The 72,089-nt window shown below is 41.6% G+C and overlaps 3 protein-coding genes across 6 annotated transcripts; 2 read left to right on the top strand and 1 right to left on the bottom strand.

The window, feature by feature from the left end:
- Positions 1 to 24,210: 24,210 nt before the first annotated feature.
- On the bottom strand, positions 24,211 to 34,872 carry mks1 (MKS transition zone complex subunit 1). Of its 3 annotated transcripts, XM_083783799.1 has the most exons (19): positions 34,822 to 34,859; positions 34,572 to 34,673; positions 34,020 to 34,141; positions 33,539 to 33,591; positions 32,981 to 33,148; positions 32,617 to 32,717; positions 31,939 to 32,067; positions 31,681 to 31,785; positions 30,592 to 30,700; positions 30,292 to 30,348; positions 29,831 to 29,873; positions 29,608 to 29,670; positions 29,425 to 29,495; positions 28,853 to 28,922; positions 27,032 to 27,139; positions 25,786 to 25,916; positions 25,324 to 25,406; positions 24,835 to 24,932; positions 24,211 to 24,345 (listed from the first exon to the last, which is right to left on the bottom strand). In XM_083783799.1, the coding sequence occupies exons 2-19, from the start codon at positions 34,646 to 34,648 to the stop codon at positions 24,242 to 24,244; spliced, it is 1,692 nt and encodes a 563-aa protein (XP_083639925.1). In that variant the 5' UTR covers positions 34,649 to 34,673; positions 34,822 to 34,859; the 3' UTR covers positions 24,211 to 24,241. The 3 variants fall into 3 exon arrangements, with proteins under 3 accessions (XP_083639925.1, XP_083639926.1, XP_083639927.1); XM_083783800.1 differs by having other exon boundaries at positions 28,859 to 28,922; positions 34,572 to 34,872; XM_083783801.1 differs by lacking the exon at positions 27,032 to 27,139 and having other exon boundaries at positions 34,572 to 34,872.
- Positions 34,873 to 35,396: 524 nt separating this feature from the next.
- On the top strand, positions 35,397 to 38,945 carry styxl1 (serine/threonine/tyrosine interacting-like 1; the record flags this gene model as incomplete). The annotated part of the gene is made up of 8 exons (XM_083793983.1): positions 35,397 to 35,499; positions 35,653 to 35,714; positions 35,827 to 35,926; positions 36,166 to 36,299; positions 37,433 to 37,578; positions 37,698 to 37,795; positions 37,950 to 38,062; positions 38,814 to 38,945. 8 exons carry the CDS (start codon positions 35,397 to 35,399, stop codon positions 38,943 to 38,945), a joined length of 888 nt encoding a protein of 295 aa, XP_083650109.1.
- Positions 38,946 to 39,437: 492 nt separating this feature from the next.
- Positions 39,438 to 54,816, top strand: LOC310858706 (transmembrane protein 120A-A-like). 2 transcript variants are annotated; one of them, XM_083764947.1, is made up of 12 exons: positions 39,438 to 39,604; positions 44,507 to 44,625; positions 45,228 to 45,359; positions 45,924 to 45,983; positions 46,115 to 46,210; positions 46,815 to 46,904; positions 47,324 to 47,389; positions 48,316 to 48,377; positions 49,141 to 49,233; positions 50,997 to 51,061; positions 51,196 to 51,264; positions 52,462 to 54,816. In XM_083764947.1, exons 1-12 carry the CDS (start codon positions 39,527 to 39,529, stop codon positions 52,573 to 52,575), a joined length of 1,044 nt encoding a protein of 347 aa, XP_083621073.1. In that variant the 5' UTR covers positions 39,438 to 39,526; the 3' UTR covers positions 52,576 to 54,816. The 2 variants fall into 2 exon arrangements, with proteins under 2 accessions (XP_083621073.1, XP_083621072.1); XM_083764946.1 differs by having other exon boundaries at positions 49,138 to 49,233.
- Positions 54,817 to 72,089: the final 17,273 nt, after the last annotated feature.

The raw sequence follows: 72,089 nt of genomic DNA, 5'->3' as shown, positions 1-72,089 counted from the left end.
ATCCCACCTGCCCACAGGCAGTGGTGGAAAAAGTACTGTTGGAAAAGGTACAGTTACAAGTAAAAGTCGATCTGGAATTCAAAATTTACCTGATTAAAAATACAAAAGCATTTGTATCGAAAAATGCTTTTGTATTTTTAATCAGGTAAATTTCGTACTTACAGTACCAAAAGTAGAATCTACTCATTATCTAAAATGTGCCATTTAACACGTTTTCAAATTTATTTAATGTATGAAATACATAAAATAAAATGTAATGTTTGAAAATAGCACATCTACAAGCTCACAATGGGTTGCATCACGAGTCACGACATAGGCTAAGTTTAAATAGAGTCCTGAACTGGTTAATGTATTGTAATGATAATCAAAATCTAAAAAGTAACATTTTCAATTTCAAATACTTGCAAAAGTAAAAGTACAATATTCACTTCTGAGATAGAAGTAAAAAATATTGAAAAGTACTCCACTAAAGTCAAAATCACACCCATGTGAAGTGAGGGGCGCTCTTGTCATCGTATACATCATCCAATAAAAAATGAATATACTTCTTCATGAATTAATTTGTCAACTTATGTTATTATCTTTTAACCATGATACAATGTTTTTTAAAATCTCATCATTTCACCATGATCGTGTGTGTGTGTGTGATCTGGGTTGCACGTGGTTTGTTAAACTCCCTCTGGTGTTGTGAGAGTGGACTTTGTTGACATTTAGGAAGTATTTAGACAGGTACATGGGTATCTACTATCTTGGTGGTGTAGCGAATCTTGTAGACAAGACCCACTGTAAGATGCTGTACTGTCGTCAACCCTAAGCCATTCCAGCCTATCAAATGGGCAGGGGTGAGGTGGGTTCGGGGGGTGAGGCCAAGTAGTAGCCTGACCAGTTTGTTTTGGGAAGTCTGGAGCCTTGTTTTAAATTAAGGGCCTTTGAGGTGCTGTGGTACCATGATCATGTAAGATGACAACTGAATTTATGTGATGCATGCATAGTCGAAGAAACCAGCTTGTACGAGGGCTCCTGTTAGGGTCTTCAAGGTGTTTTGTGTTGACCAGTGAAGAGACCCTGTACAGGAATCTTGTTCTTTGACTTTTCTGATAATGTTGGTGGCCATTTTATCACGGAAAGATTTTCCTCCAGGATGGAACCTAGACAGGTATTTTCATATTTCCGTGTGATAATATTGTCACCCACTTTAACTGAGAAGCTGTCTGAGTTTACTATTTGATCCAAAGAGAATGGATTAAGTATTTCCCATGGGTGCAAAGAAAGTTATCAGCGAGCCAGGTGCAGATTCGACTGAGTACGTACAAAGCTGAGGGCCTTTTCAACCTTGTTTCTGTCTGATAACAGATTAATTTAATCTTGACCATCAGGTCAAAATTCATGTCAGATCCTGTGAGAAATTAGCTAACACAATTTAATGTCTCAATAGAAGAGCAGGGAGGGGCGTGCATACGTAGACGCTAAGGGGTGCTTGAGCACCCCCTAGTGGCCCTCTCTGGACCAACATGCCCTTTTGAACGTCAATGTTTCTACACTTTTTTCTTGTTTTGTATAAAGTATAATTTATTTGTACGTGTATAGCATGTGGCCCATGGTGACATCGATCAATTCTGGATTAAAAGCTTATAATATATTTATTTATAATGTTGTTCATCATGTCATGACGTGGTGTGTGTGTGTGTGTGTGTGTGTGTGTGTGTGTGTGTGTGTGTGTGTGTGTGACTGACTGTCCACACACCCACATACACGTGCCAGCGGCGAGCTGCGCGTGCCCTCGATCCCTCCGCCTCCTCTCTGCCGGCTGCCCTTAGTGCCCTAGTCCCATTCAACGTGAACGCGCGCACAGCTGATGCAAGTAGAAATCGCAGAATTTCACAGAAAGGCTCCTGGCTTCTGACTACTTCTTTCACGGATGACGGTTGACGGACCCGGTCCAAAAAAAAGTTGGACGGTCCTGACCACATCACCACAAGCAGCCAGCCAGGTAACAATATAAAACCACGGTGTTACCCCCCACTGCAAGACAGTGCCTCTCTGACTGTGCCAAACAAATGATACCAGTACACTGACTCCATTTTCGTCTCGTTTGTCAACAATGAAAAATGTCACTGTTATCAAGTTAACCCGACTGCCCACCTGTAGCCTGCTAAAGAAAGAATTGTTGTTGCTGCTTGCTTGGTAGTCAAGCATAATGAGCAGCATGTTTGTGTGAAGCTATTAAGCTAAGTTTATTTATTGTGTTGTAGTGCTGCCTAGGCTATAGTAACCTGTCTGTCTGGCCACTGCACTGCCCTGTATGCCCACCTGCTAAAGCGGAATATTTAGTAACCTAACCTTATGTTACTGTACTGTCTACTGTAGGCCTACTTGTTTGTTGTATGTTGTGCCTTGAGGACCCCCTTGAAAACGAGTTGCTGCAACTCAAGGGACTATTATCCTCCAGAGTCCAGACAATTAGTCCAGGGGGGGGGCGGGACTAGTGGTAACAAGAAGACTCACCCCGGTGCGTGCCCGTTTTTCCTCCCGGAATCTTCCCCAGTGAGGGGGATAACTTTGTAATATGCTATTGGCTGTTTGTATTCTTTTTGGAAAAATATAAAAAGATACTCCTGTGGAAAGGCTATATTATATTACTTATATTGACCTTATAAACAATTTAGTATTATTTAGTATATGTAAGGTTTTGCCCCCTCAAATGGTACCTCGTCAGATAATCCCCACATATCCTACAACAACTTCTGTGAACAGACTTCACTGTAGTAGCTTTTCATAAATTATATTTGTACTTAGGCTGTCTGCTGTCATGAAAGTTTATAGTTAGAGAAATTCAAAATCCAGCCGTCTGCTGTCCAGCCTCTCCCACCCCTCACTGGGGAAAGTTCTGGGAGGAAAACAGAAACGGGGTGAGTCTTCTTGTATTCGGACTAGTTACATGAGAGTTTACTGTTAATGTTTCTGATTCTGGGAGAGATCCCAGACTGTTTCACTTTTATGCACAGTAGAGAGCAGAACATTGATATTTAGCTCATGTACCACAATAATGCCAGGAAAAGAAAGGCTAAGAAGAGGGAGAGAGAGAGAGCCTTAGCAGGCAGCCGTATCTCCTGGATAAAGCAGCATGTGCCTGGTGGTGATGATGAAGTTGAACCCTTCGATGTAAGGTTAGTCAACACAGTCATGTTAAATTAAGGAAACTGTCCTTTAATTTCATGCTCAGATTCGAACTGTTGGGTAATAATAAAAATGTATTCATGTATTGATAGGCCTACATTTTTAACCACACTAACGTGCTTTGGTGATTCTAAATCAGACATGACATGACAAATTAAAATACAAAAAGTAGCACTGTAGCAGTAGTGGTGGTAGGCACTATAGGCAGGTAGGGTGCTGAATTTACAGATTGCATTGACTCTTGTCACCAAGCAAATAAACATATTATATTGTTGTTCTAGGCAGCTACAGCAGACAGAGGCCGCCCATGGAAGCAGTGATCTCGAGGAGGCGGCGGCGGCACATGAGTCAGATGTGCATGTTGAACCCATCAATGCGAGGTCAGAGTCAAACAACGTTGTCTTCTATGGCACTTTCATATTGAACTGTTGGATAATAATAATAATGAGTGGTCACCCCAAAAGTTATATTGTATTATATAATATACGATACATGTTGGACAAAATTACATTTTATTCATAAAAAAAGTTACATAGTGAGGCTTTAAGTACGGTAGAGTACCGTAAATGTACTTTTACATCACTGACTTTCCACCACCGCAAAAAAGACACGCCGATTAGCCAAGTCAACATGATTTCACGGTGTGATGAAATGCTGTGGTCATCAGTTGTACCAGACAGCCTCTAGCTATCAAGCAGTGTACAGCACAGGCACAAAATATTGCTATTGTCCAGGAAGTATTGTGGTGATGGCAATCTGTGTTGAATGAATGCATTACTGAAAAATTAACTAAATGAAAAACAGACCATATTACCAGACAATGGAATGCAAAGAATAGATACACCCACCATTTCATGTGTGTGACTGTGCGTTACAACAGTTGGCTACTTACGCCAGGGCGCGTCTGCGGCGCGTCTGCGGCGCGTCTCCGTCAGTGTCGGGAATGTGCCCTTTTAATCAATGGAGGGTGGCTCCACTGCCCGCGTTGCGTCGCGTCTCCGTCACCATAAAATTGAACCGGTTCGTTTTTTGACGCACGCACGCGTGACGCAACGCGCCCAGTGGAGCCCTGGCGTTATCAAGATACCTAGCTTGCTGCATGTCGCATCTCCTTGTCTTATTGCTTTGTATTAGGGCAGTGGTTCCCAAACGGTGTGAGGCTCTGGTGGGCCTTGAGACAAGTCCAGGTGTGCCTTGGGATTTTGTGACAACCGCGTACACATAATTACAACAATGTTCAAACTTGCAAACATATATGAATGATCTTTTACTTGGTATTGGCCCTAACACCTACAGTATGTTACACACTTCTTTTGTCAGATTTCACGATGACACCGTTTGTTTGGGTCTGATGTCACAGTCAGCATGACACACGCACGCACGCCATATTTGGTTGTAGCTGCCGTGCAGACTCTATACTGTAAGTGGTTATGCCTGAGTCACAATAAACTCCATATATGGTTATGTCTGAGTCATAGTGACTCTGGTCTGCCAGCTGGCCCACCCATTCATTACCCAATTTGAAAATAGGATGTTCAAACATTTGTTTTTTAAAGATCTTCCAAGCTAAATTCAAGAACGTTCCAGAAATTTGAATTTCACTGTACCTAAAATAGCCAATCTACAGGCTTGTAGATCGGCTATTAAGAGCTCTTCCTGAAATAGGGCTTCAATTGCTTATTCATCACGTATTTTTGTACGTTTTGTAAGTTCTAAAGAGAAACAAAAAGGGGAAAAAATAAGTTTGGGAACCCCTGTACAGTGTGTGTTAAAGGATGTGGTTTCCTTTGCTCCACCTCAGCCTGGCTCAACAGGAATGCTGAGTTACTGAGAAAGAACAGGACAAGGGGAAAAGACAGCGTGTACCCACCAGGCCAGCACTATTCTATGTTTTACTAGATAAATTAGGCACACATGCCCCCCAGGCGACGTACGTTTCACCTCAGCGAAATCCCGCAAAAAGCTGCCATTGTTGCGCTCTGTGTTGTTCTTGTCCCGGTTCTGTGTTTATATTGCGTGTTTAGAGCCTAAAGTTTATGGCTGTTGTTTGTATTAGCTGACTTGTTAAAATTCCACAGTCCTGAATCATCTGACCCAAAAAGTATGAAGGCAAAAGTATGAAAGAAAAGGCTGACAAAGTCAAGATTCAGCAAAACGGTCTGATTCTGATGCTGCAGGCTTGGAGATTTTGTTTTAGCTGTATAGTGTGACCCCTGACCTATGAGGGTGTCAATGAGTGCATGTACAGAACCTGTATGCAATTATTACATAATCGCTTGATCATAATTATTTGAGATAATCGCAAGCTACGTTTTTCTGAAAGCTCACGCGGCGTATTGGGACACATCGTGTGCTTGTAGATCTGCTATTTCTGCTATTAAAAAAATAAAGATTGTTACTCTAAATGTGTTGAATGCGTGGCCTGTTTTGGGTTAGTTGAGCAGGTTGGTGCCTTGGATGAAAGTAAACGCACCATTTTCATTTTCATTAGAAAGTGAAAAAAATATATACTGTATATTTTTTAAGAATCTTAAATAAAATACTGTGTCAATTAAAAATAATATAAGTTGACATATTACCATGGAATTTGCCTTCATGCCTCATGGCCCTACCTTTTGGCCCAAATTGTCCAGATATCTCCATATCTAATGAGTATCGCTGAGAGACATGCTGACACATGATTCTTGGAAAATGAACCCATGACCTTTCCTCTAGTGCCACCCTCAGTCCAAATTATGTTCATTTTCACACCGATATTATCTAATAATCTGCTGTTGGCAGGTATCGTTTCTGAGGTATATGGTTGCCAGGTGGACAGGATGAATTACATTTTTAGAATATATACTGAAGGGTTTGGTTTTCCATTTTGAGCTTTTAACTTAATGCTATGATATGCTGAGGAGGAGGATGGAAGTGAATCCATACCGCTGCTTTATTTTATCAATTTAACCACTTTAAAGTTTAAACCATAACTCGTGACGTGACACATTCTGATCTTGTGGAAATGCCATTTTTAAAACATTGTAACGACACACATCTTGTACGGAGGACTCCCTGGCACAAAATCTTTGCAGATGGAGGTCCGCGCAGGCCACATACATATTAATCTGGGGGTCAAGGACCCCCAAAGTTTTGGTCTTGGTCTTGCGTAGACAAAAATAAAACCACTGAACTATTCCAAAGGTTATGGTCCTTCAGAGAGACAGAAGCTGGTCCTGGAAAGAACATTATTGTTGCAAACAACTGCTGTGAGTGAAAGCTGATCCCCTGCCAGCTGCTGGGTCGCAGTTTTTTTCCCTTCCCATAAAATGCATGTGGCAGTTTCCACAATCCACTGCTTGTCAATGTGATAAAGAGGCAGAACGGAGCATGTCATCGTATGTATGGAACACATGATGACTATAGGGCTGCACAACAAATCAAATTTCAACCGTGGTAGTGGTCTTCTCGCAATTTAATTAACATTATGATTGTGCGATTATTGACATTAATGATGGGCTAATTAGTGGGAATGTAGCACTAATGTGTTAAATTTACGTATTCATTCTGATCATCTGGGGTTATTGCACAAAACAGGAACTGTACATAAGTACATAATACAAACTGTATATGCACATTTTGTATTATTCCAAAACAATCTTGGACTTCAAATGAACAATTATATAAAAAAAACATACAGAATCATCTAAAATAATTTTGTTTTCAGTGCTGTGATAAAAACATTATAGGACATTGACATCCGCAACTGAAATACATTTTAACAACTGAACCTGAGGGCCTCATTAACCACACCCTAGTGGGCCTGAGCAGGTCATCATAGGCAAGCATTGAGAATAAATAGGCAAACATTTGGTTGAAATAGCCGATCCATAAACTCGTAGATTAGCTATTTTCCGCAAAGGCATTTGCTGTATAGGGGGAAAAGAGGGAGCCATGAACAAAGGCCAGGAGGTCAAGATAGGATAAGCAGCTTAAAATTAAATTAAATTAAAGTTAAAATGGTTAAAACTAGGGATGTCCTGATCACGTTTATTTTCTCTCGTCCCGATCCGATTCCGATCATTTGATTTTGAGCATCTGCCGATACCGATTTTTCCCGATCCGATATTTATGCCATATCACAATATAAATAGTACAATACGCCACCGTGAGGAGATTTAAAAAAGTTAGCTGCTCACAGACGGAATAACAGACTGACGGATGGCCGCACGTGGGTCACACGCACACGGACGGACAGACAGGGATGAAACATTCGGCCTGGAGGAGACAATAACCTTCTTGATTCGTGATCAGTAACATAATCTACAACAACGACACTATATCAACAGTACATGCATGATGCAGGACCAAATAAATAGTACATACAGTAACTATGTCAGGTTGTGTCAGCAGTTATATGAGTCTGCCCATGCCAGGCTAAACTGATGTTAGTTATTTCGTCTATTAAGCGTAAAAGTAGCATTTCCAGTGAGTGAGGCCTCATGCACACTGACATGTCATGCATGCAGTGCTGAAAGGACTCTGTTGCAAGTCAAAGGGCCTGTATTAAAAATGTTACTGGAGGCCTGGGCCGTAGCTCAGCGGTCCAGGCACCTTGGCCGGTAGTCCAAGTCTGGCAGTGTGCCGCGGGTTCGACTCCCGATCCCGATGGCCTCTACTGCATGTCACCCCCCCCCCCATCTCTCTCCCCATTTTCTGTCAGCCTACTGTCGAAAGCCACAAAAAACTGGAGTAAATACAAAAGTATTGGCATAAATGTACATACTTTACCAAAGGTAATTTTTTAACATTCACTAAAATCTTTTAAAAGAAATTGCAAATATCCGAGCTACCCGTATTTTCTGGAACTCCGTAGGCACGGAGAATGCTCATGAGTTCCCCCCAGTGGATAGTGTCGAAAGCCTTTTGGAAGTCAATGAAGGTCATCACCGCTGACGGGTTGCGCTCCCTTACCCCTTCCAATATCCTCATCAGTGCCAGTATCAGCCCGACTGTTGTTTGTTTCTGGGCAGAAGCCGTTCTATGAGTTAATCAGTAGAGGGTCTAATAGGTCTAAGACTAAGAGGTTGAGGATCATCCGATTAGCTCTCTTGGCAATTTGTGGGCTCAGGCTGATGCCACGGTAGTTGTCCGTCTTGATGAGGTCGCCTGACTTTGGTACTGGAATGATGTTCATTGTGAGCTATACTGTAGCTCCGGCTGCTCTCCAGACATGTGTGCTTGGTTGATAAAATCTAGCATCACCTCGTCTATGGGCACGTATTTCAGAACCTCTGGTGTCAATCCATCCTCCCCACAGCTCTTACCGCACTTGATTGTAGCCTTGGTTCTCTGGTACTGGTAACAAACAAACAACTTTACTTCACTATTCACTTTACTAGTAAAACAGTTACAAAGAAGTTCAATATTTGCTTCTGCGATGTAGTGGAAGAATTGAAAATTTGAAATACTAAAGTACCTATACTCATAAAGCAGTAGGCCTACTCGGGTACGGCACACGGTAGACGTGTGCTTTTACTTTCCACCACTGCAAGCATGTCATCTCAACGTCAGCTGTACATTGCTTCCTTGTTGGTATATTGTTGCTGTGGGGCAGAAACCTCCTATCTCTATATTCTAACTTTTTTCGTAAATGAACGAAAGAATCACACAAAAGTATCAAAAGTGGCAGATATTCACGCCACGTTTCGAGCTTGTAGATCTGCTACTTTTGCTATGATTGTATTTGAACCCTGCAAAGTAACAGTTTTTGACATACGAGGTTTCCACTCGACAGACAGATATACAGTATGACTCGTTGACATGCCCATGGCCTTGGCATGCTGCGTGGGTTTACCGTGTGCATGACAGGCCACTCTCGGCTTTCACATTGCCCTCTTGTCTTCCAAAGCCGGACCTGCTCCGTCGTCTGCATTACCCGCCACTCGTCAGTTCACACGCACCAGTGGCATGTAGATGGACGTTGGTCTTCAAAGATATGCCCCTTTGCCCCGTCGCTATGAGGCCATATGGTAAGCTCTTGGCATGGGAACAGGAGTCTCGGAGGCTACAGTCTTGGGACCGCTGGCATTCTCCTCAGCATGTGTTCGAGACCGTATGCCAATACCTTATCCTTTTTCTTTTTCAATATACACCAATTTCTCATTAGCAATAGCATTTCTTTTTTGTTGTTCCTAAGAGGCGAAGGTTGTCTGGAAAAGTTAGACCTTGAGTTTCAATAAAGGGATATTTATTATTATTATTAACCATGCTTTGTCGTACAATGCTGTCCATCCACCCCAAGGACATTACAAGTGAACTGCTGCAATAAAATGGTTTGGCGCCAGCCTGCTGTTTCACGCGATCATGTCGGCGAGTAAAGGCTTGGATTAAGACAACAGGCCTCGCTCCGAGGGTGGATACATCTTAATTGTTAGTGTTATGAGCCCCTCTTGTCAGCTGTTTTGTGAACATTAAGTGTTTACCCTTAAATAGGGCCAAGGATGGGTCCTTGGCAGACAACATTAACAGTAAAGTAATGTTGTCCAGCAAGGCTGGATGTAGGTAGTATGGAGTAATAAATTAGACAGACTAAACATACATTGAATTAGTATTACTATTTACTAGTGCATATTACTGCTGCTTTATCTAAAAAAGGATACCTGTATCCACAACATATTACAAAGCATATAAACTACAAAATTAAATTGCATTAATTCTCAAAAACTCCATTAGTGTCACGGCATGAGACAATGTTGGACCCAAGTGCAGAACCACTAAGGCAGGCAGATGATAAGTTCAATGGAGATTTAACTAACACATACATGCCATACATGGGCTAAAACACACCATAACATAAACTATAAACTGGCAAGTGAACACTGAACACACAGAGGCTTAAATAGACACAAAGACTAACTAGACACAGGTGCAACATAACTACAATGAACATATGATTGGGTGACACTAAACAGGACACAGGTGAAATACGATTACAATGCAGACTGGTGAGTCAAGGCAGGCATCAACAAATGGAGTAGACGGGAAACACTAGGAACACAACTACACAATATGAGTACACACTACAGTTCATGACAATTGGACCCTCAAACAGCTAACTCCACCACCTCTAATGCAAGTAATTGACAATATATATACAGTCACAATATCACCTTTGATGAGGCAGTATTGCCTTGTTTAAAGAAATATATATATTTGTTTTTCATTTCCTAAAAAAATATTTTTTTTTAGTTGGTTTCTTCCTGTGTTGTACAGTATGTCTTGCCATCTTGACTGAATGCAATTAAGCACTTACAAAACCAGGCTGTAAATATGGATGTACTATGAGAGAGAGAGAGAGAGAGAGAGAGAGAGAGAGAGAGAGACCTGCTCAAACCACCTGCCCTGTGTCTAGGGCGCAGGGGTCAATCCAAGAACTTGACCTCCACTTAATTAGAGGTGCCAGCTGGCCTAGCACGAGCAGACACACACACTTAGCGACTACTCAGGGGAATTTATGTTGTGTCCAGTTCGGAACACTGAGTGAGTCTCAGTACAGGACTGGTAGTTTGTAGGCTACTGTAGTACAAAGGTTCAGTTTGAATTCAGTGATTCAAATGGTAAATACAATTAATTCATATATACACACACACACACACATGCGCGCACTCACGCACACCCATTTACACAAAATGCCAGTTCTGATTGACCAATCTAATCAACAGACTGCAGGCGGGCGACATGCTGCATTAGCGTGGCTGAACTTCTCCAATCAGCTGCAGCAGCCGTCGGTCTTCCTGCCCAGGGGCCATTAGCTTCCTTTTAGCTTATCAATGGCTCGTGCATGCCTTCACTCACACCTCATCTCCAACACAGATAGAGAGGATGGATAGGGGAGTGCTAGACTGTGCCACTCACTCTATTTTCACACTGGCATCTGGAATTTGTGTTGACCGTGACATCAGGACAGGAATCAGGATCGTTGGTGTAATTAGTCCTCAAGTAAAAGTACGAATACCACATTGTAGAAATACTACTCTGTTACAAATCAAAGTCCGGTATTCAAAATTGTGCGGCTACATTGTAGACTACTTGAGTAAAAGCACAAAGTATTGACATCAAAATATACTTTTTTATATAAAAAATATACTATTTTCAAATAGCAGAATAGAGCGACAAATACAGAGCTGAAGTGGTTTTGTTTTGTAATAATGGAGTAAAAATACAATATTTGCCTTTTAGATGCGAGTCGTGGAGTAAATATACTGTACGACAGGACATCATCTTGTGACTGCAATTTGTTCCTGTTCGCGGATGACTCAGCCCACTGGTCTCGGACAGGGACAAATTGTAGGTCGATAGTCGGGCTACTACTTGACCTAACTCCCAGAACCCACCTCACCCCCGCTCATTTTGATAGGTTGAATGGCTTAGGGTTGACGCCAGAGTAGGCTACAGCAACTTGCAATGGGCATGGCCTACAAGATTCGCTACACCTCTAAGATACCCATGTAGGCCTACCTGTCAAAATGCTTCCTTAATGTCAACGAAGTCCATGATCACAACACCAGAGCTAGTTCCACAAACCACGTTCAACCTAGATTTGGCTCCAACAAGGGGTTAAATTAGTTTCACTCCTATGCAATTAAAATGTGGAACCCCATTATTACGACCTTTGACCCTATAAGGGGTCTTGGCTACAAAGGAGGAATATATGTTGTGGCTGTCAAGGATCACAAACCAATTCAGGCAAAAGGTGTACATTTATTGAGAAAATTAAGCTTCACAATAACAGGGCAAGTGTGTGTGTGTGTGTGTGTATGTATATATATGTATATATATATATATATATATATATATATATATATATATACATACATCTTCAGGGTGGCCAATGCTAAAAATAACAAACAACACCCCCCAACCCTACCTAGAAAAGAAACAATCCTAAACTACACCAAAAAGAAAATTACAATCTAGGCTCCCTGACTAAACATTAAACAATGGGTAAAAACTGGGGCACCAAAATAAATAGCAGCACACCCTTACCATATACAGCTTCCCTTGGTTTGGGATACTTGGACAGTGGTTTATGTACAAAGATTACTAGGTTGGTCTGTTCTCTAAACACACAGTAAATAAAGAAACCTCAAAATAAGCAGGTAAGGCACACAGCCTACAGACACTAGCCTAGCTACAGACTGGGTTCAGCAGCACAGGTGACGGATGGCAAGACTGACGAGAAGCTTCTCCCAGGCTTTTATACTGGTGGCTGGTTGATTGAAAAATGAGGCCCAGGTGTCTCCAGACACTAAGGCCTGGGCTATACGTCTCTAGGTTTTTATAAAACGGATATTTTCGTACTCCGTTGTCGTATGGGCAGGGGCCCATACGACAAAGATATCTGTGTCCACACATACAACCCAAAACGATATTTTTTGACTCCAACAAGAATGCCAGGCCAGTAGGTGGCGATAAGAAATATGTAACGCAATAGAAAAATGTTCTGAGCATGCGCGGTGAGCTGGTTTCCCAATAAATCCCCCCACGTAACCCGGTAGTACTAAAAACAAAACAAACAATGCATGCAGACAGGACTCCGTCTAGTGAGCAACTTTGGAACTCACATTCTAATATAAACACAAACCCCATTTTCCCAGCTGACTCGCTAGCCTAGTGGACTACTACGCACACTTGTAATCTATGCTTTGCTTCGCTTCGCTGGTTCGCGCCACACTGCCACCACTGCTTTTACAACCGCAGACTTTTTAATAGTTTTTGGATTAAGGTTGCATTAAAAAGACTGGATTAAGGTTGGTGAAGGATGTGTTGCTTCCCTGCTTGCATACATAACCGCAAGCAGGGGAGCAACGCATCCTTCACCAACCTTAATCCAAAAACTATTAAAAAGTCTGCGGTTGTAAAAACAGCTGCGGCAGTGGGGCGCGAACCAGCGAAGTGAAGCAAAGCATATATTTTCTTAGTCTGCGTAGTAGTCCACTAGGCTAGCAAGGCTGTTGGAAGAACAGAGTTTGTAATTATATTAGATGGTGATGATCCGCCCGCGCGGGTGGCGCTTGCTGCCATCGTGTTTGTTGTCGTTTCTATGGTAACCTCACGTTCACCCCGGAAGTTGTTCGTTTTTCAATCCATGAACTGATGCGCATGCTCAGTGTTAAAAGCAACAACGAACATGCGCGACTAGGGAGGTGACGGCATCCTTCCTCAAAAACTCCGTTTCGCATGACTACACAGCTCCACCATCCGGATCTTTTCGAAAATCTCCACTTATTTATCCGTTGCCAAAAACCTCCGTTTGAGTGGCCGAAAACGCCGTTTGCGTCTGGCTGAAAGGCCCAAACGCACATAGAAATGTGCGTTTGAAAAAACACCCAGAGTCGTATAGCCCAGGCCTAAGCCACTCCTCCAATCCACCCTCCAGTCATCATACAGCACTGAAAAACACTGACAGTGGATTAAACACAACCACAACAACACTAAGGCCACATAGGGCCGTAACACCCATACCAACAACATACTAACAGCCGTTAAGACATGCAAATTCCTAGACTCCTTCAAAACCGCTCTCAAAGGGCACTTACAAGTGGCCCCTGTAAAAAAGTTTTAAGTCCCCCCCCCCCCCCCCCCCTTTTTTAAATTGTGTATATGATGATTTATTTTGTTGCATATAAGTCTATATTTGTATGTCTTTAAATGTTCTGATGAATAAGAGTCTTAGTGCTTTTCATGTACTTTCGTTGAACTGTACCCATTCTACAAACATAAAATGTTCAATCAATCAATCAATCACATGCTAAAAGTATTGAAAATTGGAAATACACCAGTTTCTCTCAAAATTGTACCACTGCATCAGGACCTGGTATGTTAAATGCCAGCTATGATGTACACTTGCCCTACAACGAATGGCAAAAATAGCTTGTAGTAGAATAGATTTCTTCTCCTATAATGACATAACATGAATTTACTGTAGTCAATTAGTTCAGAATGGAACAAACGGCAATCCCCATTCCGAAAAATACATTTCGGAATGGCAATGTTTCGGAATGGAGGGCTGTCCCCCAATCCTCCTCCCTCCAGTTTTATAGGTGAGCCTGGTCAGAGGAGCCAATCACCAGCAAGGTCCACCTGCACATTACACAAGCTGGTAAACACTCACTCAATCAGTACTCATCACACATTCACCCCAGCTGATCCTCTATCAGTCCTCACTCATTCACAAGACAGAACACAGGATATATGACCCACATGCAGGGTCATTAACGACATAAGTCCAGCAGTGAATTTCGTCAATTCACTGCTGAATACACAATGTCATTGTGTATATTGCACATAGCTTTTTTCTTTTTGGGCTTGACTTGGAGAATCTTTGAAACCCATATTGAACAGAAGGTGCTAGAAATGAAACCTGGCATTAGAAAACATTAAAACACCTTTTTGAGATTGTGTACATATTATGGCAAAATATAATATATTTTAGTTTGATGAGTGTTTTCTTATCTGGACATCTGTGTTCAGGCGCCTCTTGCATTGGAGGCGTCTGTCAGAGAACCGACCAGCTGTCCCTGTGCACTATGTGGTCTGTCATCTCCTCTCCTCTCCCTGCCTGGTGACAACTGGACCCCGCTCAACTGAAGCCTCATTTATATATCATCGTGTAACAGTGATGCTCGCTGAAAATAACCAATCTACAAGCTTGTATCCCTGTGACGCAGACGGATAATTAATTGTTTTATTTACTATTTAATGGAATTCATATACACTCTCAGAGTTAAATTAACTAAGAGGATTTGATTGCATGTGTAATGCAATGCAATGCCATTGGCTGGGTTTTCTCGAACGCATGTGGTGTAAGACTTGTAGTGCCGCTCATGCTCAGTTGCTCCTCTAGGACTGTCCCTGTTCACAGGACAGAAGCCTGTGAACATAGACATTTTGTGCATAGATGTGCCACACATACCAGTGCCACGCATACCAGTGCCATGCATACCAGGCCTCAGGCCTGAGGCCTGGTATGGTAGGCCTCAGGTCTACCATTCTGAAATTTAATTTAATAATATTTGGACTGCTGGACAGCTGACAGTAGGCTCTTTTTACTCTCTGCATTTCTATAGCTCAGGTTTATTAAGCTCTATTTAGAAGGCATTTTTAGAATCGGACTCAGGTCTAAATGGGTTTAGTGGTTCGGTATTTGGTCAAGAACACGTTCAACGCTATGTCAGGCAAGGAACAGCCCTACACTGATGTGAGTGATGTGATAGATACCCAGGATGCCTATGGTTTGTGGCTCAAAACTCAGAACCCATACCTGTAGTCGTGCTGTGACTTTAATTCAAGCAGTATGAGATTGACCTATCCCAAAGTCACAGAAATAATACAAAGTCTTAAAATGAGCAGCATGGTCCCAGCAAATGTTGATCTGGTTCTTCTTGGGGGTCTCTTGAGATTTGGCAAAACCCATTCCGAACCTGCTCCCATTAGCCCAACAAACAGCTGGTTCCAGGATTCCACACGGGTCCCCTGGGTTTGTTGGAATTTGCTGGTGATGTAGAGGCCGGTTTGGGCTGGTTAAAGAATGATTTATATTTTGACGTACGGCTCCGGAAATAGCTGATCCACAACTTAAGCTCACAACGCATCCCAGCGTGTCTCGTCTTGAGCTTGTGGATCGACTGACTTTACGTGTCCATTTGGTTCCATTTCTATGCTTTCTGAGTCTCGGTTTCAGACCGACAGTTCCATTTCTACTCTCTCAGTTAAATTAACATATAGGATTTTACCGTGTAGATTGGGGTTCCACTATTTAGTTTAGTGATTCTCAACCTTTTTAATTTCATGTACAGTTTGATATGCATTGATACAGTTTTTCAACCTACACTGTGAAATCCTCAGTGACCATTTAACTCTGAGAGTGTACAAATGTGACAGTCAGCAGCCTGACAGGCCTGGAATGAGAAGTGTTGTGGCTTATCTGGGTTTTCCCTCTATCGCACCTTCCAGCCGCCACTTCCTGTGCTGGTCTGTGACTGTGTTGTTGGAAATGCCGCCAGGCGGCCAGTCTGATTGGAGATCAGTTTATCACAGCAGGACGAAAGCAGCGAGTGCCTTTTGGTTATTGCGCGCGTGCGTGTGTGTGTGTGTGTGCGCGCGTGCGTGTGTGATTCCAGGACCAGGACTATCCGCGTCCCTGGAAGATGTGATGGTATATATTTTATATACACAGTTACAGTATACATAGTATGGCCCTCATTTATCAACCGTGCACGCCGAAATTACCGACATTTTCGACATTTACCATTTCCGGCAAAGCTTGAAATTGACAACGTTCAAAACTCACGTCTGCTCGGGAGCTGGCGTACGCTTTGTCCTCACCTGTTTTTCTATCGTAGAACGGCGGAGCAGCATTGTCTGACCAGCTGAGAGGCTGCCAAAGGCATCGAAACATATGTATTCACTCCTAAAATGTTAATATAAAACTGTATGTATATGGGCTACATGTAAAAAAAAAAAAAAAAGAAAAGAAAAGGAATAGACCTACAAGATGTGTCTTTGTGTCATATGAAATTTGTAGGAGCTTTCCAACTTTACATATAAAATCGCGCTTGATTTAAGCCATTTAAACAGTGTTTTGCATGTAGCCAAATCTACAGCAGGCCAATGTCTTTCTGGAGTTACGGTATATGCAATCTCGTCCTCGTTTAATAAACCCGACGCGTCACTGGAATGCCAATGTGCCGTGCCAGCGCAAGTGCATGCAGGGGAACCGCATCGGCTAACCCAGCCATGAGTCAGCCCACCACCACCAGTACCATATATTTTGGCTGCACATTAATATAATTGACAGTTGACAGCCCTGCAGCGACTAGCGACTGCGAGGCAATCTAAATAGACTGTCGAACGGAACGTGCATGGTCAGTTGGTCACGGACGGACCACAGTGATAGAGAGAGACAGACAGACAGGACAAGAGGAGCGCCTATGCAAAACAGAGGCGTGTGTGTGCCTATTTGTTATTTAATTCATGGTTCACAGGTTCAGGTTTTCGTTCACTAATATCTTGTTGTATATTAAATTAAAAAGACTTTCATAATTTAATATACCAACTATAACAACACACAGTGAAAGTTGCTTGAAAATTGCGATATGTGCGTGCGTGCGTGCGGGGGGTGAGGCAGGCAGCAAGGGAAGCGAAGCGAGAGGAGAAACGGACAGCTTTATTTAATTCATGCAGGTTTATTTATTTAAGATACAACAAGTTGCAAGTTGCGTGTGCGTCTGTCTGTGTGTGTGTGTGTATGTATGAGAAAGGGAGCCGCAAGGCAAGCGAGAGAAACAGTTTTTTCCTGTAACCACGGAAACCAAGGATCGTATTGCATTGTGTTCATGTCGCAAAAACGAGGGCGAGGCTTGTTCCATAGGGCGTGCCAGATATATTTCAGCCGTCACATTTATTAACGTCGGAACGAAATTAAGGAAGGATCAGCTGTTTGCGATCACTTTATAAATGCCGTGGCGACGTGGGTGTACTACGAAACCTGCACTCCAATCTGTGGCAGATTTTACACTTGATTGATAAATGAGGGCCTATATATATATATATAGTTATGGGAACGCCTACTGAGTGTCAAAAACATACTTTCTGGCCTTGACAGCCCATACATCCAAACAGAAACAACATCAAACTCACTTTGCCACTCGATTTGCCACTCACTTTTTGCCTCTATCTGGGTAATTGCGCAAGTGGGATAGGCATACATTTAGTACTCGGAGGCCATGTCAGTCATAAACTTAGCTTAGCCTGTAGCACTTGCCCTAGCCTCAACGACCTTAAAGGCTCAATTTATGTAACTTAGATACCATTTTATGTAGACATAGCACTCTATAGTGTATACGCATAGTTTCTTAGCTTACGTATGATTCTTGATTACTATTTTTCTTGTATTTGATGTATTACCATGTTTTGTTCTTGCTTACTGTAAATCACTCTGGATTAATTTAAGTCTGCTAAATGCCTAAATTGTAATCTAATTTGAGACCCAAAAGATCATTTAAATCAGGGGTGGGCAACATTGACGATGGAGAGGGCCACTATAGTTCCACACACACTCCAGTGGGTCACACTGCATATTTCTGTCGACAGAAACTGCGACGCGTTTTGAACTAAATACACTACATTGATTGGACTGGATTGGATCTGCATAAAACTTTGTATGCACAAAACATTGTGTGCACACTCCCTAAAACCCAAGGGAAAAACATCTGGCCTGCATTTTTCAATTCTGCCTTTTCGAGCGCCACCTGGAGCCCCATTTATGTGCAACACTTTTTTTTTATATTTTGTATCTGAAACTTTCATGGACTGTGTGAATACACTATGTGAATAGCAAGGCCACTGTTTTTCCATTACAACGACGCACCTTTGTCAATAACAAACGATTTGTATAATGCATGCCAACCATCATGTCATTCATCTTTATAACATTACTAGTAAACATTATTAATATACTGTTACATGTTATATTATTTCTGTTGTCCTGTTATACAACCACCAGATGAATGCAGGCTGCAATGTCCTGCTCGTCCAGAATTCTATCCTCAGAGATGCTATGAGTGATCTGGCTCTGCATTTCCTCAACAAAATGAAGGTTTTGCCAAACAGCACACACACTCCTATCCTCCTGGTGGAAACCTGTGCTCAGTCGGAAGGGCACTTTTTCTAGTTTGATCTGTTGCGGTTTGGTGTAGATCACTGGTTCGGCACCTTTTTCGACCCCCAGTTTGATAATGCATTAGGCCACACAGACTCCCACTACAATGATTTAAATTTAGCTTTTTATCTCTAGGAGCCCAATCTACACTGTAAAAGGAGAACCTGACATCGAGAACCGGTGCATTGGAATAAGCAAGCCATCTTAGAATTACCACTAAAATATAATTTAAGATGAAGACGTCTAGCATTCAATGGAAAAGTCAAGAATGACTGTCACAATCACAAATTGTGTCTACAAGCTGCTGTATGATTGATGTGACACCAGGTGTGACACACAGACGTTCCACTGCCATGTTGATGGGGAGAGAGAGCCCCCTACTGGTTATCTGTGGTCATGAAAGCATAATCTGTGAGCAGAGCACTATACAACATAAACTAGCACTGCATCATGAGAAGTGGTGCTAAGTAATTACTGTACTGTTTTCTTTACTTACTTTACTTGAGTATTTACATTTGATACCTTATACTTTTACTCCACTACATCATCTCAGAGACAAGTATTGTAGACTACTTTTTACTCCACTGCAATTATTTTAAAACTTTAGTTATAAGTAGTGATGGGAGATTAATCATCAAACACATCGGTATATCGGCCGATTCTAGTTGTTTTTTGATTAATCTGCATCGGTCCGATTCTGATTAATGAATCGGTCCGATTGTCTTTACAGATAAAAAAAAAGCCCAAAGTAACAGCTTGAGCCGATCTACAAGCTCACAATATTAAATATCAGATATCTATCTATATAAATGCACCAAGTCTCTGTACGTGTGTAGCCTAATCCACAACTCGAGAACCGTTCGCCCCACCGACTCAAATTCAACACACACGTTCCACACCACCGCAGGGGGTGGAGTGTTCGGTGTCGAGTCGGTCGGACCCACGGTTGTCCATAACCGACACAAAAGGCCTCTGCCCGGGCTCCATATATGGAGCTGGCCTGTTCTGACCTCACAACACTCCATATTTGGGCATGGCTGACACCGAACTCCATAAAAGGGACACAGACATATCTGGGTGCGTGGGGCATGCATTTCCAACTTGCATCATTCCAAGTAGGCCAGTGCCCAACAGGCAACGCCGTTGCCATGCAGTTTGAACCCGGACTCCCCCAGAGTTATAGTTAGTGTTGAAGTGTCCTTGAGCAAGACCCTGAACCCCCAACTGCTCCTGATGTGCAGGTTGGTGCCTTGCATATGGTTTCCGCCACCATCAGTGTGTGAATGTAATGCAATGGTTCCCAGATTGAGGCAACCCAGACTTACCACAAACACTTGATTTATGTTATTGACGATACGTCGTTTCAGTTCAAAATGGTCGAATATATATATGTGTTTCTCAACATGGGGTCTGGGAGTGGGGACCAAATGGACCCTTCAAACTGTATCTCCATATATTTGGTCCTTTCTAATGCTCATTATATTATATCTTAGCTCCATAAATTTGGTCCATTATAAGATGGTTCTCTCTAATGCTCATTATGGCAGAAGTTCTGTCTACTAAACCTGCCTCCCCGTGACATCATCGATGGGGATTCCAAGCTATCATGCTGAAATAGAAGCCCATTTCCTTGCATTAATAAAAAATGACCAAACCTGAGTCCTGAGCCATTAGTGAGGACCAGTTATATGAAGGCAGCTTGATAACGGATGAAGTCAATTCAAAATGGTTGATTTTTACTCAACAAACCTGGTTTTGTTTGTAATGCAATTTCTAAGGCATTCATGGCCTTTCTACTGTGTGTGTGTGTGTGTGTGCGTGCGTGTGTGTTTATTCAATACGTTTTCAAATAATGGTAGTGGTGTGGAATGCAGTGGAGTAGAATAGTAAAAAAATAAATGTTAAAAAAGAAACACTTTTCTCAGGTAAATGCACTTACCGGTATGGTTATACTTTTCACCACAGAGATTAGCATCTATTCTAATTATAGATGTCCTTCTCTCTGTGAAACTGCTTACTGTCGGTATAAAGTGGTCTTGGTGACACGCATAGGAGATGTGGTTTGTCTGTGCAGGCTGCAAAAAAAGAAGGAAAGGAAAGATACTTGGTGCCTTGAAAGGAAAGAATTGGTGCCACTCACAATCTTAAGACATGTATTTCTATAAATTTTGTCATTAAATAAAAAAGAATACATTAATTTCCCTAATGTCTTAACAAGCTTCCAGTCAATGGAAAAAGCCAGGTAAAAGTGGCAGATTCATGGTAGATTGTATATATTGCTCTGGGTAGTCTATCATGAACTATAACCCTCGGGAATGAAATGATAGATGAAATAATTAATCGGTTATATGGTCCCTTTAAAGTTATTTCAATGGGTGCATTAAACATTTTATATTTTAAAATGTTAAGTATAAAATGTAACTTTCCGATGAAATGAAATAATTTCATGCATGGGGAAAAAAAAGAAGAGCAGATGAAGTTTTGGTTATAGTTCCGGCAAGAACAAGCTAATTTCACCCTTGACTATATGAGAAGTTGAAATTTAATGCATTCATCCGTTTCTGTGCATAATAATAAGGCTGCTCTGCTAACTAATAAGAGTGTACAAATGGAATAAAATGAACCCAAGTGGAAGCTTTGCTCCCCACACACTTCAAAAAAATCAAATTTCACAGAAACAAATGACGTTGAAAAAGGAGGACATGATGATAAAGCAGTATAGGGTTGGGTATCATTTTGGCTTAATCCGATATGCGATACCATTGCCAAACACTACTTTAGTGCTTAGTACTCCAAATCCACAAAACACATGTAGTCCAGATATGTATAGCCCCAGGCCCTCTCCAGGATCCCTGCAGCAGTATAGATCTGCATGGTCAGTTGTTCCACGGCCAGAACGGAATCCACATTACTCCTCTTAAAACTGAGGTTCGACAGCTGGACCCTCCTTTCCAGTACCTTGGTGTAAACTTTCCCAGGGAGGCTGAGTAATGTGATACCTCTGTAATTGACACACACCCTCTGATCCCCCTTCTTGAAAAGTGGGACCACCACCCCGGTCTGCCACTCCCTCGGCACTGTCCCAGACTTCCACGCAATGTTGAAAAGACCAAGGCAGCCCCCTCAACACCCAGAGCCTTCAACATTATACACTTCTCTGCCAGGTCATAGTTGACCGGTAACATATTTCACTGGGGGTGGGGGGGGGGGTCAGCATAATATCATGAATGGAGAGGTCGTGCCAAGATTTTAAACTGCCTGCTAGAATGCATGGTATGATTACATCATATAGACACTTGGCACAAACACTGTTCAGGGCCCAGGGGTCTGCCATCAGAATAGTCATACCAGGGGCAGGGGTCACATTGGGAGCCCCCAGGGGCCACAGGTACCCCGTACGCCCTATATAAGCCTGCCTCCCCAGTCCTTTCCTCAGTTCTCCTTTGCTCCTCTCCCACCATGCACCCTTTTCAGCATTTTGGTTAATACATACAACACGCACACACATACATTTCACTCATGCATACACGCACTACACTACTGATTTCCACACCTCATCTGTTTTCTCCTGATTTGACCATTAAATTCCTTATTTTGATTACTTGATACATTTATATTTCATTTGAGTACTGTGTCTCCCCTGTATTTTTGTTGTGTATCTGGCACCCCTAGGTCAGGTATATCATTCACCCTAAAGTACTGTATCTCATTAATGTAAATGTAGAGCTGTGGTTTAATGTGGGTTTAATCTCTGCTGATTAGTAAAGAAGAAAAGAAAGCTAGGATAACATAACATACACAAACACATTAAACCTATATTCATACGAAATGCAATTCAATTGTAACAGAACATCCTAAGTGTATATAGGATTAGGCTATATGGAATCAACATGAAATGAAAGTGAGGAATATTCAATAAATGGTGTACCAGTGATACTCAAACTCAGGCCTGCGGGCCACTTCTGGCACGCCAATCGATCAATTAAAAAAAGATTCTACTATTGCATGAATAATCATCCAGGAAGGCGGAACCATGGAGCGGAATGTCACCGGCACATTAACCCAAAATAGATGGATGCTTTAGCTTTCATATACACTTGACCCTCTCATGCAAATTCAATACCACCATGTTTAACTTTCCAGAAAACAGTGTCAGTGTCGACAATATAAGGCGCCAATGGAAAAACAGAAGTTATCATTAAGTATCATTAATGTTGTCATTTTATCAACCGGGCCCTGGGCTGGCCCCTTGCCATTACAACTTGTCCAAAATGCAGCAGCCAGAGTTTTAACTAGAACTAAGATGAGAGAACATATTACTCCAGTTTTGGCATCACTGCACTGGCTTCCGGTTGTTTTTAGGATTGATTTTAAAATTATTTTACTTGTCTATAAAGCTCTCAATGGTCTCGCACCTTCCTACCTACATGACGCAGAGCTGCCAACCTGCACACATTTTGTGTACCAACCACGCAATTCTAGGCGTATAGACACCTAGAATTGCGTGGTTGGTACACAAAATGTGTGCAGGTTGGCAGCTCTGAGACTGCCTGCCTAAATATGTCCCAAACCGCCCCCTAAGGTCTTCCACTGCTGGCCTGCTCGCTTTGCCTAAAAAATGGCAACTAAAAAATACGGGGAAGCAGCTTTTTGCTTCTACGGGCCGTCGGCATGGAACAAGCTCCCACTGTACCTTCGTCAGGCAGCCTCTGTAGACATTTTTAAAGCTCAGCTCAAGACCCACTTCTACAACATTGCTTTTAATTGATCTTTTATTTATTTAATTTTTTTGTTATTCATGTCCTCACTGTATTGCATTACTGCTTGTTTTTTGTCGTTGCCTTGCTTTTCTTTTATTCTCCATTGTTCTTTAAAGCACTTTGAGCTGCATTTCATGTCATGAAAGGTGCTATACAAATAAAGTTTTATTATTATTATAATTATTATTATAACCAGAGGTTTAGCTATTTGAGTATCGCTACGTAGCCTGTACTCCCACTGTGCATGCACATGTGTTTTGTGTTGTATTGTTGTGTTGGATGAATGTTGTAATAATATGGAAGAAATGTCCCAGGAAGAGTACAGTAGCTGCTGTGACTCACAGTAAGCAAATGGGGATCTAATCAAAATTAAAAAATAAAATACTTTATTTAATCAGTAAAAAAAAAACGCATTGAGACTAAAGTCTCTTTTACAAGTGTGAACTGTAAACACACCATTATACATTGAAACAATGCTATTATTAAAGGGCCATTTGAACACTTTTCAACCTTCCTCTGTATACCTAATATATGTCATTAAAAAATAATCACTATTACTCCATTTATACTATAGTTCAACAAGGAGCATGCCAAAAGTAGTCTAGGCAGTGGAAGTGTTGTGAAGTTGGGAGGCGGTGTTGATGAGGTCACTGGGCAGACGATCTCTGGCCTCCAGCATCCGACCCCTGGCTCTGTTAAAGGCCTCTGAGAGAAGAAGAACATACTGTTATCACCTTTAGGTTCAGAGAGACAAACAAACATAGTACTGTGACGGCCTGGAATCAACTGGCCAGATTGTCTGACAGGCTGTATTACCCGGCTTGAATCAATGCTCAATTCGGATCACAGCTTTCAGTGGTCTGTTAATTAATAACGTACCAAAATAGGCTTTTCGTGAGATTGTACTGAAGGCTGTGATTATACTCAACCACTTAAACCCTATATGGTTGACTGGGGTCCCTCAGGGCTTTATACTAGACTATCTTCTGTTTTTTTCTCTACATAAAATATTTTTGCTGAAAATAGCAGATCTACAAGCTCTCGACTCATCACAATGCGACACGCTGAGACGAGCTTGTAGATCTGCTGTGTTCTGCAAAGGTTTTCCCCTAAATACGGACGCTGGGGTTTAAGTGGTTAAGGTACAGTACTTGCGTAAATATACTTAGTTACTTTCCATCACTGGTTCCTTACCCATGATGTTATAGACAGCTCCTTGTTGGCTGAAGCCTCCTAGCTGGTCCAGAACGGTCTGTCTCCTTCTCTTCAGCGTGCTGGCATCAACAAACGCCCTACAGTGTGTGCGTGCACACACACACACACACACACACACACAGCATGCATTTTTTGTTTTACTTAAGTAACAGTAACAATATCACAATGTAGAAATACTCTTGCAAGTAAAATGAATGTTATGAATGTTACTTGAGTAAAGGTATTGGATAAAAATATACTTAAAACATTATGCAGATTCACTTGCTTCTTTTTTTGTATTCTTCAAAATGTGTCAATATGTACACATTCCGTTCGTATACTCCCAGAGTTATAGACCCATAAGGGTCCATTTGGTTCCTAATATAAATGAGTCGTTCAGCTGAGAAAAGCCCTGGATACCAGGTTGAGAACCAGTGCTCCGGGCCACATTAATGTCGATAGTATGGTCGTGTGTTGGCTACCACTCACCTGGCATGCTGGATACAGTACAGAGTAAATGTCACACTGCCTGTGCTTTGAGTACGAAAACCAAAACGACTCAGCCTGTCTCCCTAGAAGAACACAAACACACGCACACTTGCATTTAAAAAAACAACAACCCCAATTCCACTGCAGCACTCCAGTAACTGTGTATACTGATAAGATAGGGATATGTACACAAGTATTCTTATCTGAATAGGAACAGGTGCAATGTGGTCCAAGTAGGGGGAAAAAGCTATTGCTTATGTAAAAAAATGTCAAAATGTCGGATATACAATAATGGCTATATATATGCAATAATGGCTATACAATAATGGATGTACAAATATTGTGTACATTAAAGTACTGGCATATTGCTGTGTCAGGCTAGTACACAATATGTAGTTATTAATGTAGCACAATATCTATGTTATGCAACAGTCACAAAAAGGTTAGTGGAAATGAGCCTACCTTAAAGGTACCAGGTACTCGGACGTAGCTGTGGTCCTCCAGCTCAGGAGAACCTCCAATGAAGAAGCGTCTCAGCTCCGATACCGTCCCTCCTATAGGTCTCCATGTCTGGCACGTCACTGTGTGGTTGCCTGAGGAGCAGCCAAGTACGCACGCCACACACGTACACCACAACACGCCAAGTGTGTGAAATGCACACCAAGAGAGAGCATGTCTTGACTTTAAAATAAATAAATAAATAAAAAACATATATATTCTCACTAATATGTATAAGTGTCCAGTGAAGAAAAGTAACCGCTCAAATGCAAACGTGTGCAGCATACAGTGTTTTAAAGTGTACTGTAGAGTGTAGACCAGAACACAGACCCCTCTCTCTGGTAAGCTCCTATATGATGGGAGAGACAGAGCTGGGTGACAAGTTGACAACCCTGCACAATGTTGCTACACAACCATCCGTTGTGTATAGCAACAAGTCACCCTCTATCCAATGGCAGTACACGCAAAATTCGACCATGTCCATGACCATGTCAAATTATTTAAACCAAGTCTACAGGCTCACCTCTTGCCAGGCTGTTAAAGAAACCTGTGGATGGTAACGCTTTTTTCCCCGAGCATAACGGCCAGTTGCTTTGCTTGATGGAGGACTCGGAGCCAGCAGCAATGTGAGAAAAGGAGGGCATGTCATCTCCCATCATTTTGAGAAACCTTTTCCACTCAAAGCAGTTACTTTGGAGCCTCCCAAGAGTGGCAGCGGGCTAACTTTAACCACTTTAAGCCCTATTTTATACTGTCTCATGGCTCATAGTTGTGTGGTGAAAATAGCCGATCAATATGCTTGCTGTGATTGATTGAAAGTTGTATTCACAGTTTGTAGAATGGGTGTACAGTTCAAGAGAAAGCACAGGTCAATACAAAAACAGCTACTGCGAGGATATAACCAGGAAAAGCACTAAGACTTGTTTACATCAGTATCCTCTTACCCATTTTGGTGTTAGCATTATGTTATGCTTTAGCTATTGAAAAATAGCAGATCTACAAGCTCATCTACGAGCTTGTAGGTCTGCTATTTTTTTTTTGTATCGAAGAACGACTGACATAGAAACATAGCTTTTTCAGAAAACTGTCAGGATGTAGAAGACATTTTTAGAATCTGATCTCAGGTCAGAATGGGTTATGGCTATTTTCGACACACGAGACCATCGTACAACGTGGTTAATCAGACTGATGTTTGATGTGTGTTATGTACCGGGTGTTTCAGGGAAGACCAGGTATCCGTAGCCCTCCAAGCGGCAGCGCTGCCAGGAGTCCACAGAAAGAACCTTGAAATACAACACGGGCCACTGAGGAAGACACTCTGTGGCCACCAGGACATTGTGTCAGTGCAAATATATATGCTACACAAATTATACTATACAGACTACAGTATTGGGTCTAAAACGTTTTCATTTCAAGGGTCCCATAACTCGGGAGAGTTTTAGTTAAATATGAATTTAATATTGTCATTATTATTCACCGCGATGCACCGACCTAACCGAGACCAATTCTGGTACTTGCTAATGCAGCCCATGTTTATAATGCTTTATAAACGAAACATACTTCTAATGAAATTACAAAATGATATATCTTATGTCAATATCATGTTAAAAACAAGTCCTCCTTCGAGCCGGAATTGAACCAGCGACCTAAGGATGTCCATTATTCAGCTACAGTCCTCCGCTCTACCAGCTGAGCTATCGAAGGGGTGAAACAAAAACGAGCTGCTCTACATTGTTTACTGTTTACTGACTTCGACAATGCAAGGCCTTGCCGTTGGTTAGCTATGTGCCAGTAGTGAGAATAACTGAAAGGGATGTCACAATGGTTTGTGACATTCTTTGTTCCTGTGAAATAACAATTTCATAGGTCATTGGTCTTTTACAATATCATGCTTCAGTCCTCTGTTGTGCCGGAAGTGATCCAGTAATGTATGTTTTTTGTTTTTTTACTACAGTCCTCCGCTCTGCCAGATGAGCTATCGAAGTGTTGATAAAACTACCTTGTGTGGCCGTGAGCAATTTGGAATACGGGAAAGCCAAAACAGCTCACCATTTGCTATATATTCCAGAGGTAACTGTTCTTTTACAATGTTAGACTTAAAATCTGTCTTCCTTCGAGACGGAATTGAACCAGGGTCTTAAGGATGTCTGTTATTCATCTACAGTCCGCCTGAGGTATAGAAGGCTTGAAAGACGGTTATTACTGAGCTCCACATGATGGCAGAATTGGACAATTGAAGGACTGCAGAAATGATGTGTCATGTCGGTCTTGCCATTAGCAATGTGCCAGTAGTGAGATTAACTGACAGGAAAAGTTAGTATGTCAGAAAGGTCACAATTTGTGACATTCTTTGTCCTTGTGAAATAACAATTTTACATGTGATTGTTCTTTCACAATAACATGTTTAAAACATGTCCTCCTTCGAGCCGGAATTGAACCAGATGTCTATTACTCTACAGTCCTCCGCTCTAGCACTCTAGCAGCTGAGCAATCGAAGGGTTGATATAAGATTTTGACTGATACATTCTTGACTGAGCACTACATGATGGCAGACTCATTAAAGATGCAAGGCCTGCAGCAATGAACTATCGTGTGTGTGGATGTGTGAGCTAGTGTATGTGCCACTACCTGCTGTATTAGGAATAAATTAAAGCCAATTGATCTCACCATTTTCTTTATCTTCCATGGGTCATTGTTCTTTCACAATATTGTTTCAAATTAAATCAAGCCCTCCTTTGAGCCGGAATTGAACCAGCAAACTAAGGATGTTTGTTATTGTTTATTGTTGCTACAGTCCTCCGCTCTACTGTCTGAGATATCAAAGGGTATAGTTTGTTGCTCTATATTGTTTTAATGAGCACCACATGATAGCAAGGCCTGTAGCAATGGACTATCTTGTGTGGCCGTGACACTAAACAAATCACTAAAACGAATCACTGAAAAACAATTGAGCTGAGCAGTTGCTTCAGACCCTACATTGAGAGGCAGTGTTAATAAACCACTTATAGCTCCAGAAACATTATGAACTGACCTTCACTTTCATTTTCTTTTCTGTGGAACGCCTCAAAACTGAAGGGGAAACTGAAGTGGGCTATGTCATCCTGTAGGAACACAAAGCAAATGGGCATCAACCACGTAACGCCTTGTTTCCACTGAACTCTGTGCGGAATTCCATTTGATATACAAAATATTCATATGCGTTTACGGATAAATCAGAATGATCCTTTTTAATTAATGTTAAGTGCATTTGAGTACCTTGAAAAGCTCTCTGTAAATACAAATGTTAAATTAACACAGTTGAACTGAATTGGAAAAAAAAAATAGCGTTGCCTTCTTGTTTCCTGGTCCACAATGCACACTGAGATATGTATGTACAAAAAAGGTTCACATTTTTTAACGCACTCGAGGCAAATTCCGTATGGGTGAAGGAGTGGTTTCGCAAAATAACAGCTTGTGGAGGTTCTCATTGGAACTGAATTACGGATATCACATGGAACTCAGTGGAAACGAGGTGTTCACCATATACATAAAAATAGCCTATCCACAAGCAATAACCTATTGTAGATAAGCTATTTTCGGATTATCTTTGTATCTTCTACTTACTTTGCCAGAGCACTTGGTGCGACATGTCTGTGTAACGCCCGAGAGCGACTGGAACGGCAAGCTGGACCAATCTGAAGCAGTGCAGAGGTTCATCATATACATGTCAGTGAACTGCAGACAACATGACATTGTCAACATGCAACTATTAACAAACATTCCATAACGACATGTACTGTAGCTTACTGTTGGGTAACTCCATAAAGAAATGGATATATAAGTTGTCATATTCGAAGCCCTTGGCTGAGACTGGTAAGAGAGAAAGAGATACATAGAGTAAATGTAAACAGCATAAATGTTATAACGTATGTTAGGAATTAATCAATGTATGTGGTCCATCGGTTGGTCCAAAAGAAAACGAACAAAACATCAACAAAATAATTCCTCAAGGTTTTATTCCACAACTCACCTATCTCTCCATTCACCAGAAGACGTAGAACACCAGGGGGAGGCTACAAGGAGGACAAAATACTTCATAACAAAGCAAAAGAGGTAACATAAATACTAGGTGTAACCTTTGTCCGCATAATACAACTGAATACTACGATGCTGTAATTAAAACCACTTAAACACGCATTTCCAAAAATGAACCGAAACCTTTCAAACTTTTTTGTATTGTTTTTCAGTCTACAAGCTCACAAAATTGAGAACTTCTAAGATCTGCTAGGATTGAATAAGATCTGAATGTTTTCACCTATGACGACATTCCAACAATGGATGCCAGGGTTAAAGCGGTATGGGAATGATAGTGTAAAATACCACTGATCATTCTGACGATGTTTAAAAATGTAATTTGTTTGTGTATGATATACTGTATGTGTTGGACATTACATACAAGGTACAACACAAAGGTTTATGAAACCACTTTACCATTTCAAACTCCTGCCCAACGAGGCTGTTAAGATATTCTTTGTGCCGCACATACAGCTGTGAACAGGAAAAAACGTGTTAAAACTCCAGGGATGCCTACAATAATGGTAAAGCACACCATCTTGTGTAATACTGCTTAAATACATTAAGAATTAGAACTCAAGTCAGTGTGCTCACCGCACAGGCAAAAGTCAAATTCATGTATGAATTTCTGAAAGGAGGGGGGGGGGTCTTCTTTTCTTTGTATAATGACGATACCTTTCAGAAAAAGGGAATGAAAATGGAAGCCAGAGCACTCACGTCTTTGTAAATGTGATGTTCCCTCTGCTTCTCCTCTACGTTCATGGCTGTTGACACATTCTCCACAGTGAGGCGCCATACCTCTTTCTTCTCCCCCTCTGTCTCAATCCTACACCACAGACAAGCTACTGGTCAGGCAATACAATGTAGTGATGCCTAGATTACGTATAAATATGTCATTATGAAAGTATAAATTAGGAATGAATTTACTCCTATGAGTAAATATAAATGAGCCAATACATGGTGAAATAATTAATTTTCCAAAAGACTAATTAATTTACTGGTATTTTTCACAAAAGGATGTTTCCTATGACTTTTCGCTTTTTCCATTTCATGGCAACACTTCATTTCTTAAAATCATGTTCCATTTCAACATGATGCTTCTCATGGAGGTGCAGTGGTCTGACCAACATTTGATTCACACCATTTTCAAATGATTCTGCCCATTAAATAATTTACAATATCTGACTGACAGTCCCATATATTGACTATAATGTCCAAATCGATAGTCTACCCATACTGAAAGAATGCTTATTAGTTTCCGTGATAATTCCGCCACTTTAGCAGTTTTGGCAGTTCTGACTTCTGAGCTATCGTTCTTCACGAAATTTGGCAATGTGGTCAAGGGCCACATTCTGACCTCTGACCTTTAGATCTCTGATGAGGAAATTGTTGTGATTTGCGGGATACGTATAGCTGCTTGCAGCTATATTTATACTTGTATCCATGCTGAGCGTAAATGACAGGCACATGAATTGGGAAATGGTGTGGATAGGCATGCTGAACCCCTCATAGTGCCTCATATTAGTGCAATCATCAGACCAGGTAGGACGAATACAGAAGTCTCTTTGCACTCTTCTTTGAATTCTCTGTTTTCACAGTCAACTTTCCTATTTAGACTTTTACCTTTTATCTAGTGTTAAAAACAAAACAAAACAAATGTGTTTCACATTCCTTGGCTTAAACGATACACTTCTCTCTGAAGACACCTTGAACAATATCACGATATTGGTATAATAGCGATATGTTGCTCTGCCCTATGTCACAGCATTTGTAACTTTGATGAAGTGGCAAGAGTTGTTGACTTGCCGGTAGGGATCTTTGTCTTTATTGAAGTCCGGTTTGATGATGACCACTCCGTTTCCATCCGCTCGTATGGTTACCAGCAAACACTCACTCTCCTTCTGGCCCAGTCTGACAAAACACATGCACATCATCAGAACCAGCAATGGACCTCATTATCATCTATCACAACCTTTGAATTCTGCTAATGAATATAATCCTAGAAATCTACTACTGTACAACATCTCAGTGGATGTTTGGTCATGTTAACATAGCCTTACTGACTTTGTAGGGGGATTCAGGTCTGCCATGATGTGCATGGTTTGCATGGCACTGTTGACAACATGGCTCCGCTTCACAAACTCCTCTGTAGGTTCCCAGTTAATCATCTTAGATTTGGGGACGCTGGAATCCCTGGAACATGCAGCACATCACCGAGATGAACAAGCTGAGACCTTACACTCATCCCATCTTTGGAACACAGCTCCTCAATACATTAAGTCAGTGGTTCCCAACCTTTTCTGGGTTGTGGCCCACCCATCAGACCACTTAACACTGCAGCCGCATGTCTATTAGGTGGTCTGATGGATGCGTTTTCATTTGCAGAGCCAATCAATTGTGTTCTGGCTTGGATCAATGGAACTAACATAGTATACTTGAAGTTCCTATTTATCGGTATCACAATGACAACACGTTTGTCAAATGCTTATATATTTTTACAATATATTATTATCATTATAATCTTAATATTTTGCCAATGATTTGGAGGCTCACTTGCAATATCATCACGACCTACAGGTTGGGAATCACTGCATTAAGGACAACAGGGAGCATTCATAAGAGTTACTGTGCTGGTAGGTGCTGAGATGGCCAGAGTGTTGTCCTTTTTATCAAGTACGGGTGCATTTGGTTCTATTTGTATTTGGAATTACAGACACGTTGAGAACCAGGCAGAGAACCTACACAGTGCGTCTGTCTGCCTGCCTCCTGTGTCTGATGCTGGCCATCCTCTCAGCCAGGAACGTGGGCGTGAACTTGGCTGTGGTCACCAAATTCTGGGTGAGCTGCGTTCAGGATGGGGAAAAAAACAACAGCTTGTCAAACAAACAATGGAGGAAGTTCTTGTTATGGCTGCATATCGGGGCTGTCGGGCATAAACCGCTTATCTCCATATTTTAACTGATTGAGTTTTTCCATAAAGTAACGCCCTACTTGACCTGATCTCGTAGAAATAAATATTTCGGACATTCCACCCAACAGACGATATGTACGGTTCTGTATATCGCCCAGCCCTGGTTGTTGCTACGATGAAACGCTGTTCTCCTACCAGCTGGTTGAATGGGAGACAGTTGGTGTACGGGTCATGGTCAGTGTAGGTGAAGATCCTGTGGTTCCTTCTGCCCCTGTTCCTGTTCAGGGCCTTGATGTCTGCGTGGTACTGTTTCTCCAGAGGAGTCTGACACACTGCCTCGCTCTGATACACATCCATCTCATACTACATACATACACAGAGAGAGAGAGAATGAGAGATCTTAAATTATAGCATCATCAAGATTTGCCAGTCTCTTTCAATGAAAATAGAACAGTGCTCCTCAACTTTCATATAGGAAAGCGTGATCGAATCGTTACCTGGTGAAACGAATTGAATAGTGAGGGCAGTGCCAATGCACACTTCTACTATCTACTCTAGAATGCATTCTACGTTGTGGTCAAGTAAAAAAACAAGCCTAAGTAACAAAAGCATGAAAACAAATGCTGACAGTAATGTAAGTCTGCATGGTCTGCAATGTAAGTCTGCAGGTGCAACAGGCTACGGTGGAGTCTGAAGGGGTGATTGAGGTGGGGACCTTCCCTGGAACCCCCTCAAGGACCCTTGTAGTTGTACCTGACTGAAGAGTTTCTCCTGCCAGCCCACCACCAGCTCCTCTTCATTGTCACCTGGTGGAAAAACAGACAAGCATCAGCGTCACTGTAGTACACACACAAACTGCTGCAACAATTATTCTATCGATTATTTTTTCGATGAATCGAATAGCTAGGAATCGTACCGGGTAGTTTAAATCACGTTTTTTATATATAAACAAAATGCATTAACCACTTATTTTATACTACTAAAATTGTGAAAATAACCGATGAACTATCTCACAATGCGTTGCATGGCGTCACGTTGTGAGCTTGTCTATTTTAATATTATTGTATTATAATATATAATAATAATGAGAAATGACACCCAAAATATGGATTGATTATTAAATATTAAATATTGACTATCGATACTTTATTCTAACTATTGCAGCCCTAATCTGAAAAAAATAAGCATTAAAGATAACAGAATAACAGAAATTCTGTCAATTTGCGTATGGTACCTGCTGGGGCTTGTTGGTTGAGCGTGTCCAGTTCAATGGCTGGTCTGTCCTGCTGGGACAGGACCTGGTGTTGAAGGTGTTGGGACAGAGCTGCTGTCGAGGTAATCCTCTCTATACGCACTCTGAGAGAGCAACACACAAACACACATTTTATCACGTTATGCTTTATAAATACATAAGAGAAGCAGCTGTATGTGTTTCCATACACTCACTTACAGCAACAGACTGTGCACTTACTATATCTATGATCTATTTAGTGGTGATTCTGCAAAATATGCATTAGACATTCACTATCCAGAATACCATTATATACTGCATTTATTTATTTCATTGAATATCTGTCTCGAGATATTATCCATAGACATGCCCATTGGTATTTTACCATTTCCCCCATACAATGATGAGAATCAATCTAGGCTGAGACTGAGTGTGACCGAGTGTTGTTTATATGGTTTCTATAGCAACCCCGCAGCCACAGTACGTTACCCTATTAGAGCTATGGACCAGAGCTACCCTAAACCCCAACCAACTGACTGTTCTAACATGACTTACTTGATCCTCATGTTTTTGACATGGTCCCTGGAGCGGTACACAGCCTCTCCTGTGTCCGTGTTCCATCCATCTGTCATGTCTGGGTCAATCTGACGATTATGTCTTACACACAGGACATAAGAACCAGTTTAATTAACGTTGTTACCTAACGTCCAGTCTGCTTAATAATGTCAACAGAAGACAGAACATATCTAGGTATCGATGCAGGAACAACACAAAGTAAAAAACAGACGATGTTTTAAGAATGTACCCAATAGATTAGATCACAATCCATAAAGGTTTAAATCGTTTATACCGCTTCTGTGATTAGCCAGCTAGCTGCTAATAACAAATAACAATAGCACTTCCGCTTCCGGATTTCAAAATAAAACACTACCAAAAACTGCACAAGCAGGCTATTTCGTAATTTTACCTTTTAAAAGCTCCAAAGCGCCAACTCGCTGCTCGGACCTATATTATTCACACACATTCATTCCGTTTTAAGATGTGAGGACTATTATTACCATATTATTACGCAATACGCACACGCAGCTTCCTAATTCCTCCCTGCGATATCGTGTGCCTTTAATAATTAGAGGCAAAACATTACCACATGCTACGTCGCTAAGCAACAGTCCAAAAACAAAAGTAGTTCTATTCTATGCTGACTTGGCTCTAGCTGAATTTGTTTACCATACTTTTGGTAAACACACGTTGGTAGATTAACAGGTATTGTACTAAGAAGCAGTATTCATTCATAATGTTCACACTTTGAAACTAAAGTTCTATACAAGCAGTTCATCAACCACATAGGCTACTTTACATTAGCTTTTTTCAGGTGTCAACATGGCTGGGACAGTTCTATGTGAACCGTATGAGCTGTACAACATTCTTAATCAGTACACCCACTTCCCCAAGCTGGCACAGCTCAACTACGTCTGTTTAATTGGTGAGTGAATGAGATTCTGTCAATTCAATATGCATATAAATATTTAACCACCCCATCTCTCTAGTTTGATAGGTCGGTGTGATGTCAGTGATGATGGCACAGCTTTGATGGCATGTTTAAGTTAAGTGTAATAACTGTTCGTCTGTTCCTCAGATGCCCGTCAAAAGCAACATTACAATGACAGTCATATCATCACAGCTAAAAATGCTAAAAGGGTATGATAACTCTTGATCTTCCCATCCAGCCAATGGCATGCACAGATATATGCAGGTATTTAGCACAGTGACACAACTGATCAACGTCTCTGTTTAAATCACCATTTTCCAGGATTCTGAAGGAGCTTTCATGATACCACAGACAGTGGAGGTTGATAGCATGCAGTACATAGTGGTCTATGACAGCAACACAACATGTCTCCAAGGGTTAGGTAAGGTTTTTGGTCTTATGCCTGGGTTTAACCACTGCACTATACCAACTAAGTTCTGCTTATATTTTGATGTATTATTGAAGACCAAATTTGTTGAAAAATAAGATTGTGGCAATGACAAATGAATGAGGCAATGATAATGTTTCATAAATGTTTTGAATGAATTGCGGACGACCTGTTGAAAGGCATAACAGGCATAACACTAACTTAGTAAGTGTCTTACTAATCTTATACTGTAGGTGAAGCCATTGAATGTGCTGATGTCCTGGCAAAATCCAGCTTCTGTCCTGTCTATATAATGAAAGGAGGTTATCGGAAGTTCTCAGCACTGTATCCTTTCTTCAGAACAACAAAAACCATGTACACCATCAGGGTAATGTACTTGCTCCTGATGCCACCTGTTCTGTGTTCAATTTGTGGGGGGGGATCAATGCCTGTGCTTTTGATACCCCCCACCCCTTTGCTAAAGGAAAGTACGTTCATTTACTCAAGTACTATAATTTTCTACAATTTTGAGGTCCATTTACTTTACTGGAGTTCCGGTATTTCCAATTTTCTGTACTTTTAAGACTCCACTACATCTCAGAGGCAAATATTATATATTTCACTCCACACAATTATTTGAAAACTTTAGTTACTTTGTAGATTTTGTATTATCTCGTGCCTATATGTCTATGCACATGCACTTTTTATGACGCATAGCACTTTAACACCTTCACTTTAATGGTTATGTGCGCCGTTGTACTTTGGTATCTGCTATGTGAACTGTTTGTTTATTTGTACTGTTTCATTGTTTAATGTACTGTCTATGCTGCAACCCAATTTGCCCTTCGGGGACACTAAATAAACTTGAACCTTGAACCTTGATTATTACAAAAAAATCCATTAACCAATTCAGCCCGTACATTTTGGCCATTTGAAAATAGTCGATCTAGTAAGCTCACAATGTGTCATGATGTGGCGCATTGTGGTTTCATAGATCTGATATTTTCAAATGATTTTTAGAGACATTTGAAAAATTGTGAAATGGGACATTCTGCATAATGAGTACTTTCAACTTTTGTACTTAATACATTTTGACACCAATACATTTGTACTTTTACTCAAGTACATTTTAATCCCGGACTTTTAGAACAGAGTACCGGTACTTCTACATTGCAGTATTTTATACTTTTACTTAAATAAGAAATTATGGAAATACTTTTTCCACCACCGTGCCTGCCTCTGATGGGGATATGTTTTATCTCTGCTTTGGTCAATTAAAAACATATTTCCTTTTTGGAAATGTAGACTGTCTGATATGTTTGATATTTATGTTTTTAAAATCTGAAAGTTTTCAACATTTCTAAAAACATATTTTTGCTATTTGTTGTACGAAGAAGTATTTAGGGCAAGTGGTTAACAAATGGAACCCTGGTAGGATTCACCATTTACATTTACTGGGCCATTAGTGAGTTATTTTGATTGGACACTGCTTGTAAGCTGTGGTTGTTGAACATTCATTAGGAGCTGGAAGATCTCAAGCCGTATCCAGTGGAGATCTTAGCAGGCCTGCTGTTTATGGGGGACTCCAAACAAGCAACCGATCACCACATCCTTGAGCACCTGAAAATTACCACAATGGTTAATATCTCCCAGAGCAACATTCTTGAGTAAGGCATGCCTTGATATTTGAAATGCATAAAGAATATGATGCATTTTGTGGCAATATTATTTGATTATTTCATCTTTCGTATATGGCTACAGTAAAACATATATAATTAATTTTTAGGTTTGAACAGGGGAATCATGCCATTCTTAACATACACATCACAGATTCAGTGATGGCTGATATATACACAAGTTTGGAGAGGATATGCACTTTTATTGGTAATTAGTCCCCAACATGCTAAAATATATTATTACTTAGACTAGTTAATACTGTGTGTTTTACTGTTTATATAATGTTGTACAGTACCATTCTGTTTCTACAAACGCCCGCATTCATTGGTAACCCTCTCTTCTGTCTCTTACCCATCTTTAGGTTCACGTTTAAATGTTGGGTATCCTGTCTTGATATGTTCCACTCACGGCATAAGTCGCTGTAGTACTGCAACCATCGCCTTCCTCATGCATCACCTGAAATACACGCTGGAGGCAAGGGCTGGTCATTTGTCTTCCCAGTCCATTGGCCTTGTGATTAGTGGTTCACAAACCGTTTAGCTCGGGGACCCAAACTATAGTTAATCTACAAGCTCACAACACAACACATTGCAAGCTTGTAGATCTGCTATTTTCACGACTTCTTAAACATCTTTGAGGGGCGCTCCAATGCTTGGCTCTTGAAGATTATGTCATATGGCAGCCAAGTCTATAGCACTTATGACGTAAATCGTTTGCCAGCCAAGTCTATGGACTTTGAGGATATTAGAATGTTTGTTTAGAGCACTTATGATGTAATATATTTGCCAGCCAAGTCTATGGACTTTGAGGATATTACAATGTTTTGTAGAGCAGTTTAGAGAGCACTTAATGCCAGAGCACTTGTCTATGGACTTTATTTTTTGGCACTAAATGACGACGTAAGACGTCATGTGGCCGATATAAATACAGTGGATGTCCCGTCACTCACTTCACAAGTGAACACAAACATTGAAGAAGAAGATCAGGAGTCAGGACGCAAATTCTGATTGTCCGGAATGAGATGATGTATGATGATGTACGTGTACGATGATAAGAGTGCCCCTCACTTCACACCCGTGTGATTTTCGTTTTTATTCCATGCATTTAACATTTTCAATCACTGTGTCTCACTGACACAACACCATATGTCTAGTTGGCGAAATGTGTGACCAATCTGCTATGCTTACCAATAGCTTTCATCATAAAAGTGTCTACTATTTTTCAGGAGGCTTGGGAGTATGTCCTTAAACGTAAAACCAACATGAGGCCCAATAGAGGATTTGTGCAACAGCTGTCAGACTGGGAGCTTCACACTACAGGAAAGCGACTGGCTGATATTTCGGAACCAAACTTTTGAGAAAGACATTTACAGCATCGTAAAAATAACAAATTGTATTTGTTTCTAAGTGAAGGACCACAATTGATTGTTTTGTGATAATAATAATAATAAAAATAAAATAAATCATATATTTGTTGTTTCTGCTAATATATAAACCCATTCCAGTAAATTTGCATATCAGAGAGGAGAGCATTGCATCAACCCTCGTCTCCATCAACCCGAAAGCCATTCAAATACGGTATGTCTATGTTCTTTTAAATATTATATTTGCATAACCTCGAGTATTTTTGTAACATTCTTATTTCCTGTTGTCTTGTAAGTTGTAATATTATGTCCGTATTTATTTTCTGTTGATAAAAATAAATATTATCTATGGGTTATTTATGGGATGACCTTTGATGCCTGCCGCTGATTGGCTGAGACCGTCATTACCGACGAGGCGCACCATTGGTGTAAAGTAGTAGTGAGGTCATACGCAGAAGCAGAGCACATAGTACGTGGAGAGCAGAGCCAGGACTCAGCTGTTGCTTGTGAGTCGCTGGCTGTTCAGAGTTCGGTGACTTTAAACACATTATTGAAACACATTAAAACATATAAGAATGTTGTTCAGCCCCAGCGGTTTAACAGAATGTCTCGCCGACTGGGAGGACATAGAGAAGGACTACCAACAGGTCCAGGTAAAGAACAGCTTTATAGTTGAGCGTGTTAAAAGGGGTGTGTGGGGAGCGGCGATGATACACCGCACTTGGTGACCTATCGTATCCTGCCCAGAGGTCTGTTTTGCAATATTGTGGGCATGATTTCGACAGCGAGTTTGTCCGAAATTGCAAAACAGTCAGTCAGTCAGTCAGAGAGAGAGACAGAACCATCTAACCCTTATTACGAGACAGGCATACAGAAGTGTTTGTCACATACTGTAGTGTTCGTATGTGGACTGTGCTGCTGTTGAAAATAAACTACCTCCTTCGTCACACAATTCGATGGGTAACCAATTTGCTTGCACTTAGCCGCTGTAAGAAGCGTCGCTATAGAACCCATGCCTTGCAGAGAGTACAGTACACTGTGGACTTTACAGACTGCGAGCGATAGGACCACTTCAATAATGTTCATTTTGACATTCATTAAAACTGACCAGGATATTAAACTGCTGAATGCTGGTGTGGTTATCTTTCGCTGCATAAAACATAATTATTTGGAGCTGGATTCATACTATGTCTCCTCAGATCTGTCTCATTCATTCAAACTGCATATTATGTCGCCTTGCCAGGATCATTATGTAATGAGTTCTGTATCTGTACTGTATGTCCATTTGCAACTGTTGCAAGTTTAACTTCTATGTCGTGTTTGTCTATGTATGTACCAAAACACTTATGATTCCTATATTTGGCAGTAAATACAGTCTATAGACATTCGTTTATAGTACTAAGCAAAACACGAATTTAGCTGAAGATGTCCCTTAATAACAGAAATGGCTGCAGTGACAACGTGGTGTTGTCAATCTTCTGGTGGTGTCATGGGTTGCAGTCATGTCAGGAATTTCTTGACAACAATACATTGTGATTGCAATTTGCAGGCTACTTCTGCTTTCTGTGGTAAACTCAATATGTAGTGCTGCATTGGAAGACTTGCCAAACATGCCAACCGTTCCTAGAAATAAGGAATCATCCCTTATTGAAAGATGTGTCACTTATTGAACTGATAAGGGATACAATTGTTCATGTTTTGGTAATAAATCAATGACACACATCTTACAAGTTCAAACAGGTCATATAGTATACAGTAGCCTATATAATACACAGGTAGTAACCACTTCAATATTCTGCACAAGCTCACAATGTGTCGCAGTGTAGATCGGCTATTTTTGGCTAACGTTCCCCATACAAAAACTGTACAGTGACTCAGTGAGATTTCATCTTTTTCGGGGCTTCCCTCATGTTTCATTGAAATAAGGCACGCCTGGCCGGGTGTCTCTTATTGTCTCCACCAGGCCGAAGGCATGTGGGGAGAGTATGTTTTGCACTCCGTCCGTCCGCGTGTGTGTCCGTGTGTGTGTCCGTGAACAGCTAATCTCGGCCACCGTTAACCCGGTCGATGCCATATTTTGCACACACACTCCCTGGATGCCAACCATGAACCTCTGCCCCAAACTTTCCAGAACGGCCTGTTATAGCGCCACCAGGAGGCCGCTTTGTGCAAAACAAGTTTTTCAATGCCATATTTTGCACACACACTCCCTGGATGCCAACCATGAACCTCTGCCCCAAACTTTCCAGAACGGCCTGTTATAGCGCCACCAGGAGGCCGCTTTGTGCAAAACACGTTTTTGCACAGTACACCTACAGAAATTGGTACACAGTCTCTCTAGAGCCATTCAACGAAACGGGTCTTTCAGATTTATCAGACTCCATCCTGATTGGTTAAGATTGGCTTCCAAAGTTCACAGGAGTGCTCAGTTTCAAACAAAATGCTGCAAATCATGAACACATCGCGTGATTTCCGTGAAATTGTGCACCCACATTCCCACTAGGCCGAGGACGAAATGCCACTTGAACAATTTCAACTCAGCCTCAAGGTGGCGCTATAACTGGCCGAAAAGTGTTTTTACCTCTAACTGCACGGATCTGTGGATAACCTGGTGGAGACCTGTGCCCGGAAGGGCACTTTTTCTAGTTTGACTTTAATTTGACAACCCAAAACAATCTCACTGTATGTATGCATGCACTCCTAAATCCTTACAGTTACTTCTTTAGGAGCCACCCCAATTGATTGTGTAAGTTATATTGTATTAATATACTTTATAGTACAGCATATGGCATAAACGTGTTCTATATAATATAAATATTGGATCGGTATGAGATCCATATGAGATTGAAGGGTTTGAGGTCAGATGTAGAGCAGAGTGTGATGTAGAGTTGCTGGCTGGCTTCAAGTTCTTTATTAATGTCCCCGGGGGGTGGGGGGTTTGAAACGTAAAAACAGTACAACACAGACATGTGACAACATAGCATGGGCACATCTGTGCAATTGATAAAAAGAAAAATAAGGTAGCTAAACCAAGTACAGTACAAAGTGAAGCATCATAAAGTGACATCATCATAAAGTGCCATCATCAAAGTGCCAAGAGCAAAGTGAGCGAAGTGCTAGGTACTAAAACATAATTATCGTTGTCATCACAATTCTCCCAAGGGAATTTCTATCTTTGATTATGTACATCTGATCACCTCCCTGATCGATTACAGGCCGGTGGCTCTCACCTCCCTGATCATGAAACACTTTGAGAAGCTAGTCAAGCTACAACTTGTGTCAGATATTATGCCAATTATGAAAATTGCGTTGGTGTACTCAACATGTCTGCGTTCACATTCTGGTACGTTGGTGTACTCTACATGTCCGGTTCACATTCTGGTACGTTGGTGTACTCAACATGTCCGGGTTCACATTCTGGTACACACATGGACCCCATTTGTTTCTGTTTTCTGCATCTTCCTCTGTGACCTGCCACCTTCATGTCATCTCTCACAGCATCTTTAAACCTCCTCTTTGGCAATCCTCTTACCTGGCAGCTACATCTTATATTAAGCATCCTTCTCCCTTATGTACCCTTCATCCCTCCTTTTCACATGCCTAAACCATCTCAACCTCACCTCTCTTGCTTTATCCCCACACCTTCTAACCTGGGCTGATCCTCTAATTTAGTCATTTCTGATAATGTCCTTCCTTTTCACTCCTAATGGCATCCTCAATTCTGCCATCTCCAGCTGTGCCTCCTTTTCATCAGTGCCACCGTTTCCAAGCCGTACAGCATGGCTGGTCTCACTACAATCTTTATACATCTTCCCTCTCACTGGTAGCCTTCTGTCACGAATAACTCCTGACATTATGTCCCATATTCTCAATACACTGGCTTCGCTTGTTGGAACATTTCCATCTCTATACTCACCTTAACCTGTTACACTACTCTAGCCAATTGGTACAAATCATCCCCCCCCCTTCGCACACCAGATACATTCTTCTGCATACACACACTGTCCCATAACGGAATGTACACTCTCAGCAGGTCATCTCTGAGGCTAGCAGTTCATATGAGTAGGCCTAGGTCTTGTGATCACATCAAAATTAGAAGTCAATTCATCATAAAAGAAAGGTTTCCATCCCGTCATTTCAGTATTTATCATTGATGGCACACGGCCCTCAAGTTTGTCAAGCAGTTTTGCTTATTAGTCTAGTAGCCAGAATGTGAACCCGGACATGTAGAGTACACCAACGTACCAGAATGTGAACCCGGACATGTTGAGTACACCAACGCAATTTTCATAATTGGCATAATATCTGACAAGTTGTAGCTTGACTAGCTTCTCAAAGTGTTTCATGATCAGGGAGGTGAGAGCCACCGGCCTGTAATCGATCAGGGAGGTGATCATGATCAGGGAGGTGAGAGCCACCGGACTGTAATCGATCAGGGAGGTGATCATGATCAGGGAGGTGAGAGCCACCGGCCTGTAATCGATCAGGGAGGTGATCATGATCAGGGAGGTGAGAGCCACCGGCCTGTAATCGTTGAGTGTTTTTGGGTTGTTGTGGACTGCTTCCAAATGAACGGCACCATCTGCCGGATAATAGATAAGTTAAATATATAATTATAGATGGGACCTAATTGTTCGGAACAGGTCTTAGGTCAGGAACAGAACTTTTATGGGGGGGGGGCAGACAGAAGTCTGTTTCTGATCTCAGAGTGATTTTCAAATGTCGTGGGCATCAAATGTGACATAATTTGTTTCCCCAGCCCTTACCTCTCCATTTCTTTTTGCAAACTCTTCAAGTGTTTTCCTCTTAGAGTTCGGATACACTTTGACAATTCTCTCGGGAATCACAGTATTTTCGCAATACAAGGACCAACTAGTTACGTCTGTCAATTCATTGATTTGGGCAGAGGACTCAGTGAACATGTCCCAGTCTGTGGACTCAAGGAGTCTCACAGGCGTTATCGTTCCAGTTCTTAAATGTTGCGAATGTTTTGCACTTTGCCTCGTTTTAGTGCAGTGCGGTAGACTGGGAAAAGATGCACACAGTTATGGTCGGAAGCACCCAGGGCCGGGAGGGGTACAGATTTATGTGTCTTTGACATTACCGTAACACATGTCTAGGATTTTGTTGGACCTAGTCGGGCATGTGACATACTGTCAAAGAGCAGTGGTTCATGTCCCTGAGGATGAGGTTTGGTGCGTCAGGGGAGATTAGTTGTAGTTTCTGTACAACCCGGAGTATTTGCTCACAGGTGCTCGCTTCATTAGCCTTTGGATGGATATAAACGACTGTAATACATATCTATGGAAACTGGAAACTCCCTTGGCAGGTAGGCTGGCCACAGAGAGACGAGAGCAACATTTGTAGAGCAACAAATAACTGGCCACTTAATTGTGTAATTGTGAAAACTGAAAATAAATCTTTGTTTAAATAAATGAAGAACTGCAGCTTAAAACGCAACCTCCTAATATATTACTTGCAAAGTGGGCTGGACATACTGTAGTGTATCATAATGTTTCATACAGTATAATATATTATGTGCTTCTTCTCGGTAGGAGACGCATCGTCTATACAGACAGAAACTTGAAGAGGTCACCAAACTGCAAAATAGCTGCTCCCATGCCATCGCTCGTCAGAGGAAGAAATTAAAAGAGCTTTCAGTGTCATTAGAAGAGTGAGTATATATTTACTGAGCAAACGCATACTGTGTTCAAATCCAATGCACATACCGCCATTGACCGTCGTCTATAAATGTATTTTGGTGTTTACGATAGAGGGCACTCTTCCGCAACCTTTGAGTTAATCTACGGCTTCAGGATCAGAGGACAACTGATAAAAAAACATTATCAAAACAAAACTAAGAGTTCAACAGTATTTTAACACAACGGATGCGCCAGCATATTTAAAAATATAGTTGCCTCACGCTGGTCACGCTAAGGTCTCTCTAGAAGTGTTAATATTCCAAACGAGAGGCAGGCTGAAGTCAGAAGACAGAACATTGCCCATCTGGTCAAAACAAACAAATCAACAAGGAGTACATTGCAAAAGGAGAGGCCAACCCAAAAAAACAAAACAAAAAAAACAAAGATGAAAGGACGCCTATACACATCCTTAGCACCCCATGGTTTTGATATAAATTACGTGTATACTATACACGTCCTAACCAAAAATTGTGTTAAATGCTATATGTTCATGTACTTGACATGTACTGTATTCAGGGATATTGCAATGTAATATTCATGAAGACATCATTTTTTCATACCTTTCTGTGTTTAGATGTAAAGAAGACCCTGAGAAAGAAGAATTAAGTCTAGAGGAACTCAGTTCCATAGATGGAATCCTGGAGACGATCGGTCACAGACCAGATGTCTTCTTCGAAATGGAAGCTTTCCTGCCAAAGAAGAATGGGTTTGGCTGTTTAAATAGACTTTCAGTTGAAATGACATTTGCATCGAGCCACAGTTTAGATGTTGCCGTACCATTTGCATTGCGAAATGCAAATGCAGGTTTAAATTACGCTGTGCGTAAAATTCAAAAGTAGCAGATCTACAAGCTCAAAATGCGTCGCTTCATGCCACATTTCAAGCCTGTGGATTGATGATCAAGTAAGCAGTAGGACATGTCTCTAGGAGGGACAGTAAGCAGTAGGATATGTCTCTAGGAGGGACAGTAAGCAGTAGGACATGTCTCTAGGAGGGACAGTAAGCAGTAGGACATGTCTCTAGGAGGGACAGTCTGTGTGTCTAATCTTGAAAACCACTGGGTTTTGTTATTTTATTAATTTTTTCCACACTAATATAATGATAGATAATGGAATGTTATGCAATGTACAATACATTACTGTACTGGACTCCAGGAAGACTAGTGATCATTTAGGCTTCCGCTAAATGTTTAATTTAAACAAAAACAATGAAGATATTAATGACGAATGAAGTGATGGAATGATTCACTCTTTTTCTTTTCCCCGTTCAGATTATACCTCAGTCTGGTTCTGGGAAACGTCAACGTTACACTCCTCAACAAACAGTCCAAGTAAGCTGCTAAACTATAGCTAACTCAAATAACACAACATTCTTTTCTTCTACAGATTAATAACACAACATATTACATGGCCAACGCCACCATAACGGCCTGTCTTCTGTGTTCTGTCTTCTCTTCTACAGATTTGCCTACAAAGATGAATATGAGAAATTCAAGTTAATCCTCACCGTTATCCTGTTCCTGTTTAGCTTCACATGTCGTTTCTTGTTCAGCAACAGGTACAAGTTCCTGCCAAGCAATAAAAGACCTAGCACAGTCACACTATTACAGTTTGTAAACAAACTGGTTTCTATTACAGCCCCAAAATACAGCAGACACAGTTAAAGATAAATCATACATTATGGCGTCTATAATCTTAGTCCTTCTATCAAGTGCTGAATCAATTGCCTTCAGCCCGCAATTCACCCACAAAAATTGCAGTTATATCTCATGTTTTTATACACTACTAGGAGAATAAAACAATATTGAAAAGAAAAATGTGGGTGGTGGTGCTACCCATTTTGTTAACATTTTAATCACTCATTGGGCATTTCTGGTGATAGGCTTGGACTTTTTACAGGGGCCAGTTCCGAATTGCAGCCAATGATATTCCGTATTTAAGTTTGTATATTAATATAGGTGTGTCACCTGTAAGTGCTCTTTTAGAGCGGTTTTGAAGGAGAATAAAGAGGATTCACACATTTGAATGATGAATTTGGTGGCATAGAGTTGGAACAAATTTAAATCCTTGTTTGAGCCAAATCTGGGATGAAAGTGATTTGTGGATGTCTTTAACATTTTTGTGTCTGAAGTGTCTGAACTATGCTTCTGGTTTGTCTTCAGAGCTTCAGATGCTCTTTTCAACTTCCTGTTGGTGTGGTACTACTGCACCCTGACCATCCGAGAGAGTATCCTCATCTGTAATGGATCAAGGTCTGTTTCTGACATCTTGTTAACTACTATACTGTCCATTAAATGTAAAAAAAATAATTTCATTAACATTCATGTTTTCATTAATTCAAACACACAAGGCATCTTGTTGTATTCCTGGTATTATAACTTAAGTACTGTATGATAATGTGTATGACCACCAACTCTATTCAAAATGCATGTCCCTGATAAAACATAACAATAATGATGTAATGCTTGCACACAGCAAACACTCAATGGAGTTAGGAGGTTTCTGCCCGACAACAACAATATAGAACACAACACCATGAAGTCATGCAGACGTAGCTTTTGCAAACCAACTGGCATTCTCAAGTGAAAACTCTTTCCCTTTATCGTCTCGGCGGTTAGCAGAATGCATAGGGTCCATATTGATTGTCTGTGTGTCTTCTATGTCATTTCAGGATTAAGGGTTGGTGGGTTTTCCATCACTACTTGTCAACGTTCCTATCTGGGGTCATGCTCACTTGGTGAGTGATTTCACCCATGCTTGCTTCTCCACCCTCGACCACAAAATGATGGTACTGTGTGGCAAATGAAGCGCAGATTTGCAATTTCATAAATCTTTTGGCCTATAAATGACATGCCCGAAATATAGATGCCAGGTTGAAAGTGGTTAATTCAGTGCAAGTTGTGATGTAAGCTTTAGATTTCTTAATTCAACATCACACACAACAAGTAGCTTCAGACAAAGCAGAAGTAGAAGTGCTGGTTTAAAAGTAGCGAAGGCCAAGGTGTTTCAACAAATCTAGGAGCAGATCGGGGAGGGGAGCACGGAATCTGAAATAATTAACAACATGAACCCCAGCGTTGCTGTTGTGGGCAGTTATAATAGGCAAACATTTGTTGGAAAACAAGTTGGAAATTCTGTGAAAATAGCCGATCTACAAGCTCACAATCCGGTGCGATGAATTGTGAGCTTGTAGATTGTTTGATTTTTTTGGCAAATAGATTTGGTAAGGCGAAAGAAAAAGGAGAAAAAGTACAGACCCCTGGTGGTGGTCCCCAGTTAACGAAGGGTTATATTCTTTGAGAGACATACGGGTATTTTTGGGCGTGCCGTGGCCAAATCTGACATTATTGTTTAGGGCCCAAATTGACTTTTTCCTTGTTCCCCAGCCACGAAAAGGAACCGGTGACAAGAGCACTATTCTTTGAGACACACATACGGGTATTTCAGGGTGTGGCCCGAGGCATCTGACACTTTGCCAGGCCACAAAGTGTCACCTTTTATTTATACCGAGCTAATGGGCTTGGCGAGAGCCCTTTAAAGTATTCAGCTGACATTTAAATACTGAAAACGACGTGTTTAGCCCTATTTCAAAATGGTGCCACGCATGTGTAGGCAGAAGAATACTTAAGCCAAGTCATAGATGTCTTTCCTCTGTCTTCACAGGCCTGAAGGGGATCTTTATCAGATGTTCAGGAACCAGTTCCTTTCATACAATCTATATCAAAGTAAGACGCTCCATATTGCTTCATGTGACCTACAGTACTACTCTTATTTTGGTGAAAGAAATAAAAAAGATGAATGTAGCGAATCAGTCTGGATTTCAGCCTAATATTTAAAGCCATTTGGCTGCCTGGGCATGTTAATCTCTGCATGGTGGTGGACACTTGAGAGTGCTCCACTTTTTAATTATCTGTGCACTGACTTAACGATAGATGACGATTATCAGTTTCCATAAGAATATGAGAAGAGTAAGTGTTTTGTGGTTTTGTGTTCAGATAAAAGTTTTGGCCAGGAAATGGTCAACTATCACTAATATATGGTTTTGGTTTTAAGCTTATTATACAGTAGCTTTATCTTGCTATATCAAGATAATTAATTGAGTCATTTGAGGAAGAAATAAGCATATTTGACATGACTAAGATACTAAAGTAAGGCTATACTATACTAAGGTTAGGTTTGGCCAATTCATCAGTCACCGTTATTTTTTAATTTTTTTATGTGTCCTGATGTTTAAACACTTTCAACCTGAAAATGTATGGTAACTTAAACGTAGGTCAACAACACTTTCTTGTACTTTTACTTGTATAAAACCTAATGCCTCAGCCAGGGTGGAATGAGAAATAATGCAGGGAGAACGTTTATGTGGTGAAAGAATTGTTCAAAACAAAGAATCAGTTCATAAAAACATGTTGGATGTTAGTACACTATATTATATGACTTGGATCATCCTTAAATAATATACCTATGTTGTCTTTTATCAACAAGCAGGCTTTGTCCAGTTTCTCCAGTACTACTACCAGAGTGGTTGCCTGTACAGACTCAGAGCCCTGGGAGAAGGACACACAATGGACTTAACAGTTGGTGAGTTGATAATTACTTGCGCAAGCAGAGCGCGCAAGTACTAGTTTCGCCCAGGACACGTATGCACCGTCCCAGCACTTTTGATGCGTATGCACCGTCCCAGCAAATGACGTAATGACTACTTGTGTTGCCAGATTACATACATGTATACATAGGAGCATTACCTTTAATCCTCCCGACACTAAAACATATCGTTATTACGTCACCACCATCGAAAACCATTGGTTTTATCAGGCACAACTAGTCATTACGTCATTTGCTGGGACGGTGCATACGCATCGAAAATGCTGGGACGGTGCATACGGCGCAAAGTAACCACAGTATACCGCTAATCAACTTACAAGTTACATATACATATACATAGAGGCAGTTCCTTTAATCCACCCGGCACTGATATAACTAGCTGGTATAACTAGCTCTCAATGATGACGTAATAAAGATGTGGATTAAAGGACCCAATGCCAGAGTGTAATTGGTTTTCGATGGTGACGTAATGACGATATGTTTTAGTGTTGGGAGGATTAAAGGTAATGCTCATATACAGGTAGGTAGGTAGCAAATAGTTAAACCTAATAATTCAACATTTCAAACGTTCCTTCACAGAGAAACTGAGATTTGACAGTTTGTAGTGGTCGAAAGTACTTGCGCGCTCTGCTTGCGCACTAGTGTGCAACAAGCAAGTATGCACTCGACAGAGTGCAGTTCTAGTTGTTGATGTTTTTATATTCATCATTATATTTTCTCTCTTTTTCATTCGTACCACATAGTGTCATAGCCTCAATTATTGCAGGTTTTACAGGTTCAAATTAACTTTATAATATTGATTCAAAACATAAGCTTAACATAATTTCACCACAGCTGTTAAAAGCCACAATCCGTGGTCATTTGAAATACAAGTTGTTCGGACCGTGGTGCAGAACCGGCCGATTTGCACATGTGGCGCCCCTGGTGGCCCTGATTGGCCCATTATTGGCCACCACACATGCCCAGCAAATCTTTGCTTTAGGCAATATAAACCAATTGTAATTTCCAACTCCATGATTTAAAGGTATATTCAGTGATTTCACTCAAAAACCCTTAGGTTTCGTTTTTGGCTGTGGGACCCAGCCTTTCGTCCAATCAGGATAGAGAGTCAAAAACGAAACCTAAGGTTTTTTGACCCCCATGGGTTAACTGGGGACAGGGAGGAACTCCTTATAATTATGGTCAGCACACTCTATAGTAGGGAGGATTATCACAACAAAACAAAAAAATAAGTGATATTTGAATTAAGTGAAATCACTGAATATACCTTTAATAAGTAAGCTCCATTTTTAACTATGTCCCTGGTTCTGGAGACTAATTGTCCATCTAATGTGTATCCTCTCCTGTCCTCTCCTGTGGCTGTCGTAAGGAAGCTGTCTACATTTCAGATTGATGATATTGTTTTATAGAGTCTAATTTCCTTTGCTGTTATCTGTCGGTATGTTAATCTTGGCATTGGAGAGAAGAATGCCTTAGTAGGGTTGTGAATGTGGCAAGCAAGATTGTGGGAGTTTGAACCACATATTTAACAAACGGGTGCTTATTAAAGCTGCGGCTATTCTTTCAGAAGGCTCTCATCCTCTGAACCCTGAATTTAAGCTCCTACCATCTGGCCAATGGTTAAGTGCCCCCTGCTACTAGTACATTGTTTGGTTCATGTTGCTCTGATCTTGCTGTAACACAAATATCCCAGTCAAATAATGACATTCTCCTCACCTCTCTCCTATTTTCTCGTTCAGAGGGTTTCCAGTCATGGATGTGGAGAGGTTTGACGTTTCTCCTGCCTTTCCTGTTCTTTGGTCATGTGAGTGTCTTCTCTTGCTATAGCGTCTACTTATTATAACCCCCCAGTGGCCCCCACCCTCCAGCTGCTCATTAACAGTTGACACTTATCTAAGATTGGAAGGAATTTTATTAAGAATGGACTTGTGCTTTCAGTTCTGGCAGCTTTACAGTGGCATTACACTGTTCAGAATGTCTCGGCTTCCAGAATGCAAGGAGTGGCAGGTATGTGCGCCACGATACACTGGAAACTTGGAACAGCTAGAATAACATAACTACAGCGGGTCTGCCAACAGTAACATGTTAGGGCATGCAATTAATTCAAAATGTATAATGCTTTAATGATTTTGATTATTATTCTCATTTGGGCTAATTTAAATCCTCTTTTGGCAAAACTGTTCGGTGCAATCTTTCTTACTTACTTACTGCCCTTTATGCCGACTGGCATGTAGGGCAGCAACAAAGGATCTCCACTTCAGTCTGTTCTGGGCCAGCGTCTTTATAGATCCCCAGGTGTGATGCAGGGTCTTCAACTCTCCCTCCACTGTCCTACGCCATGTGCTCTTGTACAAATCTACACTACTGTTAGTTGCTGCCTAATTCTTCTTTCCTGAGTATAGCTGAAATGACTCCCTTGAGCAGTAGGGGGCAGTACACTGCTATCCACTGGGTCATTTGCTGAACAGATAAACTATTATCTCCACATGAACTATCTAAAATATAGATCTTAGCTGACACATTATTGTTATCTAATTTTGCATACAGTATAGTATTTATGCATTTAAGCTTCTTAATACTTAATTGAATACCATATAACAGCACAAATACCAGAAAATCAGCATACCAAGATATGCATTACTCTCACAATGTCAATAGAACACAATATTTTGGGCCGATCAAATCATTAGAAAGAAGAAAATAAAGGCAGGAGACAACACTATTTGTTTTGTTTTTCTTCTTATAAATTATTTGATCGGCCCAAAACATTGTGTTCATTGTCATGATTTGTCATGATCCGAGTTGGCTTTGTCCGCGGCGTAACCGTCTTTAAATAAATACTTTAAGAAAAGCCTATAGGAAAAATGCATTGGGATTCATTTCCTGGGCCACTCGTCGTTCTGAAAGGGGGTGGGACTGCGACGCTCTATTGTCTAAAAACTATGATCGTTCACTTCCATCGCTGTGCTGTAAAATGGCCGATCTGTCCAAACAGTATCTGGTGGCATAATTTCATAATATTCCACTAATGTGCCTGCCCTAATGCGTCACAAATCACGATGCAACACATTGTGAACTTGTAGAATTGCTATTTTCAATGTATTCAACGTTTTTGAATACCAATAATGAACATTAAAAGGATTAGTTTGATGGACAGTTGTACCCAGTCCCCTAATATGTGCATGTGTTCATCCTGCACTGTAGGTGCTGATGTGTGGCTGCTCCTACCTGGTGCTGTTCATGGGGAACTTCGTCACTACACTGGGAGTGGTTTACCAGAAGTACATGAACAACCAGGACAAGCCAAAAACCCTATAAGGTTGCAATAGATGACAAGACGGTGTTACCAAAAGGAAAACCTCCAGCTATTTATGGAATATGTGCAAAGTTCTTGTGGCTGCACTTTTGGACGTGTTACATATGTCTGATTTTACGAACGTTTGTCCTTGTGGACTGTTTACATTTCTGTGAGCCCATGTATTTCCGCGGCTTTCATATGGTACCTGCTAATCAAAGGAGGCTGGTATTGGTTGGTTTTGTCAGGTTCCTATGTAAAGATTGAATGCTTTCTTAATGCCGCGCCCAGTGCCTGAATGGGATACTATACTGGTGGACATGCTCGCCTCCAGGACCATGCTTATTATCCCTGCTGGTCTGGGATTGATATCTTGCTGGAGTCCTCCACATGTGCCTGTCCTATCCTCTCTGCTGTAGTGAAGAGGGAATCTAAATTGTACAGCTGAGATTCACAGGGATGTAAGGGAGTAACCCCTGATATATAGTCTTTGGTTGTGAGTCGGTGTGGCTCTCAAGTATAGATCGCCCTTAATGCAGTTACACCTCACTGTATTTTTTTAGCCCTGCTAGCACTGGGGCTATACTGTATGGCTATTTAGATCCATCTGTCCTGCATTAGTCCCAAACAAGATGTCAACAAATCTAATCAACCTATTAATTAGGTAATTCAAAAGGTAATATGAGAGTTAATTACTCATTTGCCTACATAGTATACAGGCCTTTCCGAGAAACGGTTCTGTAAAATGTGTACATTCAGGTACACCTAGAGTTTCCGTCTTTTCTTTTGACAATTGTTTTAAAATCACATTGTACTGCTCGGTCACACTATTTCAATGGGATCCAGCCATTATCTAACCTGACGCTGCCAGATGAGGGCGGTATTGGGTAACCATGTTCTCCAACACAGCATTCATCTGGGGTCTCTCAGGCAGTTGAGCTGACAAAAATCCGTTCCGTACCGGACCAATCAGCGTGAGCTAAGGGCGGAATATGTGCGAAACCGGACGTGAAGCTATATCGACACGTCAATATGATTGGTTGTGTTTGCACGCCCACACGGTGATAGACAGACGGTCCCATCCAATCATCTACCAAGTATCTTGAAAAAAAGGAACAGCCCCGTCATCAAATTTGCTTCCGTGATCCCAGATCCCAATAAGCTGTGAAACAAATTTGTGTAGCAAGCTTCTTGGATCTGGCAGCGTCAGGTTAGCCATTATCAGCTACCACCCTTACATTGAATTATCCCAACTTTTACTGATCTGCAATGCAGTTCTTGACGCAAAGTGCCCGTCAGTGACCTTGTGTGACTGTTACAATGATGTTTTTACAGTTGGCTCAATACATTGAGCCTGGCTATGTTGCTGTGACCTGTGGAGTGGGTTTGTTGTCTTGACTATTATGATGTGGTTGAAAACTCAATCCTTTGATGCTCGATATCTACCGTATTATCATCACACCTCCCAAACTGGTTCCTTTTCAGGGATGAGACACTTTGTTGTATTGTTCTCATACCCCTCATGTGTTGTCATATTACGTGGCCACTGATATACTGTACCTGCTTACAGTAGGCACACTATTGCATATTCACCCTGTTCTGCTTTATGTAATTTATGTACTGCAGATTTGTGGAGGGCTGTTACATATTTCTTCTATGGTAATGGTTGCTGTTTTCATGTCTGTATTTACTTTACTTTGACACAAGGTGAACTGTGTTGTATTATTATTATTTATGAATGAAACGGTTACTTCTTTCTAGGGGTTTTAGCAGCACCAATCATAGAACTATATTACCAACTATATAACCTCTATGTTGGATAAACCTCTAAATTGTGCCACTTATTATACAGTATCATGACCAGATAAATGCAATATTGTCTTTCTCTGTACAATCTTTGCACTGGATAGTAAAATTCCCAGCAGAGTGCCTGCCACAATGGTTCGTCTTACATAATTATGCTGCATTTAACTTTATACGTATGCAAAAAAAAAGAGCTGCAAAACAAATTGATAATCTACAAGCAGTCACATTGTGACACACTGTGACCTTGTAGATCTGCTATTGTTGAATATTTGAATATTTTCAACTTTCTGAAAATGTTTGATATGGCCAAAGTAGGGACACCAGGTTTAAAGTGGTTAAGAGTTTCTGTATATTGTACGGTATGTCTTACCAAGGGAAAATATTATGAGCCTTCCGCAACAGACGATCACAACCTACCCCATATGGGCCTTCTCAAAATGTTATTAAAATGATTGCTGACTTTATGTCCGGAGGCTGTCATTGTCATTGCTTTCATTCTATAAAAGCACACTCCATGCAAATCGATGCCCCGAAAACATACCGCCACATGAAACAAAACAAAACCATTCTATCAAGAAGGTGCAATGTACATTATTATCCTACATCTTCCGGCACATGCTTGAATGGACTTGTGTTGAACAAGTGTTGATTTAATGTCGACACAGAGAGCTGATGTGTGTCTGATGCTGGCGTTCCTCTGGAAATGGAAAATCTATCTGTTCCAACAGATATAATTTCTATATTCCTCCATACCCTCCTTTTACAGTTGTATTACTGCAGTAAAAGAGCAAGCTTTGACACAAATAATGTCACCAAGTCAGTATGTTTGAAGAATCACACAAAGGAACTTTTATGTGTGGGGGTGTCGTAGAGAAATGACCAAAGTGGTTTTTACAGAAAGAGACATGTTTAAGAACAAGCTACATAGCACATAACACGGATCAGGACTCGGAGTCGTTTAGAATAGAAACCCGTTTATGCTGCTCGGCTGATATAAAGACTATATGAACCATATTCCTCATGGCAAGTCGATTCTGGTGATCAAAGAGACGATCACTTGAGGAGGACATAAGGCCCGTGAGCTGAAAGTAGTCAAAGGACGTTTAACAGGATGTTTAATATATCAGTGAAACGGTACATTATAAGAAGGTTATAATGATAAGAATGATGGAAACGATTGAATTCAATTGTTTTTTTTTTATGCATAGGCACTCAGGAGCAGTTACTGTTGCTGGTTGTTGTCTGATTGAAATGCACTTTTAACCCTAGGTGCGTGGGCGGTGCGAGGACATGCGGAAACAAATCCACGTGTTGCCTGTTGTCCTTACGCTGTATAGCTGCGGGACACAGTAGCTAGTAGCTTGGTGGTTTTTTCAACTTGTTTGTGGTGACAAAATGTTTTTTTGGAGGAGAAAGAGGGCTCTTGTCCTGGCGATCTTGGTGGCGAGGAGAAAGAGGGAAAGGGAGACGCGCCAGAGAGAGCTTGTGACCAGGAGATTGAGGCAGGAGGAGGAGGAGAGAATGCGAGCGAGGGAGATTCAAATGGCCCCTCCGGTCCGTAGAAGGAGGCGAGTGTGGGTCGATCCGATCTTTCAAGTTCGGAAACGACTCGGGGATGGTCACCAGCTTTATTGGGAGCTACGTCGGGATGAAACCCGTTTCCACCAGGAATTCAGGATGTGTATCCAACAGTTCGATTTTCTGCTGGTGAGGGTGACGCCAGAAATTCAGAAGCAGGACACTTTCTACAGGCGATACCTCCCGCTGAACGTCTTGCTATCTGTTTACGGTACAGTAACTATGTTACGTTCATTTTGTTGATTACCCACCTAGTAAATGCATCGTTAGCTCGAAAACTCGCCAATCAGCTAACGTGTGCAGCAAGGAATGCCAAGTAGACTTAAATATGTTACTGTAAGCTGGAAATCATAACAGCACTAGGAATGTAAATGGATGTGAGGATGAAAGATAATATTATATAGGCTATATGCTTAGTGGATAGTTGTCTACTAAAGGCTGCTGGTGTTTGACCATGATACTGACATGACACTGACATGATGTCAGTATCATGGTCAGTATCATATCATGTCAGTATCATGTCAGTGTCATGGTCAGTGTCATGTCAGTATCATGGTCAGTATCATGTCAGTGTCATTGTCAGTGTTATGTCAGTGTCATGTCAGTATCATGGTCAGTATCATGTCAGTGTCATGTCAGTGTCATGTCAGTGTCATGGTCAGTATGTCAGTGTCATGTCAGTGTCATGTCAGTATCATGGTCAGTGTCATGTCAGTGTCATGTCAGTATCATGGTCAGTATCATGTCAGTGTCATGTCAGTATCATGTCAGTGTCATGGTCAGTGTCATGTCAGTGTCATGTCAGTGTCATGGTCAGTGCCTTGGTCAGCATCATGTCAGTATCATGGTCAGTATCATGTCAGTATCATGTCAGTGTCATGTCAGTGTCATGTCAGTATCATGTCAGTGTCATGTCAGTATCATGGTGAGTATCATGTCAGTGTCATGTCAGTGTCATGTCAGTATCATGGTCATTATCATGTCAGTATCATGTCAGTATCATGTCAGTATCATGTCAGTGTTATGGTCAGTGTCATGTCAATATCATGGTCAGTATCATGGTCAGTATCATGTCAGTGTCATGGTCAGTGTCATATATTACATCAATCAATTATTATTATTATTATTATGAATCAATAAACCAAAAGGGCAATAAACATAACTGAAAAAAGCTGCTTATACTTTCAAATCTAAACCAAATAGTTGTGAAAGTGATCTGTCGGAATGGTGGGACTTTTTCTGCCGCGGGTCCCTGTCGGAATGGTGGGACTTTTTTCTGTCTGAATGGTGGGCTGTTTACAAATATGGCGCATACCACCATTTCGACAATTAGAAGTCAATGTCGGAGTGGCAGCATGTCGGAATGGAGAGTGAACACCGTTTGGGGTCATGCAAGGTGGAGAGAGCACCAAATACTTTCCAGCTCTGTTCAACTGGCTTTTTATAGCTTATATAGTTACCTACTGTAAATCAGCGGGTCTTACACTTTAACATGTCAAATATGATTTTCTGCCGAGGATCCCCATGTGAAAAGATGTGTTGGGAACCCCCTGGTCCAGTGCGTCATGACGCACTGGACCAGGGCTAGGGAACCCCCATGCAAGTAGCCCAAGATTAAACTCGTAGCGTTTTTTTCCCCCGATTCGGACGATATCACAATCATGATATATATATATATATTAACACATTTTGCAACACACTTCTCACTTTGAGAACCACCACTGTAAAAGCAATCATACAGATCATAATCCAATTTCAATTCAAAGGAGATTCATTGGCATGAGAAAACAAACGTTTACATTGCCAAAGCAAGTGTCACAATACACTAAAAAAAGTTGAAAATGGGGGAAGTATATGCAGTTGGAGGAGGTGCAGCATTTTGCAAACAGAGCTATGTCACTTTGCATCGTTATGTTAGAACATGGTATAAAGCTTTTTGAAACAAACTGTCACTTTGGGACAAATTACATTTATTCTCAGGACTATTGAAATAGTATGCAGACTCTGATATAAGATCTGTTTAAATCCAAAGTTAAACATTTGAATAGGAAGGAAGACACTGGAGCATCACAGACAGTTCAAGCCCTTTTTAATGCACACACAGGGTGAAGGTAAAAAATTACAACAAGTATAGGGCACATCTTTGTCAGGTCATGACGAAGATGTTACCTATACATAATTATTATGATCAAAATGTTCTCAAACTGTCTGATGCTCCACTGTCTAACCCATTTTGGGCGGGAACCCCTTTTGGTGTTTTAAACATTATGTTATAATTTAGCTATTGAAAAATAGCAGATCTACAAGCTCATAGCGTGCTACGAGCTTGTAGGTCTGCTATTTTTGAAAAATCGTAAAAATGTGGCGCAAATCTTTGAATATATATTAGGTCTAAATGGGTTAAACATTTGAATGTCGTGGGAAAAATGTAACTGTCATATTATAGATACATTATGTATAAACTGATTTTTTTATATATATAACTTTTTTAATTCAGAAATGTCGACCATCTGAAAAGGATGTTAATTTGTGCACTCAATAGTTGCTGTGGGCTACTTTTGAACAAATTATTTCATCATTCAGCCATGCCATTGTTCTCCAGAGCCACTATTAAAGCAATGCCATTATGATTATAGATCCGGTATATATGGATGCTGAGGTTCTGTAATATTAATAATGCAGAGCTAACATTATCTTATCAACATCACTTGTAACATGTCAGTTCAGATTGTGTGTTAACGTTGTGATTATTGTCTCTACCTATTTTACAGGTATCTTACCACTGGTCACAACTACCTGGCCATCTCCAGCAGTTTCCGTGTTGGCCGTTCCACTGTGGTTGGCATTGTGCCCACTGTGGCAGCTGCCATCTGGAACACCATGGCTGAGGACTTCATGCCTGTGCCAAAGAAGGATGATTGGAAGGCTATATCCGATGTATTTGGTGAGAAGTGGCACTTTCCTCACTGTGTGGGTGCCATAGATGGCAAACACATTGCCATCAAGGCACCCGACAGATCAGGATCGCTCTTCCACAACTACAAAGGGCACTTTTCAATTGTCCTGCTGGCTGTGGTGGATGCTCTTGGCTTGTTCCGTGTGGTCGACGTAGGTGCGTATGGGGGTGGCAGTGACGGTGGGGTACTTGCAGTGTCTCATTTTGGGCGGGCTCTGACGAGGGGTACACTGGACCTTCCCGATGATGCCCCGCTCCAAAATGCTGAGCACCTGGGGCCACTTCCGTACGCGTTTGTGGCGGATTTGGCTTTCCCTCTGCGCCAGAACCTGCTTCGCCCATACACGCGTCAGTCGCTCCGCACGGACACCCACCGTGTTTACAATTACCGGCTGTCCCGCGCACGGCATGTTGTGGAGAGTGCCTTTGGTGTGCTGGTGACAAAGTTCAGAGTGTTCCACGGAGTCATCAAGCTCAACCCTGACCACGCTGAGAAGGTTGTGAAGGCTACCACCGTCCTCCACAACTTCATCAAATGGGGCCAGCAGGACGCAGCCCACATGCCTCCAGTGGAGCCTTCACATGCTGCAGGGGCAGCAGTCAGGAGGAACTTTGATGGTCTCCAAGTGCAAAACACTTTCAGGGAGTACTTTAACTCTCCAGCCAGTGCGGTGCCGTGGCAAGAGCGCCATTTGTAATCCCCTGTGTCTTTATTATTATTTTTTTAGTTAGAAGAATATGGCCTGTATTTTGCGTGTCTTACCAGTGTAATACCATGTCTTATTCCCTAACTTGAGTAAACTAAAGACCTGGAGGCGTGATCAATGCCATTTGGCTATTCTAAGTGGCCAGAGAGCATTGATCACGCCTCCAGGTCTTTAGTTTACTCAAGTTAGGGAATAAGACCTGGTACTTAAGACACGCAAAATACACCTGTGAGTTCCAATGAACCTGAGAGCGATGCCGTCCAGGGTCACCCATGGCTGTAAGGTCAAAGGGGAGGTTCCATTTTCTTCTCCATTTAATTTGTCTTCTCCTTGGATCGTCACCTTGTAGTGGTGGAGAAGCTTGTGAGTTCCAATGAACCTGAGAGCTATGCCGTCGGGAGCTTTGCTCCTGGTATGGTCACCCATGGCGGACAGCTCAAGGGGGAGGTTCCAGACGAAGTGCGATCCAACAGACACATGCTGACATTCCAGGAGCATCACAACAGCTGGGAATGAGGATCTGAAGGCTGCAGCAGCATTGAGCCCCTACTATTCTTGGACTCTATGCGACTGGATCCTGACCCACATCTGTTAATGACTGCTTAATGGCTGTCTGTGTGCCCGTCTCCCCATGTGATGCAAACGCAAAGGTATCCTCCCGAAAGTGAATGTACACATGACATCCCTTATTTCACCTGACAGTGGATGACCACCACAAATGAGCTGGACATCCTGCAGTCAAAATAGACCAAATAGACCAAAATGACCAAAATCTCCATCCGGCCCGGTCAGAAGCTAACAGCACTGTTACAAGCAACTGTCTACAAGCTACAGGTCCACAGTGTCATGGAGTACGCCTCACTCCATGACTCCATGATGAGTGCTCCACCTACAAATCTCAGTCTACTTGAAAATATTCAGAGGAAGGCTCTCAAAATAATTTGAGTTGACCAGGAGGACACTGCCAGTACAACACTCTCCATCGACAGCCATAGCCACAGAAGACACATTGCTGCTGCTACAGTCCTTTACAAAATGCCCCCCCCCCCACTGCCCTAGGGACCTCCAGGACATGCTCCCTCCACCACAAATCAGATGGCGAAACACCCACCTTGTATGGCACAGCTCCAACACCCCCCCCCCCTAGGCTCCAATACACGCACATTGGACAGAACCTTTCTCCACACAGCTGTCTGTGGGTGGAACAGCCTACCAGAGCATGTAGTTGACTCCATCACAGCCAGTGGCCTTCAAGCCTTTAAACGTGGAGTTCATAGACACCTCCTGACCACCCCCTCACACTGACTGTTGTGCTGCAGTGAACCGTAGGATTGGCCAATGGAAATATATATGCAGTGACAGATGACACTATGATCCCAGGTAAAGCAGTAGTAACATGTAGTAATATGCATTATCAATCTCCCCACTGACATTATTGAACACACTGAGCTTGGACATATACTGTCTTATCACTGAAATCAGTATACACATGCTTTTTAAGTTTATATATACCTGAACTAAGTTGTTACATGTCATTTCTGATTGTGTGTTAACATTGCGATTGATTTTTCTCTTCCTCTTATCCAGACACCATGCCACTGGTAAATAATATCACTACATTTGCAAAAGCGTCCTCATACCAAAGTCCCTCATCACAGCTGAGTTACACGAGAAGTTGATGATCAGTCTACAGTGAGCAGTGTCCCCATGAGCAAGTAACACATGTAGGAGCTCCACACTACTCCTCCTACTTCCACAGCTGACCTACGTCACGCTGACAAACCAAAGGATTCCTAGTGCAGCTACAAAAGAAACTATCATCCGAGGTAACGTCCCTGTTAAAGCATTAGTAACATGTAATAATCTGTATTCTCCGATTCCCCACTGTCATTGCTCAGTGCAAACATGTACATCTGCTGTCTTTGATTCATGTCCACCTATCTCTGCAGGATGTTGAAGGAGTCAGTGGAGGAGTACCTGGCCCTGCAGGAAGTGCTGTGCCAAGTGGATAAGATGTAGGCCAAGCTGCTCAAAGAGGAGGCCTTCCTGGAGGGACCAGACCACCTGATCTCTAGAGCAAAGGTCAGGAAATTATATGTCTGCCTGTGTAACTCTGTTAGTAAGATTGGATATAGACCAATTCCGTAACAGTTTCATGGTCGCAGCCTACGTATTTCCTGTAGGCGGAGCCGACATTATTTTGACATTCCGTTTTCTTTTTCTTTTTTATGTTGCCACTACTGTTGGAGCAGCCATAAACTACACAGGTTCATCACGATGTTCTGGGCATATTTGTAATATTAGTGTTAGTAAAAAGGAGGTAAAAGAGTAACGTTTGAGGCAGACTAAACATCAGTCACTCTGCCGTTCACTGTAGTGGAAGAGGTGCGCCTGGTGAGGATTTAAACCCTTGCAGCTATATCGAGTCCACCTACAGGAAATACGTAAGCTGCGACCATGAGACCCACTACGGAATCGGTCTATACTGCTGTGGTTGGATACCACCTCCCCAGCCACTGCAGATATGCTACTGTATACAGTCCAGAGATTATAAAAATATGTGTGAACATGTGTGCAGGTACTCTGACCTGGACCAGTGGATCTCCCAGTACCAGACTGCCTTCTCCAGCCTGCAGGCCATAAAGCTGGCCATGCCTCGGTGAGATACAGTGATACTGTGCTGTCATATGTGCACTCCTTGCAAATGAACCCATTAAGACTTCAGCTCGATTCTACAAAATGTTTTCTAAATCATGAAAAACCTATGTTTCTATGTCAGTAGTCCTGAAACTATTTCATATCAACGACCCCTAGAATTATATGTATTTGGCCTCCGACCCCCATCTCAAAATATGTTGTTCCAGGGACCCCACAGAAGCAATCATTTGAGTTAAAAACGTTTGTTTTGAAAGAATATATGTTCCAAATTTGCGCCACATTTTCACAACTTTTCAAAAACAGCAAATCAACAAGCTTGTAGCACAGCACCAAGTGCCTCGTTATCAGCTTGTAGATCTGCTATTTTTCAATAGCTAAAGTATAACAATGCTTAAAACACCAAAAGGGGTTTCCGTCCTGAATTTGTTAACAATATCAACCTGGTATGGCACTCCTACTATGCTTGACACAGTAGGTGGATTGAACTATTGGTTCACAGGCCTTTGTCTGGCTGGCAGAATGTAGAACAGCATACTATTTAGGATACTAAAACATCGAGAGACATCATCATTGTGAATATTGTTCATTGTGTAGGAAACGCCACTAGCATATGGGACGCTCCTTTCAACACTATTTCACTGGCATTATATTTTTGCTCTAATCCATCCATGTACACCTGAACTATAATTATCAACCATGCTTGTTAACATTGATGATTGTGTACCTCTCTTACAGATATCTTTGCACTGGAATTGTCTATCACTCCACTTCCAAAAGCTTCCTCATACCATAGCCCCTCACCGCTGCTGTCACGTAGTGAGTACGTTCATCAGAGAAAGGTGACACAACAGCCAGCAAGAGGATGGAACGGGGAACCTTCCAATTCCAAGACGGCCACTCCACCTCCTGAGTCACTTGGTAATCATGATATTGTAACACTTGGTGCAAATGGTCTCCCATAGTGAAGTACGTAGACAATGCTCACTTTCATGTGACCCAACAACATTAACAAATAGCCATTGAAAAACATGTCATAATCATTCATGCAAAGTCATTTAGGACGAATGGATCAGCAATGGCTATAGAAAATGCTCGATTTTCAGTCGTCTGCTGTGTAACCCTTTAAAAGTTTTGAAATGCGGTGTATCCTGCAACCTACTCCGCATGACTTATTTAGTTATTAATTTGTTTCAAAGTGTGACTTTAATATAGTGTAAGCTGAGCTTAGGTTGCTACCAACCAAATTAACTTTTAGACATGGTTCAAACAAAATTTGCTGAGAGGGACCAAATGCTTAATTGTTGCTTATTTCTTTTGGTCCGGATAGCGTTCCCCACAGGACATTGTTTTGGCCAATGGAGTCAGTTTGTCCATTTCATGGCCAATAAAGTAAATAAAATGGTGCGTGTCGGGTTGCAGGTCCCGTCCATCCTTGAGCTGGTGCAGGACATCCCTCTCAAAGGCGCTGGGCTGCTGCTCTGACCCTGCAGGGCCTGCACCCTGCCCAGACCCAGAGGCCGTCTGCTGCTGCTGACTGGATCCTATTCAACAAAGGTTCAACCATTTATTACATTGACTTTGTATTGTATTACACAACGTCAAATGTCAAATCTGACTATAGTCACACAAAGTTTAAATCAAATATTACATTGGGGTTGAGTTGTTTTTGTCTTTGCTTTGTACACATGTTTATGACTTTTCTGTATCTTACCACTTTCACCATGTGATGGCTGCAACAGAGGCTGACCAACAGAGGCTGGTGGTCTGGCCTGATGGCTCCTGGTAGCAGGGTTCCAGTGCCTGTAGGTGTGGCCTGATATGAAGTAAGATTTAATAGCATTATATAGAGCTTGTATTTTTTGGTGTTTGACTTGCAAATCCCAATGAGTTCTCTAAAGATCTTACCATTTCCACTAGCCGATGGCAGCACAGGCCTCTGCTCAACCACAGCAGAGGCCTGTGGTCCAGTCATCTGACTGGTGACCAGTCCGGTCATCTGACTGGCTGACCCTGCAGAAGCCTGTGGTCCAGTCATCTGACTGGTGACCAGTCCAGTCATCTGACTGGCTGACCCTGCAGAAGCCTGTGGTCCAGTCATCTGACTGGTGACTAGTCCGGTCATCTGACTGGCTGACCCTGCAGAAGCCTGTGGTCCAGTCATCTGACTGGCTGACCCTGCAGAAGCCTGTGGTCCAGTCAGATGACTGGACCACTGCTGGTTGGCCGACCCTCCTCTGCCTCTGCCTCTGCCTCTGGCTGTTGCACAGCTGGTGGCAGTGTGGCTGGTGTGACTGACTTCTATGAAGTAAGTTTTAATCACAATATGATATAGACCTTGAATTGCTTTTGGGTTAGATTCTTAAATGGAAATGGTTTCATTTGGAATGTCTTACCACTTTCAGCAGCTGTGTCCATCACGGGCTGGTGACCTGCCTGGTACCCAGGTACCGCGGTTGGCAGTCTGTGGCCTGGTGATCGACTGGACCCCCTCCCTCGTCGTCTTGTGTAACAGGCTGCTATGAAGTAAAGTTTAATCATAATATGATATTGTGCTTGAATTGTTTTTGTTGCATTTGTAAATGTCAATGACTGTCTTTTACACCTTACCACTTTCACCAGCTGGGGACTGCATATACCCGGGTCCAGGGGTTGTGGGTCTGTGGTCTGCTGCTGACCAACTCGGCCCTGCTGCTTGGCTGTTGCGAGCAGGTGTGCTGTGACTGGCAACTATGAAGAAGTTTAATCATATGATATTGAGCTTGATTTTCTTTTGTTGCATTTCTAATTGTCAATGTCTTGTCTGTACATCTTACCACGTTCAGCAGGCTGTGAAGGCTCCCAGGCTGGTGCTGCCAGCAGAGACTGGGACTGGCCGGGCTCGTCCTCTATTAGGTAATGTTGCAAACATGTCAGTAGACCTTTCTATTGGATTTGTAAGCCCTAAAACCTAAAACTCTAGCAAAGTGTAATTTAGTTTGGATAACTATCACAACATGTTACCTGGTACATTCAGGTACACCAAGTCAATTGTGAACTCCGGGTCATCCTCCACGGCTGCTGGTGACTCTTCACATTGTTCGTGAGTTGGCTCTGAAATTGTATGCTCCTGATTGGTCTAAAGTAAGGTTTTATGTCTTAACGTTTAGAGCACCGAAGGAATAAGAAAGCTTCTGCCGGCTTCCTTCTATGAAGCAAGGTTCAAACATTTATTGAATTTGTTGTTCTTGTAAACATTTGTTCTGATTAATATGCATGTCTTACTTTTACCCCCTGCAACAGCAAAGATGTCCTGCCTGGACCATTGGGAAATCTGAGTGGCATCTGTAAAGTAAGGGTTAACATGTTATTGAATAGAGCTTTATGGCTTGATTGAATTTGTAATTAGTCATCTTATTACTAATATACATCATTCTCTTACCACTGTCATCAATGTAGGGTTGGCGCACTTGGTGAAGCTGCACACTTCTTTCTATGAAGTTAGAATCAAACATACATAATTTGTGTACACCTGTATGGTTTGGATTGGTGTTGTGTTTGTAAACGGTTATGATTAACATGCATATATATTACCTCTTTCAGCAGGAAACGGCGAGCTGGGCACCTGATAAGGAGGGAGACTTCTGTCTATTAACAAATGGGAAAGAAAATAGAGGTTCAGAATTCCCAAGATTCAAAAGAAAAACAAATACATGAAATACAACACATTTCCAGAAATGTCATCATAGATAAGGTAAAATCAGCACTATTAAAAGTGTACAGATGCTTAGAACTAGAATCATCCTAGGATTCTCTCATGACTTTACAAAGGTCTTCTGGAAATGCAAGTTCACAATACATTGCAAGTTAACGAAAGGTGTGCGACAAATTTGATAAACATCTTGGGAGACAATCTTTAAATTCTCCAGCTCAGAAAAGAAAAACCAAGGCTCTGGATGTTAGAGATGAGGGGATGCTAATCTTTTTGATAGAACTGTGTTCAGTCAAATTCACAACCACATGGTGAATGTCTGTGTAGAGCAACGGTGCCCACACTTTTTGGATTTGACTTCAAAATGACCTGCTCAACGATATCTACCTACCTCAAAATAATTATCTATAATATATATTATTCTATATATTAGAGAAGTTATACATATTTATATTATATAAATATTATCCCCACAATAGTATATAACTATATACTATATAACTATATTAATAATTTAGTTTTAACATTTTTCATGAGGGGTTTCTGGAATAGCGATGCTGGCATTACATGTAGACCAGGGGTGCCCAGTAGATCACAAGGGCTGTGCAGGTAGATCACATGACATGCCACTAAAAAGTATTAAAAAAAAATCAAAAATATTTCTGGAATCTGCCACTTGAATTAAGGGGACTTGATTGATTGACATCAAAAAGGGCCTGTCAGCTCAAACCCACTATTTTGTTTTCAAGAGTGTTGCTGTGCACAAATGTCAGTAGCATTACAGATTAAATACAACAAACCCTACATATTCCATTTATCCCCCTCTATTTCCAATTCCAAGTGTATTTGTAACGCCAGCTCTGCTATTCCATATTTAAACTATTTTCAGCAATGGTATACTATTCTTTTTTTCAGCGGGTAGATCTTGTTGAGCTTGTCATTTTGAAAGTAGCTCTCAAGTTAAAGTGTGGGCACCCCTGATATACATGGGGCTCCAGAAACGACATGATGTCGTATAGTGGCCATTTGTGCGTGTCCCTCCCTTCGCTGCCACTTTTGGGGGTTCTCAACGCCCGCCTTGTCCTGGTGTACTGGTTCCGGAGGCCTGTCCACCTATCAAAGCACTTTTGTGCTGAGTATGCAAGACACGGAAATGAAGCATAGCACAAATCCAAAGGGACACCCAGGAAAATAGTTTTTTTGTCCATTTGGTAGATATGTACTATAGGCCTATCAAAACGATAACGAATGATTCACTCAATCAACATGGTTTGTATTCTGTCCTATTCAAATTGTTGCCCAAGGCAATACACTGCAGAGGTCTGTGTTTACTGTACTCTACTCATCATACAGTGGTGTCTACTGTATGGTGCCTGATCCCTACAACAAGTATCTCCTTCATATTTTTTTACATGATAAAATCAAGTAGGCTTGTACCACTTCTTGTGTGTGCAGTGTATAATCACAGTATGATACACGTATCGACAGGAATACAAGCAGAGTGGGCACCTCGATCATAAATAGGCTATTTTGTCCAAAATGTAGAAGTATTTGGAAAATGACATTAAGTAATATACGTCCATGATTTAGACATATAGCCTCAATGCTGCATCATCTTACATCCTTCAAGGTATTGTTTATTGGGAAAATGAATTTATATAGAGGATTTGTAGCAATTACGCCCGAACTTTACGCAGAGTACGCGTGACGCACGTGCCTGCGGCCGAGCTACACCAGGCTTTTCAGCTCGCGTTTGCGCGCACACGCGAGCCCCGCATACGCGCACAGCACATATTAACTGGATGCGTGGGGCACGTGTACGCGCGCGCGCTTTGAAAAGCCGTGTGTGGCTCGACCGTATAGGGAATGCACTTGAATACAGTTTTAATTTCCTTCTGAATATATTTGAGAAATTGAGACGACGAACTAATTTGAGACCCGGCCTCTTTTATTAGCGAGAGCCTATATACGTGAGGCATGAAGATGTCCACAAAATACGTGAAGCCTATAGAATAATCAAAAAGTCAGATCAAATGAAGATTAAATCACAACATCGCATCTGCACAGTTACACGCGTTCGGAAATAGCGCACTGAGGAGAGCGCACGGTGCAATGCCTAATAGGCTAGTGCGCTCCCGGTGCGCATTTCCGAAGCACACATGTATAGCAAAATGTTAGCATTACTAGACCTTATAGTCTTATTTAAGCATGTTCAAATAATGTAAACACATTTTTATGTCCTTTTTTACATTTTGGAACAAATTGCCTATATATAGGCCTATAGGGTGCTGCAGACCCTTCCTTGCATGGTGCCAACCTATGCTGTTACCCATCCCATGCCATCTTATGTCTCCACTTTATCAGTACCACTACCACAGTAGGTGCCAAGTCTGGCACTGGTTCCGTGTGTATAGTAGCCTCCAGGTACGCAGACTAGCAGAGAGAGCATGGCATAATTTGAGGAAAATTAATATTTTCTGTTAGCAACCACTCCATTATTTTTAATAAAGCCATGACGCAGACGTCGATGGTAGGCTATAGGCGAAATATAGGATGAGATGACATGCTCCAAGTTGGAGCCTCCAGGTTGCGCCTGGGCGCACGGCTCTCTCCTATCTGCAGTCAGACCTTTCAGCGTAGCCTGACCTAAGCAGAGACATTTCTGGCCTAGGCTTTCATTTCGTCTGCGCGAAAGATGAACCCCCCCCCCCATGAAACAAGTTTGTCTCATAAAACCACGTGACTCCCATTGGAAATGAATTGGGAGCTGTCTTGTCTGATGCTTTTCATCAGACAAGACAAAGATATTTGTCTGATAGGTGTGACTGCGGCCCTATGAAACGTAACTTGAATGTAACTTCTCTACCCCGTCGCTTCAGAAAAATCAGCTGAATCAAATATTGACATGATTGGTGTTGTTCGCTGAGTTGTTGTGTCCGTATTCACATTGACCTCTACCCTTTGACCTTTGCCAGAGGCAGCAGTCCCTCCTGTCAGAGGACGAGGAGTACACGACGGGGTCAGAGGTCACCGAGGATGAGGTGGGCGATGAAGAGGAGCTGTACAAAAAACAAGGTTTTATAAATACTAACTCATTTTACATCAAAACATCACAGTGGTTAACATAGTCAGTAATGTCATTATCATAACCCCTTTGCAGTAGAGTTAACATCATAAACATTAGTAGCTCCACAGCTGCTGTTCCCAAGGTTACATTAGGGTCAGCACCGAAAAGCGCGTCTATTCTATTCTGAACCGTGGACAGTGATTATAGTGTCCATATTAGTTATGATTGATGTAGAGTAGTTGGGATAGAAATATCACGGATAATGTGATACATTGTAGTGTAATAAATGTAAGTTGTTGTTACACCCTTATGATGTCACAGACTTTCATCAATGTGAAGTGCTAATTATGATTAGTACTTTTACATTGTTGTTTACATACAGTATACAATTAACAATCATCTAATTGGTTTAGTGTTGAATCGTTGCATTTATAATTAGTTCTTTATTTATTTTCTTTGATTTTTACATGTGAATTACATTTCAGGAGTTAAAATTTTGTTTTCAGAACATTTGGGTGGATTTGCTCTATTTAGCCACCTGATGGCGGAAAAGGCCATGTAAGATGGAGCAGTCCAGTCCATGCTCATTGAAGGAAGACTTCACCCATTTTCAACCTATCTTCATATAATTGGTCCTCACTAATGTTTATGATAATATGGCACCATTTTTTATTACTTATTACACCCACCCACACACACACACGCGCACACAGTGACCTGTTTTCATGTTGTTCCTACCACATTCCTTCACTTAAGTGATCCTTTCCTAATATTCTGTCGCTTCAGATCCAAAACACGCCACGCCGAGGTCTGGACAACATAGACTGTTTGATGACAAGACAAGTGAGGAAAAGAAGATAGCAGGTCTTCCACACGTGCAGCTGCGCACTCCGTCCTGCAAGATAGCCACAACAGAGCAAGCCAGCACTGGCATCACTGCTAGCGTAACCCTGCCCCCACCCCACCCTGCCTGTGCTACAGTACCTGGCTGTACTGTAGCTCTCCCATCATTCTTTAGCCCAGTGGTTCTCAAAGTAGGGTATGTACGTGTACGGGAACGCCCAGCGGTCCTTGAGGGGGTTTCAAAGGAATAATGATTGATACTGAAGTTGGGAACCAAGTGGACCCTTATACTATTGGACTGTAACTCTGACAGTGTAAGAATGGAACATTTGTACACTGTCTTATGGCATGGTCCAATCCAGTGGTTTTCAACCAGTGGTCCATGAGGGGGTTCCATGTGGTCCTCATCTGAATGATGGAGAGTTGGTAACCAAATAGACCCTCATAGATCTTTAACTCTTGAAAGTGTAAAATGAAACCATTTCATTTTACGCTCTCAATGATGAAAGAATCATCTACGAACGTACATTACTGTTAATTTACAAGAAGTCTACACAATTCAGATCAAAAACACGCCACGCCCAGGTGATATCCAACGATAACAAAATATTCTTTAGTTTTGTGTCTGAGAGCCTAAATGTCGTCACAGGTTGGTCCGTGGCTCAAATGACAAATAAATAATGGGCCTTGACATGAAAAAGGTTGAAAGCCACTGGTCTAATTAATGAATATCAAACTGAGGGTCCTTGAAATTAAAAAGTTTGAGAACCACTGCTTTAGCCCAGTTTGCCCCAGTTCTATCCCCAGCTTAGCTCAGGTACATAGGAATGGACATAAACAACTCCATGTATAGACTGGACATTGGTAGCGACGCTGTGCTTCTGTGTCAAACGGAAGAGGATGTGATCAAACCTTAGGGGCCATTTGTGTGTTATGAAGATCCACTGGTTATGATATCCTTGGCAATACGTTAAGTAGGGTGATTTAGCCTACTATCTCTATACCTTTTATATACAGTAGGTATGGATCACTTCTCGTGGCGGTTGGTCACCGTCACTGACAGGCTCAGTTAAGTAGCTACCGTTGATCACATGAATCAACAATCCAACAACGTCTATTGTGAACTAGAAAAAGTGCCCTTCTGGGCACAGGTCTCCACCAGGATTTCTTCCTCAGCCTAGTGGGAATATGCGTGCACAGTTTCATCGCAATCGGACGCTGCGTTGAGGAGTTGTGGCGATTTGTACAAAGCGGGCTACTCCTGAAAACTGTAGGAGCCAATCGTGGCCAATCAGGATGGAATATGAGAAATCAAACAAACCTGTCTTGATCACATGACTATGGAGATCATGTGTACCGATTTGCGTGAAATTTGGATAAAATCTGAAGGAGTAATAGAAAATGTGTTTTACATATGTCGGCCTCCTGGTGGCGCTATAAAGAGCAGATGTGAAAAATTCCAGGCAAAGGTTTTTCCTTGGCCTCTAGGGAGTTGGCATACAAAGTTATCCACAGATCCATGCAGTTAGAGGTAAAAACACTTTTGGGCCAGTTATAGCGCCACCTTGAGGCTGAGTTGAAATTGTTCATGTGGCATTTCGTCCTCGGCCTAGTGGGAATGTGGGTGCACAATTTCACGGAAATCACGCGATGTGTTCATGATTTGCAGCATTTTGTTTGAAACTGAGCACTCCTGTGAACTTTGGAAGCCAATCTTAGCCAATCAGGATGGCGTCTGAGAAATCTGAAAGACCGGTTTCGTTGAATGGCTCTAGAGAGACTGTGTACCAATTTGCGTGATGTTTGGACAAAATCTGTAGGTGTACTGTGCAAAAACTTGTTTTGCACAAAGCGGCCTCCTGGTGGCGCTATAACAGGCCGTTCTGGAAAGTTTGGGGCAGAGGTTGATCGTTGGCATCCAGGGAGTGTGTGTGCAAAATTTGGCATCGACCGGGTTGACGGTGGCCGAGATTAGCTCCTCACGGACGGACGGACACACACACGGACGGACACACGGACGGACGGAGTGCAAAACATACTCTCCCCCCATGCCTTCGGCCTGGTGGAGACAATAAGTGTCTGAGCTGAAATCGACATGTAAATATGAAATAAATGCTTAAACATGTAGCTATAGGTGCAAAGACCACAAGTGAACCTTTCATGCCTGTTTTCTCAACTCGCTGTTTCTCTGTAAGACATTGCTCTATAAGCCATATCTCCAAAACTGGTGGGTG

This window comes from Protomyctophum parallelum, assembly GCF_964188405.1.
Source record: "Protomyctophum parallelum genome assembly, chromosome: 1".
Taxonomy (NCBI): domain Eukaryota; kingdom Metazoa; phylum Chordata; class Actinopteri; order Myctophiformes; family Myctophidae; genus Protomyctophum; species Protomyctophum parallelum.
This window is presented reverse-complemented; position numbering and strand designations above follow the sequence as displayed.

Bases quoted from the DNA above. Each gene is read 5' to 3' on its own strand.
- mks1 (XM_083783799.1), bottom strand. From the start codon at position 34,648: ATGACAGATGGATGGAACACGGACACAGGAGAGGCTGTGTACCGCTCC. The intron at 32,718-32,980 runs GTAGGAGAACAG...TCCTGAACGCAG, and splicing joins GTCTCCCATTCAACCAGCTG to CTCACCCAGAATTTGGTGAC. The intron at 27,140-28,852 runs GTCAGTTCATAA...TGGTGGCCACAG, and splicing joins AAAAGAAAATGAAAGTGAAG to AGTGTCTTCCTCAGTGGCCC.
- LOC310858706 (XM_083764946.1), top strand. From the start codon at position 39,527: ATGTTGTTCAGCCCCAGCGGTTTAACAGAATGTCTCGCCGACTGGGAG. The intron at 44,626-45,227 runs GTGAGTATATAT...TTCTGTGTTTAG, and splicing joins CTTTCAGTGTCATTAGAAGA to ATGTAAAGAAGACCCTGAGA. The intron at 46,905-47,323 runs GTCTGTTTCTGA...ATGTCATTTCAG, and splicing joins CTCATCTGTAATGGATCAAG to GATTAAGGGTTGGTGGGTTT.